At 54.2% G+C, this 69173-nt stretch overlaps 3 protein-coding genes across 3 annotated transcripts; 2 read left to right on the top strand and 1 right to left on the bottom strand.

Annotated features, from left to right (window-relative positions):
- Nucleotides 1-8766: 8766 nt before the first annotated feature.
- Nucleotides 8767-15375, top strand: LOC128940272 (myosin light chain kinase, smooth muscle-like). Its single transcript, XM_054281615.1, has 11 exons — nt 8767-9261; nt 10496-10611; nt 10929-11056; nt 11372-11462; nt 11567-11770; nt 12578-12795; nt 13537-13660; nt 13739-13891; nt 14033-14153; nt 14773-14863; nt 15141-15375. The coding sequence occupies exons 3-11, from the start codon at nt 11041-11043 to the stop codon at nt 15257-15259; spliced, it is 1137 nt and encodes a 378-aa protein (XP_054137590.1). The 5' UTR covers nt 8767-9261; nt 10496-10611; nt 10929-11040; the 3' UTR covers nt 15260-15375.
- A 9160-nt stretch (nt 15376-24535) lies between these two features.
- On the top strand, nt 24536-44352 carry FMNL1 (formin like 1). Its single transcript, XM_054281619.1, has 26 exons — nt 24536-24600; nt 30911-30994; nt 31233-31316; nt 31433-31506; nt 32008-32091; nt 32632-32763; nt 33784-33892; nt 34097-34173; nt 34287-34380; nt 34665-34739; nt 35407-35517; nt 36173-36322; nt 36444-36545; nt 36632-36875; nt 37026-37310; nt 37431-37552; nt 37947-38149; nt 39045-39279; nt 40001-40069; nt 40170-40250; nt 41022-41151; nt 41238-41401; nt 41578-41679; nt 41890-41982; nt 42117-42240; nt 43086-44352. The coding sequence occupies exons 1-26, from the start codon at nt 24556-24558 to the stop codon at nt 43187-43189; spliced, it is 3177 nt and encodes a 1058-aa protein (XP_054137594.1). The 5' UTR covers nt 24536-24555; the 3' UTR covers nt 43190-44352.
- Nucleotides 44353-47767: 3415 nt separating this feature from the next.
- MAP3K14 (mitogen-activated protein kinase kinase kinase 14) lies at nt 47768-67498 on the bottom strand. Its single transcript, XM_054281599.1, has 15 exons — nt 67231-67498; nt 66620-66689; nt 64307-64517; nt 63593-64192; nt 62445-62582; nt 60344-60473; nt 59073-59204; nt 58564-58668; nt 57378-57541; nt 56199-56349; nt 55242-55592; nt 53914-54020; nt 52540-52684; nt 51523-51623; nt 47768-48820 (listed from the first exon to the last, which is right to left on the bottom strand). The coding sequence occupies exons 1-15, from the start codon at nt 67481-67483 to the stop codon at nt 48656-48658; spliced, it is 2823 nt and encodes a 940-aa protein (XP_054137574.1). The 5' UTR covers nt 67484-67498; the 3' UTR covers nt 47768-48655.
- Between the last annotated feature and the right edge of the window lie 1675 nt (nt 67499-69173).

Raw genomic sequence — 69173 nt, forward strand, 5'->3', positions numbered from 1 at the left:
TGTCCCAGCGCTCCAGGGACAGCAAGAGCCGGGATGTGCCCGGGCAGCTGCTCGGGAATGGGGGAATTGGGGAACTGGACATTTCCATAAAACCTGAGGGGGACGGGGCTGTCCCAGAGCTCCGGGGGCAGCAGGAACCGGGATCGGCCTGGAAATGGGGAATTGGGCATTTCCATAAAACCCAAGGGGAGGGGAAGGACAGAGGAAGGGGACGGGGCTATCCCAGTTCTCTGGGGACAGCAGGAGCCGGAATGGGCCCAGGAATGGGGGATATGGGCATTTCCACAAAACCCGAAGGCTCAGGAAGGGGATGGGGCTGTCCCAGCGCTCAGGGGACAACAGAAGCAGGATGGGCCCGGACAGCTGCCCAGCAATGGGGGAATTGGGCATTTCCACAAAACCCAGGGCTTGGGAAGGGCAGGGGAGGGGGACGCGGCGATCCCGGTTCTCTGGGAAAAGCAGGAGCCGGGATAGGCCCGGGCAGCTGCCCGGGAATGGGGGAATTGGGGAACTGGGCATTCCCACAGATCCCGATGGGGACGGGGCTGTCCCAGCACTGCCAGGCAGGCCCGGTGTGATCGGCTCGGGGCTGGAACGGTCCCACCAGGTTTAACCCCAGCCTGGCCAAACCCCCGCGGCTCCACGGGGGAAAACCAGCCGTGTTCAGGGGGAGAGCACAGCGATGTCCCCAGCGCAGATAGGGCGGTGTAAAATCGGGGGAAGGGGGAATTACAGCGATTTCTGTGCCCCCCATCCCCCATCCAGCTCCGGGCACGGCGGGGGGAAGGAAACGAGCCAGGGCCACTTGCTCAAGGGCCCGGGAGCTCCTTCCCTGTGCCATGACATCACCGCAGCGCCGGGGAGGGGACAGCGATGATGTGCGGGATCCTGCGGGCTGCGATGGGGCCGAGCCCCCCTGCTCCTCCGGCCCGATGCTTCCCCGCCGTTTGTTCCCCTGCAGAGCGATTTTCTGTCCGCGATTCCCACAAGAGGCGTTTCCTCACGGGGTCCCTGATGGTCCCAGCTCTGTGAAATGCAGCTCCCGGCACCTGTTTTGTGGGAAAAGCTCCATCCAAGGGGATATTCTCAGGTTTTGCCCTCAACCACTCACCCCACACCCTGTCAGGTTCAGGTCCCTGGAATAAATATTTTCTCTGCAAATGATTTTTAAAAATACAACTTAGAAAAATCCAAAGCAAACAAACCAACTAAAAGGACCATAATGATCAACTCTCCAACCTCCTCTACCCACACCAAGTTCTCCTGCTTTATTCCATGGTGTTTTCTCCTGATCCCAAGGGCTCAGTGCAGCTCCTGCAGACACAGACCAGGGACATCTGGGGACCTTTGGAACCTCTGAGTGGCTCAGTAATGGGCAGGGAGCTCCTCATCCCAAGGTTTGCCACAAACTCCTGACTGGAGCTCACCTGTGTGAGCACAGAGCCACAGCAGCGGGATCAGCCTGGCACAGCTCAGCTTGCAACCAGAATCATGGAATGGTTTGGGTTGGATGTGACCTTCAAGACCATCCAGTGCCAACCTTGCCATGGTGAGGAGGGCCTGGCAGAGGTGCCCAGAGCAGCTGTGGCTGGTCCTGGATCCTTGGGAGTGTCCAAATCCAGGCTTGGAGCAGCTGGTGCCATGGCAAGGGGTGGTATGAGATGGGCTTTAGAGTCTCTTCCCACCCAAAGCATTCCATGATTCTGTGGACAGGCAGCAATCACTTCCCCAGGGCTCCATGGCTGTGGGAACACTAACACTGGATTTGGGGCACCTGGGAACACAGAGCATTGGAAGACCCTCTTTTGTTTTCAGAAGAAAGGGCTGAAATTCTGTCAGCACCAACACAAAAATGGAGACTGCTCCACCTCATGTGCAGGAATGGCCTTTCCCTTTGGACAGGAGCGGTGCAGATCCCTGGAAACACCACAAATCCAAGGAGGAAGTGTCTGCTGGGGTGAGGTGAGCCCCAAATCCTGCCCTGGGATTGAGCAGCCCCTTGGGGTCACTCCTGGTGCTCCTTCTATGCCAGAGTTACACCCAGCGCACAGCTTGGGCACCTCACCTGCCCCAACTCCCCTCACTGTCTCCACCTTCCCAGGACATGTTGGTGACTCTGGATGACACAAGTGGCATTTTGGTGAAACAAAAAACCTGGCAGCTCCAGCCCCTCGGGATTGTTCCCCTTCTGCTCCCCACAAACCCTGTGACACCTGGGCAGGTGCAAAGCTCACAGCTCAAACCAAGTGTGACCCTCATGAGTTGGACAAAATCAGCTTGAAATGGCATTTTCAGCTGTCACAAGCATTTGAAGACACACACAGTAAAACTCCCAGCCTTGGAAATGCAGCTGGGATGTAAAATATTATGGAATTATAGAATGGATGGGGTTGGAGGAACCTTAAAGATCAGTTCCACCCCACTGCCATAGGCAGGGACACCTTCCAGAGTCCCAGGTTGCTCCAAGCCCTGCCCAACATGGCCTTGGACACTTCCAGGGCTGGGGCAGCCATCACTTTTCCATATTATGCTTTGGAATTCAGGACCTGCTAAAGCAACATCTGCAGAGTCACAACAACAAATACAATTAAAAAAAAAAAAAGGAGAAAAATACAACACCCCACCCACCAAGTGCCTAAATGTAAAATAATCTGGTTTTAACTGGCTGACCCACGTCTGACAGCACAATCCACACTTAGAGCAGAAGGCTCCCAAATCTCCCTGTTTTAAACCTAAACCCAGCCCCACAAATACCAGGGGATGAGCCGGTGTTATCGAGGCAGCAACAGGGCTGGCAACAGGAGCTCCACTGAGGAACCGCGGGGAGGCTGCGCCAGCTCAATCCCTCCCCCCCCAAAAAAAGCCATTTTTAGTTTTTAAAGAGCTGGGGTTTGACTTTGCACGGGGTAAACAACGCAGCAGGTGCTTGGCCAGCCCCGGAGGGGCATCGCTCCCTGCGAGCCCGGGTCGGTCGCGTTTGTTACCGCCCGAGAAGTTCCCCCGGGCCCTGGCAACAACCGAACGCTTTTGTTTTTGAGTCTCGGAGCTCCCCGCCGGGGAGGCCATGTTAGCTGAAATCCACTGGATCCGGCCGGGATCGCTCCGGGAACCCCGCGGGCTTTGGCTGAAATGTGTGAAACAAAGGATTAAATAAATATCAGGGATGATCTCCCCCCCACCCAACCCGCGGGGTGTGAGGGACGGGACCCCGGCACACCCAGCCCCGATTTCCCTCAGAGGTGCGCTGTTCCTCCCCTCGCTGCTCCTCACGGGGCTCAGGCAGGGCCAGCCCCGCACCAGATCGGGCTGCGGCCATGAGAAATCTTCAGATACCGTTTAACGCTAATTTTGATCGAAAAACAACCCCAGCCCCCGCCCAGTAACGCAGGTACAGCCGGAGAGCTCCGGGCCGGGCTCCTCCACCCCACCGGCTCAGCTCCGTGAGCTCCGCTCCCGGAGCGCTGACGGTGGCGCCGCGGTACCGCCTCCCATTAGGGGCCCCACGCTCCGCTCGCGGGACAGAGCCCCGCCTGGGCCGCCCGTGCTGCCGCCTCAGGGCCGCGGACGGGAGCGGGCCCGGCCCGGCCCCTCACACACAAAATGGCGGCGGCGGCACCGCTCCCGCTCCCGTTCCGCCCGCCCGGCCGCCATAGTCGCCGTCCCGGCTCCGCCGCTCTCCAGCCAATCAGAAGCCGCCGTGCCTCTGCGTGACGGCTCGGCGAAGCCAATAGAAACGCGATTTGCACAGGAAAAGGCGGTGCCTCTTCCACCGCGAGGCATTATGGGGGTTGCAGTCCACCAGCGCATTGCGATAGTGGGACCGGGATGGTTGCGGACTCGCCGCCCCAGGATGCCCCGCGGCCGCACGTGGCGGGCGCTGTGTCACGGCGGGAGGCGGAGGAACCGGGCCCGGTTCCGCCGCGGGGGCGGGACAGCGAACACCGAACATGGAGGCCTCCCTCAGGCCTTGATATCGTCAGGGGGGCCTTGCAGGGCCCGTGGGGCTCCGGGAAGAGGGTTTTGGCCGGGATGGCGACACCGAAAGCCCTGAGGGCTGCTCGGCCGGGGCGGCCCAGAGACCGAGGCCTTGCTCAGGGACGGGCCTGGATCGAGGGGGTGACCCCAGAGCCTCAGGGCCCCAGATGAGGGTGCCTTTCTCTTCAGCCGTCTGAATTTAACTCCCTAATGCTCTGTCCTTCTCCAGAACCATTCCAACAGCAGCAGCCACAGATCAGGATCAAAATTGGCACCCAGAGATGGCAATTAGATGGATCCCAATTAGCAGACACAGACCACAATGTCCCCTCAGCACGGTGGGAGCTCGGTGTGCTCAGGGGGTGACAGTTCTCCCCCAAAATCACCCGGTTTGTGACAATTCTCCCCTAAAATCACCAGTCTGCCCAATTCCAGCTCTCCCAAGGGCTCCTCCCAGGCTTATCTGGCCTCCATCTCACGTCTCAAGGAGAGAAGTGACCCACAAGGCAAAGTCCAGGAGCTTTCCCAAGGATTTCAAGGGATTTTTCCCCCACTGGTTGTGCCCTTTGCTGGCTGAGCCCTGTGGGGTGTGGACAGGGGAGTTCAGTCAGGGATTGTAAGAGAATGTGTCCTTGGGGGATCAGGGCATGTAAAAGGCAAAAATAAGCAATACAGTTTGTAAATAAAAGGAATAAAAATCTCAAAAAATTCTCACTACCAACCTAAAATGTCTGTCCCTTCAAAGTTGGTTGTCTTGAACTCCCATTTTCTGGGGCAGGCTGGGCCCTGTCCCTGTCCCTGTGTGATTTTTGGGAAGGAACAGTTCAGGGAATCAGCCTGAGCAGCCACTTGAAGCCTTTGGAATGAAGTTCTGATGTTACAAAACGACAAAGGGGGATGGTTTTTTTGGTTTGGTTTTTTTTTGGTTTTTTGGGTTTTTTTTGTGGGGGGGTGTTTTTTGGTTTTGTTTTGTTTTGTTTTGTTTTGTTTTGTTTTGTTTTGTCCCTTCCCTTCCCTTCCCTTCCCTTCCCTTCCCTTCCCTTCCCTTCCCTCAGCACCAGGGGAGCCCGCAGGGCTCTGGATGAGGCAGGAACACCCTGGGCTGCTGATAAAGCTGATAACCAACCCCTCGGGGCGTTGTGCTTATCTCTGAGCCCAGCTCCGTGCCTTTGGCCACCGTGGGCTCTCTGAAGTGCCATTATTTGTCACTTTGTGGGGTTTTTGTGAGGCTGCAGAGTCAATCCCCCTCCCCAGGGCTCTCCTCAGCCCATCCCTGACTCCCTGCACCCTCCTGGGCCTGCAGGAGCAGCTCCAGGGTTCCGGGGCTGCCTGGAGGAGCTGGATCAGCCAAGCCCACAGAGGCACAGGCTGATTCCCGAGCTGGTGCCAGAGATACCGTGCTTTAGAGATCCAGATTGATTTATTTTTATTTGCCGTGTGTTTGGGTCTTTTCCAGCCACATTTTAGCTCCTCCACAACCCAACGTGTCTGGCTGAGCACTGCCACCTCTGGGTCCTCCCAAAGCCAGGGTGCCACAACCCTTTCCACGCTGTCAGGAATAATTTTGGGGCGATGGATGTTTGCACAAGCCTGATCCTGCAGAACGGGGTTTGACCCCAGCTCCCAGCAGCCACCACAACTCCCAGTGCCTACACCCAGCACTGAGCTGCCGGCACCCAGATCTGCAGCTCCCGGCATCCATCCCCCAGAATTCCACATCCCAGCATCCCAGAATTCCATGTCCCAACACCCCGCATCCATCCCCAGCATTCCCTGTCCCAGTATCCTGCATCCATCCCCCAGCATTCCCTGTCCCAACTCCCGGGTCCCAGTGTTCCCAGTGCTCCCAGTATGCATCAGCCACAGCTCCCAGTTCTCTCCTCCCAGCGCTCCCACCGTGCATCAGCCATGACTTCCAGCACGCAACACTCATCTCCCAGCGCTCCCATTTCCACCCGCAGCCTGCACCCAGCTCCAGTGCTCCCAGCACCTGCACCCAGTTCCCAGTAATTCCAGTATTCCCAGCACTGATCTCCGAGTGTTTCCAGCGCTCCCAGCTCTACACACCCAGCCCCCAGTGCTCCCAGCATCCATCTCCCAGCGCTCCCAAAGCTCCCAGTGCTCCCAGCATTCGATTCCCAGCGCTCCCAGTATCCAGCTCCCAATGCTCCCAGTGCTCCCAGCACTCCCAGCTCTCCCAGCACCCAGTTCCTACTGCTCCCAGTGCTCCTATCTCCCAGTATCCAGCTCCCAATGCTCCCAGCACTCCCGGCGCTCCCAGTGTTCCCAGCATCCATCTCCCAGCATCCAGCTCCCAGTGCTCCCAGTGTTCCCATCTCCCAGTATCCAGCTCCCAGTGCTCCCAGCACTCCCAGTGCTCCCAGCCATCCCAGAACTCCCAGAATCCAGCTCCCAATGCTCCCAGCGCTCCCATCTCCCAGCACTCCCAGTGCTGCCAGCATCCATCTCCCAGCACTCCCAGCACTCCCAGTGCTCCCAACACTCCCAGTGCTCCCAGCGCTCCCAGCATCCAGCTCCCAGTGCTCCCAGCGCTCCCAGCATCCAGCTCCCAGTATTCCCAGCGCTCCCAGCATCCATCTCTCAGTGCTCTCATTGTTCCCAGTGTTCCCAGTGCTCCCAGTGTTCCCAGTGCTCCCATCACTCCCAGTATTCCCACTGTTCCCAGTGTTCCCAGTGCTCCCATCACTCCCAGTATTCCCACTGTTCCCCGTGTTCCCAGTGTTCCCATCACTCCCATCACTCCCAGTGTTCCCACTGTTCCCAGTGTTCCCAGTGCTCCCATCACTCCCAGTACTCCCATCACTCCCAGTGTTCCCAGTGTTCCCAGTGCTCCCAGTTCCCGGCCGCTCCCCCTCCCGCGAGCGCTGCGGGGCGCCAGAGCCGCACACGTGCGCTCCGCCTGGCCCCGCCCACATTTCCCAACAAGGACATGGCCACGCCCACATCGCTGCGCAACCCGGAAGCCGTGCTCCGAACATCCCGCCCACCACCATAGCCCCGCCCCCACCGCCTGCGGGGCCGGCCCCGCCCACCAGCGGCGCCCCCCCCGCTGTTGGCCCCGCCCCCCGTGTCCCCCCGTGTCCCCTCCCGTGTCCCTCAGGTGTCCCCAAACCTTGCCATGTCCCCTGTGCTTCCTTGTCCCTCCATCCGGGGTGTCCCCACCATGGTGTCCCCCTGGAGTCCCCCCGTGTGCCCCCATGTCCCCTACTGTGTCCCTCTGTGTGCCCCTGTGTCCCCCGGGTGTCCCCACCCCTTGCCACGTCCCCTGTGCTTCCATCCTGGGTGTCCCTGCTGCCCCCACCTCTGGTGTCCCCCTGGAGTCCCCCCGTGTCCCCCCATGTGCCCCCCGTGTCCCTCTGTGTGCCCCCATGTCCCCCAGGTGTCCCCAGACCTTCCCATGTCCCCTGTGCCCCCATGTCCCTCCATCCGGGCTGTCCCTGGTGCCCCCACCGCTGGTGTCCCCATGGAGTCCCCCCGTGTCCCCCCATGTCCCCTCCCATGTCCCTCTGTGTGCCCCCGTGTCACCCAACGTTTCCAGGTCCCCTGTGCTTCCTTGTCCCTCCATCCGGGCTGTCCCTGCTGTCCCCACCTCTGGTGTCCCCCTGAAGTCCCTCATGTGCCCCCATGTCCCCTCCCGTGTCCCTCGGACGTCCCCTGTGTTCCTCTGATGTCCCCTGTGTCCCTCCGATGTCCCCTGTGTCCCTCCGATGTCCCCTGTCCCCTGCATGTCTTCTGCATCCCTCCATCTGCTCCATGGCCTCTGCGGGCCCTTGTGGCTCCCATGTCCCCCCCTGTCCCCAGTGTCCGCTACCTTCCCTGTGTCCCCTCCATGCTCCCCTGGTCCCCCTAAGTCCCTTGACTACCCCCCTGTGTCCCCATGCCCATGGTGTCTCCTGTGCTCATGTCCTTCATGTGCCCCTCAAGTCCATGGTGCCCTCCATGTCCCCATGTCACCCATGTCCCCATGCACGTCTGGCACATGTGCTGAGTCTTTCATCTTGGGGAAATGGGGAACAGGGACTGTGCCATCCCTGGGTGATGGGAACAGGGACAATGTCCCTTCTGGGTGATGGGAACAGGGACTGTGTCCCCTCTGAGTGATGGGAACAGGGACTGTGCCACCCCTGGGTGATGGTAACAGGGACAATGTCCCTTCTGAGTGATGGGAACAGGGACTGTGTCCCTCTGAGGCCATCGAGCCCTTCCCTCAGGCACAAGGGGCTCAAGGACAGACAGACAGACAGACAGACAGCCACTGATGTGACCCTGTCCCTCCTGCTGTCACTCAGCACCAAGGTGACACCGTTTATTGAGGGACCTACAGAAAACAGAGGCAGCTGAACCTGCCCAGAGGGTCCTGACTGAGCCCAAAGGGGAAGGAGGGGATGCAGGGGGCGTCGGGGTGAACTGGGGGGGTCTGGTGGGCACCCCATAGGCAGCACGAGTGGGTTTGGGGTTGGGGGAATCTCTGGGCAGATGGGGACACCTTGACCCCCAAAGCACCACACATGGCTGCCTGGTGTGACTACTAATGATTAATTAATTCAATTAATTCATTCATTTTATAGAGCACAAGGAGAAGGGGTTAAGGCACAAGGGAGGGGACAAATCCGGAGGCAGAGGGGTGGGACAGGGCCGGTAAATGGAGCTGTCGGTAACGAGACAGGATTGATCTGCTGTCGATCCCTGCAGCTGCTGCTGTCTCATGGCTGCGATGCTCCATCCCCCGAGGGATTCCCCTCCATCCCGGCACATCCCGCAGCACCTGGGTGCTCCCAGCCCTCCCCACACCCCCCAGACCCCAAATCTTTCTTTTTCCGCTCCTTTCTCCGGCATCAGGCCGACACTGACATCCAGCGGCTGCCGGCATCGCTCTCGCTCCGGGGCTGTCTCCGGTGCACCGGGAGCTGCCCAGCCCGGCCTCGCCGTGCCCCGGGGCTCCGGGATGCACCCAGCCGTGCTCCAGCCGCCTGTCCCCATCGCGGCCACCCCCGTGTCCCCGCAGTCGATAACATCGCAGCGGGGTCCGGCCGAGCGCCGAGCCCGGAGCATCCGCGCATCCCCGGGGGTGACACTGGGACACCCCCGGGCTCCAAGGTCGCGGTGACAAAGGCACGGCGAGCTCGCGGTGACCCCGCCATTGCCCTGGGGACATTTGTCACCTACTCCCTGCCGGAGCCGGTGGACTTTGAGCCGAGCCTGGGAGCGGCGCTGGGACGAGTCTGGAGACGTCCCAAAGGTCCCCGAGAGGGGCTGCGGACACAGGTAACCCCAGGTGACCCTCCTGTTGTGCCACCGCTGTCCCCAGGGGTTTTGTGTCCCTTTGAGGTGCCACTGCCTGATCCCCGCGTCTGGACTCAGCTCCGGGAGGAAATCACGGCATTCCTCCCATTTCAAATCTGGGCAAACCAGGAAAACCACAGTACCGGGCACAGAGCGGCTGCACGCTGCTGCTTTTGGAGGATAAAAGCTGGGAAACACATTTTTCCTTTAAATCACCCACTTTGGAGGCTAGGAGGAGTTTTGTAACTCCCCATTCACCTGGAGCATTCCCGGGAAGCCAAAACTCGGGGCTGGGATATTGGCTGCAGGTGGAGCAGGGCCAGGGGGGCAGCTGTGGGTGCTCAGCCCCTCTGCAGGAACCCACCCATGGGTGGGACAGGGGCGGGGGCTGTGGCTTTAACTTGGGAGAGGGTCAAATCTGTAGATTTAACCTGGGAGAGGTCCCAAATCCCACTCAGGAATTAGGAGGGTGAAGCTGGGGGTCTCTGCTGCGCTGTGTGCTGAGGTGTGTCAGTCTCTCAGGTTCCACAGCTCTGTGTTGCAGACCTGGGACCCAAAAGGGGAATTGGGGGCAGCTTATGGGTGGTGGGTGTTGTTTATCCCCCAGGGTGGGCTGTGGATTTAATCTGGGAGAGGGTTAAATCTGTGGTGGGCTGTGGATTTAACCTGGGAGAGGCCCCAGATCCTGCACAGGGGCTGGGAGGGCAGAGCTGGGGGTCTCTGCTGTGTGGTCAGCTCTCTGCATTCCCCCCACCCTGGGGTTCCACAGCTCTGTGTTGGAGACCTGGGACTCAAAAAGGATATTGGGGACAGGGTTTGGGGACAGCTTGTAGGTGATGGGAGTTGTTTATCCCCCAGGCTGTGGATTTAACTTTTGAGAGGGTTAAATATGTGGATTTAACCTGTGAGAGCCCCCAAATCTTGCACAGAGGTTGGGAGGGCAGAGCTGGGGGTCTCTGTTGTGTGGTCAGCTCTCTGCATTCCCCCTTGCCCTGGGGTTCCACAGCTCTGTGTTGCAGACCTGGGACCCAAAGGGGACGTTGGGGACAGCATCTGGGGACAGCTCAGGCTGCTGGGGGTTGTTTATCCCCCACGTCCGTCCGGAAGCGCTGTGCTGGGAAGGAAAGGGAGGGGACAGCCAGGGCTGCTCCCAGCGCTGGAGTGGGAGGGATGCTCCCAGCTGGACCCCGAGATATCCCCATTTTTGTGGTTCCAGTTGTGGTTCCTCAGCCTCCAGCATCGCCCCTTCCCTCCTTCCCTCTCTCCCCAGCTTTTGTGGCTCTGCAGTGACTGAAAGGGCAGCGAGCTGCAGGAGGGGCTGGACAGTGCCAGGTCAGTGCTGGGGGTCCTGGGTTGGGATTTGGGTGTCATTGCTTGACACCTTTGGGTGTCATTTTCTGTCTCCCCCACCCTTCTGGGTTCGGGCGTGTAAGGAAGCAGCTCCTTTGCCCTACAAGTGAGGCTTTCCTGGGGATTTCCTGCCTGATGTAAGACAGTGCATGGGAAAAACATCGCCTTGGAGCCTGGGGAGGGCTGTCCCCATCCAAAAAGGGGCCTTGCTTTAAAATCTGGCTTGGTTCTTTTGGGTCCATCAGGGGGATGGGGAGTGTGGGTGCTGGTGGAGTGGTGCCGGTGGTCTCCTGTGGCAGGGAGAAGGTGCAGAGCCCCAGGGAGCAGCTGAAGCAGAGACTATCACCTGTCCCAGCCTAGGGGACACATCCTGACTGTGCCAGCACCCTGTGAGGAGCCAGTGGCACCACCATGTCCCAGGAAGAAGGTACAGCAGAGGCACAGGGAACCCCAGCAATGGTGTGACCCCTGTCCATTCCCCCATCAGCACCAATCCCCGTCCCATCCTGGCCCCATTTCTCTTGGGGTTTTGATCCTAAAAGCACCTTTCACCCCAAACCTGACTTGCAAGGTGCTGGGCTGTCCCAGGAGCTCCTGTCCCCATGTCCTCCCCATGTGGTGCCATTCACACTGTGTTGGGTGGGTGGTTGGTTCCAGATGGAGCAGGGGAGACACAGAAATTATCACTGGTGGGGCAGACAGGGGGGAATCCCTGCATGGCCCACCTTAATCCATCCCCCAGGAGCTGAGGAGCCCTTTGAACACCATGACGTGGTCATCAACAGCCAGGACAAGGTTTCAGATGTCTACACACAGCTAGAGAAGCTCGGGGAGTGAGTGAAGCTCCTGTGTCCCACCCTGGGTATTGCCCTGGCTGTCCATGCACAGCCCTGGTGCTGCTGGTGGCTCCTCCATCCTTCCTCTCCCTCTGTCCCAGGGGGAAGTTTGGGACGGTGTACAGGCTGCAGGAGAAGGCCACGGGCAGGATCCGAGCTGGGAAATATTTCCGAGCGCGCACGGCCAAGGAGAGGCAGGCGGCGCGCGCCGAGGTGGAGCTGATGAACCTCCTGCACCACCCACGGCTGGTGCAGTGCCTGGAGGCCTTCCAGGAGCCCACCCAGCTGGTGATGGTCATGGAGTAGTGAGTGAGGGGCATTGCTGGGGGCTTCCAGGGCGGCTCTGAAGGTGGGGAAGGGTCACTGTGCTGTGGGATGAATGGATGGATGGATGGAGAACCTGGAAACTCTGGAATGGTGAGGTCCTCCCAGAGCACTGGGTTCTCTGCCGGACTTCCCCTCTTTGGGGCTGGTGAGACCCTAAAAGGGTCCCCAGCAGCTCATTGTCCCCACAATGGCATGTGAGGAGGGGTCCCTGTGCGGATGGATGGATGGATGGATGGATGGATGGATGGATGGAGAACCCGGCAACTCTGAAGTAACGAGTGGTGAGCTCCTCCCAGAGCACTGGGTTCTCTGCTGGGCTTCCCCTCCTTGGAGCTGGTAGATCCCAAAGGGGTCCCCAGAATTTTGTTGTCCCTCAGTGTGGACAGTCCCCAGTATGGAGGGTCCCAAAGGGGTCCCCAGCACCTCGTTACCCCCACAGTGGCAGCATGGGAAGGGTCTCTGTGCCATGGGGTGTTGGTGGGATGGATGGGGAACCCTCAGCTCCTGGAGATAAGGGTGGAGAGATGAATTCTCCACTGGAGCTTCCCCTCTTTGGGGCTGGTAGATCCCAAAGGGGTCCCCAGCATCTTGTTGTCCCCACAGTGGTAGGTGGTGAGGGGTCCTTGTGCCATGAGGTGGTGGTGGGATGGATGGGGAACCCAAAACTCCTGGAGATAAGGGTGGAGAGATGCTCCCAGAGTGCTGAGTCTGGGTTTTCTGCTGGGACTTCTCCTCCTTGGGGCTGGTAGATCCCAAAAGTGTCCCCATTACGTGTCTGTCCCCAGCGTGGCAGGTGGGGAGCTCTTTGAGCGCATTGTGGACGATGACTTTGAGCACACGGAGCCCAGCAGTGCCCAGTACATGCAGCAGATCCTGGAGGGGCTGCAGTTCATGCACGGCCAGGCCATTGTGCACCTGGACCTGAAACCCGAGAACATCGTCTGCGTCAGCCCTGGCAGCCACCGCATCAAGATCATCGACTTTGGGCTGGCACGGAGGCTGGGTGAGTGTGGGAATCCCTAAAGTCAGAGAGTTTTGGGGGTAGGATGGTCGGGATGGATGGAGATGAGAGATCTCTGCAGCCAGGTTGTGGAATTTGGGGTTTATTGCAAAGGGCCTGGGTGCAGGACCCTGCTGGGAGCTGCCAAACACAGCTCAGAGCAGGCTGAGAGAAGAGAGGGGGAGAGAGGGTGAGAGAGCAAAAAAATAAGAGAGCAAAAGCATAAGAGAGTAAAAGGCAAGAGGATGAAGTTCCCCAGGAGATCCCAGCTGGCCCAGGGAGATCCCAACTCCCCAGGAGATCCCAGCTGGGCCTCGTGGCCTGTGGAGATCCCAACTGGCCCCACAGAGATCCCATGCCCCAGGGAGATCCCATGGAGAGTCCAGCAGGGCCTTGTGGCCCATGGAGAGCCCAACTCCCCATGGGGATCCCAGGCTGGGCCTCCTTGGCCCCCTGGAGATGCTGGCCTGGGCCTCCTGCCCCCTGGAGATCCCATGGAGAACCCAACTGGGCCTTCTGTCCATTGAGATCCCAGCTGGCTTCCTGCCCTAGGGAGATCCCAACTCCCCAGGACCATCCCAACTGGGCCTTCTGGCCCATGGAGATCCCAGCTGACCTCCTGCCCCATGGAGATCCTAGCTGGGCCTCGTGTGCCCTATGGAGATCCCAGCTGGGCCTCCTGCTCCAGGAGATCCCAAGTGACCCCAAGGAGATCCCAACTGATCTCCTGCCTCCTCTCTGCAGCTCCAGACACCCCTGTGAAGGTTCTCCATGGCACCCCTGAGTTCATGGCTCCCGAAGTGGTCGCCTTTGAGCCTGTGAGCTTCTCCACGGACATGTGGAGCGTTGGTGTCATCTGCTACATCCTGTGAGTGCCCTCCTGGGCAGGGCAGGCTGGGCTGGACAGGGCTGAGCTCTCCCTGATGGCCTGGGCTCCCCTCTCCAGGCTGAGTGGGGAGTCACCCTTCCAGGGGGACACGGACATGGAGACCCTGAGCAATGTCACAGCTGCCCGGTGGGACTTTGAGGAGGAGAGCTTCTCGGAGATATCCCAGCAAGCCAAGGACTTCATCGGCCAACTGCTGCAGAAGGAGCCCAGGTAGGGCCTGGGGGCTGCTCAGCTGGGGCTGGGCTGGGTTTTGGGGTGCTGAGGGGGTGGGTGAGGGGAAGCTCTGCCTGTTTGGTGGGGGGGATGCTCCAGGGTGGAGGAGCCCCCCGTGACCCCTTGTGTGTGCTGCAGCCGGCGGCTCCCCAGTGCAGGGGCTCTGCTGCACCCCTGGCTGCAGCAGCCCCAGCCCAGCAGCCCCAAGGTGCTGTCCAAGGAGAGGATCAGGCAGTTCCTGGCGCGGAGGAAGTGGCAGGTACCTGCTGGGGACGTGGGGACAGGGGGGTGGCTCTGCTGAAGGGCTCAGTGTCTCTGATGGGGACACGGTGGTGGCTCTGCTGAAGGGCTCAGTGCCCTGGTGAGGTGATGGGGACATGGGGAGTGGTCAGTGCCCTTGGTGGGGACATGAGGGTGGCTCAGTGCCCTTGGTGGGGTGATGGGGACATTGGGGTGGCTCTGCTGAAGGGCTCAGTGCTCTTGGTGAGGACATGGGGGCATGGGGGTGGTTCTGCCCAAGGGCTCAGTGTCCTGGTGGGACATGGGGACAGAGGGGTGGCTCTGAAGAGCTCAGAGCCCTTGGTGGGGACGTGGGGGTGGCTCAGTGCCCATGGTGGGACATGGGGACAGGGGGTGGCTCTGAAGAGCTGAGAGCCCTGGTGGGGTGATGGGGACATGGAGATGGCTCTGCTGAAGGTCTCAGTGCTCCTGGTGGGGTGATGGGGACATGGGGATGGCTCTGCCCAAGGGTTCAGTGCTCCTGGTAGGTGGATGGGGACAGGACGTGGCTCTGCTGAAGGGCTCAGTGTCCCTGGTGGGGTGATGGGGACATGGGGGTGGCTCTAATGAAGGTTCAGTGCCCTTTCTCCTTCCTCCAGAAAACAGGGAAAGCCCTGCTGGCCCTCAAGAGGCTGACCCTGCTGTCCCAGAACCTGGAGGGGAAGGCATCAGAGGCTCAGGATGAGGAAGGTGATGGCCCCTGAGGCACCCCCAGCCCATTCTCTCTGCTTTGCCATCTCCACCTTGTGCTCCTGGGCAGCCTCCTCCTCTTTTTGCTCCACCCTGGGTGTCCCTAAACACCCAGGCATGGCCCCACTGTGCCATTTCTGCTCCAGGGCCTGAGGTTCTCTCCATCCCCATCCCTGGGGGGGATTGAAATGCAGCCCTTGATGGGCTCATCCCCTCTGTGTGACCCCCATGGGTGTCTCCTGCTCCTCACCATTCCCTTTCTGCCCATCTCCTGCAGGCCTAGAGGAGGACCAGCCCTCCAGAGCTCTGCCCCAAGCAGGTGCCAACCCCTCAGAGCTGCCACCAGACCAGGAGGAAGAGGAGGATGGTGGGAGCACTGCAGCCTCGGGGCAGTGACAGCATGGCCCTGTCACCCCATCCTGGAGCACCTGGAGATGGGGATGGAGCCCCCCAGTAGCTCCCAGGGTGTCCTGGCCAGCGTGGGGCACACCCAGACCCTCCTGGGGTGAGCTCTGGTGTCCCTTGGTGCTGTCCCTGTCACCAATAAAGCACTGACAGTCTCTGCACTCCCTGTGCTGCTCCTATTTCCCCCAAATTCACTGGCACAGGTAGGAAGGAGCTGCTGAAGCTGTGCCCACCCTTTGGGAGCTGGCATCAGGCTCTGGGCCACCAGCCTGGTCATCTCCAGCAGTGATGGGCACAGCAGCCATGGGTATTCCTTGCTCAAAAGGGAATTCCTTCCTTATCAGAGGGGTTGTTATCGTTCCTGAGCTCACATGGGCCAGGATGAGCCTTGAGGCCTCTGCCCTGTCCATTTCTGGGGCTGGAACTGGCTGTGGGAGCTCCAGGCTTGGCCTGAGGAGGCAGAATTTGGTGTTTGGGAGCCCTGGGGAGGAACCCAGGCACATCCTGAGGGACACCCAGCTGGGACAGGGACTGGGCTAGGCTCCTGCTGGGCACTGGGGTGGCCACTGAGCCTCAGGGTGCCCTTGGGAAGGGTGGGGATGGAGCCTGGGCTGCAGGGGGAGGGAGGGATCACTCCCAAAGCCAGTGAGGGATCATTTCCACATTCAGTGGAGGATCACTCCCAAATTCAGGGAGGGATCATTCCCACATTCAGTGAGGGATTCCCAAAATCAGTGGGGGAGTAATTCCCACGTTCAATGAGGGGTCACTCCCAAAATCAGTGAGGGATCATTCCCAAGTTCAGTGGGGGATCATGCCCAATTTCAGGGAGGGATCATCCCCAAAGTCAAGGAGGGATTCCCAAACTCAGGGAAGGATCATTCCCAAACTCAGAGAGGCATCACTCTCAAATTCTGTGGGGAATCACTCCCAAATTCAGGGAGGGATAATTCCCAAATTCAGGGAGGGAATCACCCCCAAATTCAATGAGGGATCACCCCCAAATTCAGAGAGGGATAATTCCCAAATTCTATGAGGGGTCAGTCCCACATTCAGCAAGTGATCACTCCCAAATTCAATGGGTCACTCCCAAAATCAGTGAGGAGTCACTCCCAAGTTCAGTGAGGAATAATTCCCACATTCAGGGAGGGGTCACTCCCAAAGTCAGCGAGGGATCATGCCCAAATTCAGTGTGGAATCATGCTCAAATTCAATGAGGAAGCACTCCCAAATTCAGTGACAGGTCACTCCCAAATTCAGTGAGGGATCATTCCCAAATTCAATGAGGTCACCTTGCAGGGCTGTGCTGTGTTCTGGGCCCCACTGCAGCAATGACATGAACACACGGGACAGTTTGATAAAAAATGAGAGAAAAACTGGAGTTTCTCACCCACGAGGAATGTCTGGGAGAGCTGGGGTTGTGTGGGGAAGAGAAGGCTCAGAGGCACCTCCTCACCTCACCTGGAGGGAGGGTGAAACCAGGTGAAACTCAGCAGGGCCCAAAGCCCATGGGCACCACCTGGAACAGCATCTGATCCTCAGGAAAACACTTTTATTTACTGCTGATGGGAATTAGGGAAGATTTCTTCCCCCAAAGGGTGCTCCAGGCCTGATAGGGGTGGGGTTTCAAAGCCCTGTGGATGTGGCACTTGGGGACAGGGCTCAGTGGTGGCCTTGGCAGCGCTGGGTGATCTCAGGGGGCTTTTCCAACCTCAAAGTTTTTGACTGGCACAGCTTGTCCAGGGGGGATGTGTGCTCTCCATCCTTGCTGATACTAAAACTCTGTCTGGGCACAGTCCTGAAGCAGAGATGGGCACCAGGTGCCCTCCAGAGGCTCCTTCCAGCATTAACCTCGGTGTGATTCCATGAAAACCTGCTGGACCAGAGCTGGGTGCTGCTCTCCTCCCTGCTCACACCAGAGAGGCCTCCTGGAGGTGCCCTGGGTGGGGCAGAGCAGTGCCCAGTGCCAGGCTCCAGCTGTGCCAAATTATGCCAGCCTTCCACCCTTCCTTCTCTGCCTGGAGCAGGGGCCGGGAGGAAACTGCTCTTTTTGTTAAATAGAACTAAATCCAAAATTAAATAAATAAATTAAACTAAATTAAATAAATAAATTAATTAATTTAAATTAATTGAACAGAATTAAATTAATCATTAAACAGAACCAAATCCAAACCAGAATTTAATTAATTAATTAAATTTATTAAATAAATTAATTATTAAACAGAACTAAATCCAAACCAAATTAAATTGAATAAATTAATTAAATAAATTTAAAATAATTAAATTAATTATTAAACAGAACCAAATCCAAAACAATTAAACTAAATTAATTATTAAAGAGAACCAAATCCAAACCAGAATTCAATTAATTAATTAAATGAAATTAATTAAACAGAATTAAATTAATTATTAAAGAGAACCAAATCCAAACCAGAATTCAATTAATTAAATTAATTAACCAGAATTAAATTAATTATTAAACAGAACCAAATCCAAACCAGAATTCAATTAATTAATTAAAATAAACAGAACCAAAGCCAAAACAATTAAATTAATTAATTAAAATAAACAGAATTAAATTAATTATTGAACAGAACCAAATCCACCCACTCCATGGGGGGACACGTCTGCGAGCTCTGCCTGGGACCCAGCTGGAAGGGACACTGGAGCAGAGGTGACAAATCTGCTCTGGCCACCTTGCTGAACCCTCTGGGAGCTGGTGGCCACCACAGCAGGAGGATCCAGGCAGGATTTGGCATCCAAATGCCACCTTGGCATCTGCAGCCTGCAGAGATGGCAGAGCAGCCCCTGCCTGCCCCCCTGGGCTGGTGGGGAGGGATTTGTCACCTCCCTGTCCCCTCCTGTGGCACAGACTCTCCAGCTGCCAGGGCCTTATCAGGCCTTGGGCACTGATAATTTTGGAATTTTGGTGGCCAAACCTGTTCCTGTTGCCAATTATCCTTGGCTGCTGGCTCCATGTGACCACTGGGGGGTGGCACCGGATTGTCACCTGGCCAGGGCTTGGTGCTCTGATCTCCCGTTGGAAATGGAGGGTTGAATTTGAGGAGGAAATTTATTTGGAAACTTGTGTATGGACGTGCTGCTGGTGAAAGGGGAGCCCTTTTGGAAATGCCCAATGTTCCCTGGAGAAAAGGGGGATCAGGGGGGACCTTGTGACAAGAGGGGACAGGCAGGGGGTGTTGGGCTCTGCTCCCAGAGAACAGGGACAGGAGGAGAGGGAACAGCCTCAGGCTGGCCGAGGGGAGGTTTAGGGTGGATATTGGGGAAATTTCTTCCCCCAAAGGTTCTCCAGCCCTGACCTGGCTGTCCAGGGTTTAAAATCCCCGTGGCTGTGGCACTTGGGGACAGGGGTCGGTGGTGGCAGTGCTGGGGAATGGCTGGGCTTGGTCTCAGAGGGATTTTCCAACCTGAATGACTCCTCACAGGGAGAGACATCCTGACAGAACTCACCTGCTTCCTCTTCCTCCCCTGTTCCCAGAAGGAGCTGTGGGTTCCCTGCTCCTAGCTGGAGAAAAGAAACTCCTTAGAAACAAATAAACAAACACAAATATTCCATGTTCTGCCCTCAGCATTTCCCATGCCAGAGCAGCAGAGGGAGGCTCAGGAGCCCCTTTCCCACACATCACATCCCAGATTTTTACTCTCCATTTATTCCATGTTTTCCTCATTACCCACATTCCAAGCCCATCCCTGGGGAACAGGCTGAGTGTGCTCAAGCTGCAGATGATAAGCAAACACCAAGTTGGGCATAATCAATCCCTTGATGAGCTATTTACCATGTGACATGACCAAAATATTTCTGGTTGGGAAAGATGTTTATCTTCCTGTGCTTTCCAAACTCCTTGTAGCCCTGAAAATCCAAGTCCCAGGACTCCAGGCATGAACTTTTCCTCTCCTAACCTATATTTATAGTGTAAAAAAATCTGATTTATCTACATAAGCAGCTTATTCACTGACAGAAGACAGTTGTTCCTTCTCCTTCTGCTGCTTGCTATGGTTTAACACATTAAAATCTGTAATTCAGGAAGGAATGGAGAGTGAATTATACCTGGAACTCATTACAGCCACTGAGAAATCCAGCAGTGCTGAAAATAGAATTCTAATCTCAGCATCTCAGAGGCAAAGGAATTAAGATCCTGTCCTTCCACCAAGGCAGACTCTTGGGCTGACCTTCACTTCAGCCACACAACGCCAGAAAATGTCTTTAAATCCTCAGGGATGCTGGGGGTGGAAAGGATGAGTGGTGTCACCTGGGGCATGTTGAGAAGGGGTTCCCACCTTAGCTCAGGAATTTCAGGTGCCCTCAGGTCCAGCTCTTTGAGGAACATGAGGTGGGCTCAGCTCTCCAAACACCTTCAATTTTCTGGAGCTTCATCCTTTAGGGGATCAGACAACCTCAGGCTGTACAATCTAAACTGGGAATTCTTGTTTGGATGAGGGAATATTGCCTGGGTAGCTCTAACATCAAGAATATTTTTTTGGGTTTTTTGTGGACCTGCAGATTCAGGAAAAAACTCCATTCCTGCTTGTGTTTTCCAGGGAATTGAAATTAATTAGGAAAATAAACTTAAGTGTCTAAAATCACCTTTAATGTAAGAAATGTGGCCCTGGGCACTTAGTGAAGATGATTATTTGAATATGCAGTTTCTAGAATGGTTTTTTAAGGACTTTTATTGCAGGAATTGAGCAGCCCTGGGCTAATTGGAGTTGCCAGGTAAACACCCCAAACACCAGGAAAGAAATGAAAGGAGAGAAAACACAGGAGAATGAGGACAGGGTGGTGACAAGGGACCAGATCTTTGTCCCCATGGACAGGCTGAGGTGAGGGTGGCTCGATGGAGGGAGAAGCTCTGTGCTGGAGGAACATCAGGAACACCTGAGCTGGGATCCAGGTGCCTCCCAGCAAAGCTCCTCAGGTGAAGAGGACACCCAGGGAGGTTTCCTCACTTCCCAAAGGTCCCAGCCAGGTTCTGAGGGGTCAGGAGGCTCTTGGAGGTCACAGGAGCTCCAGAACCGTCACCCTGGAGAAGAGCAGTGAATCCCCCCACCAGCCACGGGCAGTCTGAGTGGTTTCCCACCTCCAGAAACATCCCAGTGCCCAGGGATGGACTGAGGGTGGGCAGGATGAGCCTCCAGAGCCATCCCAGTGCCCTGGGCAGGGATGAGAGTGGGCAGGATGCTGCTCCAGAGACATCCCAGTGCCCAGGGATGGGCAGGATGCCCCTACAGAGAGATCCCAGTGCCCAGGGATGGGATGAGGATGGGCAGGATAACCCTCCAGAGACATCCCAGTGTCTGGGGCTGGGATAAGGAGTGGTAGGATGGCAGGATGCTCCTCCAGAGACACCCCAGTGCCCAGAGCAGGAATGAGGGGTGGGCAGGATGGCAGGATGCCCCTCCAAAGAGATCCCAGAGCCTGAGGATGGGATAAGGGGTGGCAGGATGGCAGGATGTTCCTCCAGAAACATCCCAGTGCCCAGGGATGGGATGAGAGGTGGACAAGGTTCTCCTCCAGAGACATCCCAGTGCCCAAAGCAGGGATAAGGGGTGGCAGGATGCTTCTCCAGAGACATGCTAGTGTCTGGAGCAGGGATGAAGGGTGGCAGGATGTCCCTCCAGAGACATCCCAGTGCCCAGGGATGTGCAGGAAGCTCCTTCAGAGACATCCCAGTGCCTGAGGATGGGACGAGGGTGGGCAGGATGGTAGGATTCTCCTTCAGAGACATCCCAGTGCCCAGGACAGGATTAAGGGGTGGCAGGATGCTCCCCCAGCTCATCCTCCTGCTGCCATTGATGCACCAAACACCTCCAGCGGCCCAAATTCCCTCCTGGCTCCCTGTTCCCATCTCGGTGGGGATCAGCAGGACCCAAACCCCTCACAGAACACCCAGCCCTGCCCAGGACGTGTCACAGGAGGCTCTCCCAGCCCTGCCCCTCGCAGCCCTCCCTGTGGCCAGGAGATGGAACTGTTGGCCTGGGCTCCAGAGCTCCCGATCCTCGGGGCCTTTTCCAGCTGAGGGCAGGGAGGTGCTGCCTGGATCAAAAACTCTAAAATTAAACCTAAAATCTACAATGAAATAAAAATAAATGGTATAAAACAGTAATAAACCCCACAGCTCTGGGGTTTCATGGCCAGAACATCCTGGAAATGTCCAAGGACAGGGCTTGGAGCAGCCTGGCCTGGTGGAAAATGTCCCTGCCCATGGCAGGGGTGGCACTGGGTGCTGTTTCAGGCCCAAACCAAACCATTCCATAATTCCACAATCCTGGAGCTCCCAGAGCTTGGAATCCCCACAGCAGAGCCTGTCCAGGGTGTGGGATGGAAGCCCTGGTGCCACCCATGGTCTAGGGGACAATATTCACCCTGGACACACCTCTGGGACCACACCAGGATGTCCCTGTGCCCACAGAGCGCTGCAATGCCTTCCCTTAAAAACCTGGATCGGGAAATTAATGTAAAATATTTAATGAGAAGCTGAAATATTTAACTGACTGCAAAATTCAGCTTTGGGATATCAGAACAACCCCCAAACATGGGTGACCCCAATTCTGGTGTTGCTGAGCTCTCCATGAGTCCTCTCCAAGCTCCCAAATCCCCAGGGATGATGGGATGGGTGCCTGCTGTCCTGGAGTGTCCCCTGCCTGGAATTTGGGGTTGGCAGAACAGGCTGGGCACGTTCACCTGGTCCTGGTGGCACTGTGGGGACACCTGGGGACACCTGGCAGGGCCTGTGGTGAGGATGTGGCAGCACTGGGGCTGGGCAGGGGCTGGGAACCACCAGGGCTGCTGGGATCCCCTCTGGATCCATCCCTGTCCCTCGGAATCCTTCGGCTGCTCCTGGAATTTCGGGGTTCAGCAAATTTCACCAAAACTCAGCGAATTCCACCCAGTCTCAGCCAGTCCTGGTGAATCTCACCGAATCTCACCAAATTTTAGTGAATGTCACTGAATCCCACCAAATTTTGGTGAATCTCACCAAATCTCATGAAATCTCACCAAATATCACCACATTTTGATGAATCTCACCAAATTTTGGTGAATCTCCTCAAATTTTGGTGAATGTCCTCAAAAGTCTTGCCAAATATTTCCAAATTTTGGTGAATCTCGTGAAATCTCACCGAATCTTATGAAATATTGGTGAATCTCACAAAATCTTGCCAAATCTCACCAAATTTTGCTGAATCTCACCAAATTTTTGTGAATCTCCTAAAAAATCTCACCAAATCTTTCGAGATTTTGGTGAATCTCATCAAGTCTCACCAAATCTCTTCAAATTTTGGTAAATCGCACCAAGTCTCTCCAAATTTTGGTGAATCTCACTAAATCTCACCAAATTTTGGTGAATGTCATCAAATCTCACCAAATCTTGCTAAATCTCACCGAATCTCACCGAATGTCACCAAATCTCAGTGTCTGCCCCTGAACCTCACCGGGTCTCAGCAGATCTGGTCTCTGCCATGCCCCGCTGCCCTGGCAGTGCCCCCAGAAGGATTCCAGGGTATGCCAGGTGTCCGGGGGGTGAATCCGGTGCCACATCCCCATCCCAGGGCACACTAAATTTATTGTTATCTAATTATAAATTAAAATGTATTATTATAAATAAGAAAAATCTAAAATTAAATAAAAATAAATGGTATAAAACAATAATAAATTATTGTAAGATAACAGAAAAGTCAAACAAAAAGCCTAAATAAAAAAAAATGGAAATTGTAAAGAAAAATAAATAATAGAATGAAATAAGACGGAAATAAAGAAAATGTAATGAAAGAATGCACAGATGGAACATAAAAATGAAAGCAAAAATTGAATAGATAAATAGAACGAAAGAAAATTTAAAATAAGGAATAGAATAAATGAAATAATTAAGGATAAAATAAAAGGAAAACAGGAATATAAATAGAATAAAGTCAAATAATAATAGAAAAACTTTAAGAACAATATTTTGAAAAAATAAATAAAATTAAATAACAATAAATAAAAATAAAAATAAAAAGTAACATAAATTTTACTTAATATAATATAAATTATTATTAATTACATTTAATGATAAATTATATTTAATATAATTTTAAAAGTAAGTCTATAATAAGGTAAAAAATAAAATAAGATAAAAATGAAAAAGTAAAACAAATTTAATTTCATATCACATCAATTATCATTTATTACATTTAATATTAAATTTTATTTAATATAATATAAAAATAAGTCTAAAGTAAGATAAAAAAAGAAAATAAAATAAAAATCAAAATAAAGTAAAATAAATTTAATTTAATAACATATAAATGATTATTTATATGATCTTTACTGACATTTACTATTAAATTTGACATTTATGACAAAGTATGACATTTAACATTAAATTTTACTTAATATAATAGAAAAGTAAGTCTAAAATAAGGTAAAAAAGAAAAAATAAAATAAAATAAAATTAATAAAAGATAATAAAATAAATGAAACAAATAAAAGAAAAGAAAAGAAAAGAAAAGAAAAGAAAGGAAAAAAGGATAAAATAAAATAAAATAAAATAAAATAAAACAAAATAAAGTTAAAAATAATAAAAAAATAAAATAAAATAGTAAAAAATTAATAAAATAAAATAAAATAAAGGAAAAAAGGATAAAATAAAGTAAAATAAAGTAAAATAAAGTAAAATAAAATAAAAATACTAAAAATAAAATAAATTAAAAAAAATAAAATAAAATACAATAAAATAAAATAAAATAAAACAAAATAAATAAAATAAAGTAAAAAAAGGAAATAAAATAAAATAGTAAAAATTATTAAAATATAATAAAATAAAGGAAAAAAGGAAAAAATGAAATAAAATAAAGTAAAATAAAGTTTAAAAAAATTAAAAATAAAATAAAATGAAATAAAATAAAATAAAATAAAATAAAATAAAATAAAGTAAAAAAAAAAAAAAAAATAAAATAAAGCAAAAGGGCTGCAGTGAGCCTGGCCGGGGCAGCAGCGCTCGGCTCCCTCCCCGCAGCCTCGCAGGTGCCGGGGCCGCCTCTGGCCGGGGCGGGGGCCGGGGGCGGGCTGTGCGTTTATAGCGCGATAACGCCCGCAGAAGTTGCAAACGCCGGCGAGCGGCGCCGGGGACGGGCGAGGACGGAGCTGGGCTGGGAGCCGGGGCCGCCCCGCCATGGGCAACGCGGCCGGGGGGCTGGAGGGGGGCGCGGCCCCGCGGGAGCCCCGCGACCACCGCCCGCAGCCCGGGGCCGCCCCCGCCGCCGCCGCGCCGCCGCCCCCCCGGCAGCCCATGCCCGGCAACGCCGAGCTGGAGGAGCGATTCGGCCGCGTCTTGGTGAGCGGGGACGGCGCCGGGCAGGACGGGGGGGTCCCACGGAACGGGGGGACAGGGTGGGGGTCCCTCCGGTATCGGCATCCCTACTGGTGTCAGCATCATTAGCGTTATCATCATCGGATTGTGACTATTCCGTAGTTCTGTTAATTATTTGGTTTATTATTTAATTGATGTTCTTATTAATAATGATGCCTGCCCCGCTGTCACCTCGTTGTGCCGGGGACGCTCAACCCTGGCCCGGGATGACCCCAGCGGTCCCTCCCCTCCTCGCTCTCACCTTGAGGGGGGATCCGACCCCCAAATTCCCGGGGTGACCCCGAGTCCCGGAGCCCGGGCAGGCTCCGCCATGGCGGGATCGGCGGCAGGGCCGGAGCGCGCCGGTGCTGCGGATGGCGATGCTTCGCTCACCTCCTCCTCTTCCTCCTCTTCCTCCTCACGGTGCAGGGGAAGCCCCGGCCGGTGGGCAGCGGGGGATGGATGGATGGATGGATGGATGGATGGATGGATGGATGGATGGATGGATGGAGGGCTGGCAGCCCCGGGAGCCGCTCGGTTCTGCGGGAGAGCAGCTCCCGCTCGCTGCTCCGTCCTTGAGCGGGGCGGGCCGGCCGTGACCTTCGCGCCGGGTCCCTCCACCGCGCCACCCGCTGCAAACCCTGCCCGTGCCCTCCCCAAAAACGCCCCCAGGAAAAGGAATCGCTGCTTTAACCCCCCAAGCCCCTGGCAGGTGATGGAGCCGTTCGTGCCCATCCCGCTCCGGGCGCAGCTCCCTCAATGCCGGGGTGCGCTCGGTGGGACCGGCCGGGATCTGCTCCGTGGGGTGTCCCCATCCCAGCCCCGAGCACGAATTCCTTGGGAGCTTTTTTATCTTATGGAGTTTATAGGATAATTTGGGGGGGAGCGATCCCTGCAACCGCAGGCGATGAAGGTGATGAAGGTGAGGAAGGTGATGAAGGTGATGAAGGTGAGGAAGGTGAGGAAGGTGATGAAGATGAGGGACCCCGCGGCACTCCCGGGGGACAGGGTGTGGTGGCGGTGCCTCTGATGGCTCCGGGGCAGGAAGAGCCCCGCGGTGTTTCCGCTGTGAGGCCCCAGGAAGCGCCGCTTTTAGCCGGGCTGGGCCCTGCAGGTTGCAAATTCTGAACCAAAAAATGATCAGAAAAGGGGAAAGCGCTGCTCCAGGCTCTCAGCAGCACTTTCTGTGCCCTCATCCCGAGGGAAAGGCCTTTTCCAGGGGAAGGGGCACCCAGGGGGCTGGACGTGGCCTGAGGGGAAGCGAGGGCTTGTGAAAGTGGCTGTCCCAATTCTGCTTCCTCCTTTCACAGTCCCTTCCCCATTCTCGTGGCTCCGGGGGGATGGGGACAGGGGGGTCCCCTCTGCCCTCACCCACCACAAACACATTCCCCAACTCTGCCTTCAACTTTCCAACTCGTGGGCTCGGTGGTGGAGCAGGTGGTAACGAGCTGGGAATCTCCTGGTGGGACACGATCCAGACCTCAATGTTGCCATGGCTGCAGTGATGCCATGAGAGAACCAGTTTGGGCCTGGACATCCCAAACTGGGACAGCTGGTGGTGCAAAACCTCAGCAGAAAAACCCAGGGAGGAGCCACGGGGATCCAGATTGCTGCCAGGAAGGGGATACACCCATTCCATGCCAAGAAATGGGAATTTAAGTTTCCCAAAACTTCATTCTCAAAAATTGGCTCCCTCCCAGCTGGGGCACTGTGGCAGATGCTGCCTTGGCAGAGCCATGGGAGGGTTGTCCTGTGCCAGGCAGTTTGGGATGTGATCAGGTGGAATTTTGGGATGGAGCAGCTTTGCTGCTGGGATAGGGATGCCCAGATGCTCCTGCTTGAATGATTTCCCCCCTTTTGCAGGTCAAGGGGCATTAATTGGGAATATATAAAGGGAATTGTGAGTTGAGGTGTGGTGGAGTCAAAATCAAGCAGTGTCAGGCTGGGACAGGGGCTGCTCCAGCTGGGAGCTTTGCCTGGTGGGGGCTTTGCTGCCTCTTCTCCCTGGAGCTGGGGCAGTGCAAGGCCAGCGTCACCACTGCAGATGTTTGCAGATGTTTGCAGATGTTTGCAAATGTGCTGTTGGCCCCAGCAGCAGGACAGGTCAGCAGCAAGTCCTGGCTACAGTGTCAGCCTCAGCTCCAGCAGGAAACAGAGCTGGTCCTGATCTTCCTGCTGGATTCATCTCCAGCACGGTGGCCAGGGCTGGCTGGGGGGTGTGGGGCTGCCCCAGGGTGTGCCCAGCAGTGTCCTGGGTGGGGCATTGTGCCACCAGCTGCTGGACCAGGGCCTGGAGAGTGTCTTGTGCAGGATCCCTCTTGTGCTGCTGGATCCAGGAGAACATCCCAGTGCAGGGTGGGCAGGCAGGAAGCCATCAGGGATGAGGGCACACTGGTGGGATCAGGCTTCTCTCCCTGGTTTGAGCTACAGCAGCTTCTGCTGGCACTTAAAATAGAGCTGGAGCCACAGGGAGGCAGAGGCAGCTCAGCCCATCCCATCCCATCCCATCCCATCCCATCCCATCCCACTGCCACCACCCTCCCGGCCATCCTGGGGACACTCTGTCTGTCTGTCTGTCTGTCTGCTCCTGCCCACACTGGGTGGGTTTGGGTCTGGTGGATCCCTGATGGGATGGGCTGGTCCTGGCCGTGTCCCCCAGCCCAGTTTGGGCATGAGGGAGCTCAGGGAGCCCTGGGTGGGCCTGGTCCTGCTCTGTGCCCCGGGAAGAGGCAGGAGAATGACTCCAGTGGCATTGGAGGGGACACCATGGGACAGGTGGCACTTCAGGAGTGGCCATGTCCCAAATGCCCTTGTGTGCTGTGTCCAGGAGGGTTGGAGCATCCCAGGAGTGGCACAGCCCATCTGTGACCCACACACCTGCAGATGTTGGTCCTTCCTGCCCCTCAGCCACCGCCTGGGGCTGTCCCCTGCCCTGTCCCCTCCCTGTGGCAGTGCTTTGTCCCTGGTGCTGCCTGGATCCTGTCCCACCCCCCGTGCTGCCCAGGCTGCCCATCCCTCTCTGTGCACACACATCCAGTGCCCCAGAAACGGCTCTGCCAGGGCTTTACAGCACAAACCCTTCCCTGGGGGTGCCAGAACATTCCGTGCCAGCCTCGGTGCGCTGCCCGCTCACGTGTGGCACAGAACGAGGTGTCTGGCACCCAAAATAGCTGCAGCCCTGCCAGCCACCACAGCAAGAGGCTGGTTTGTAGCAGAAAATGGTGTTGGGGCTGCTTCACCTCCCCTGGCCCTGGTGGTGCTGGGTGCCAGCCGGGCTCAGCCTGCAGTGGGCATGGCTGGGGTGGCCCTGCAGGCTCGGGGGCACTTTGGGCTGTTGGGGACATTGGTGGCACCCACGCAGTGACGGGCTGGGCTGTGGGGCTGCTGGGAGCCCCGGGTGGGATGAGGGTGCTGGGGACAAGGTGCTCCTTCATCCTTGTCCCCAGAGGAGGAAGAGGAGGAGGAGGAGGATCAGGTCCTTCCTCTGACACGTGTGGGGTGCTTGGCTGCTGCCCTGCCCCACATTATCCAACCAGCCCCATATCATTCACCCAGCCCTACACCACCCACTGTGCCCCACATCCCCCACTGCCCCATATCACCCCCAGCCCCACATCCCCCACTGTGCCCCACATCCCCCACCCTGCCCCACATCACCCCCAGCCCCACATCACCCACCCAGCCCCACATCGTCCACTGCCCCACATCATCCACCGTGCCCCACATCCCCCACCCTGCCCCACATCACCCACTGCCCCACATCACCCACCCAGCCCCACATCGTCCACTGCCCCACATCATCCACCGTGCCCCACATCCCCCACCCTGCCCCACATCACCCACTGCCCCACATCCCCCACTGCCCCACATCACCCACCCTGCCCCACATCCCCCACCCAGCCCCACCTCCCCCCCTCACGGCAGGAAATGAGAACCGGTTTTTTTGGGGTTTTCTTTGCGCTGCCGGCTGAGGCTCCTCAGCGGAGCCGCTTCCTCCCAGCACCACGAGCCCACCCGGGAGGAGCCCCCACCCACTTTGTACCCGACCTGTGCCACATCCTGCCCGCAAGGGAGGCACCAGGGCTCGGGGCAGAGCCACCTCCGTGGGACAGCCCTGCCACTCCCTCGAGATGGCTCCTGTCACACCCAGGGCTCTGCTGGGTCCAGGTCCCACATGGGGCCACCATCCCCTCTGTGCCAAGGGTGTCCCACGGGTGTGGCTGAGCCCTGACTGGGCTGTCTGGCTGTGTTGTCCCTCTTGGTCTCCTGGTCTGACCCTCATCCATCCCAAGGATGGCAGCTCAGGACCAGCAATGGTGACAGCCAGCTGCTGCTGTCACCTTGCCCATTCCAGAGCCCAGCAGCTTCACAGTGAGGCCATTTCAGACCCTGATTGTCCCCCTGCCCAGCTCTTTGTGCCAGCCCAACCCAGCTCCTCCCCAGCCACAGCTCCTGCTTTTGGCTTCTGGCAAAAGCAGTTCGACAGGTCCTCCCTGGAGGAGCTGGTGGTGGAGAGGTTTCTGTTCCTGCCCACCACAGTGGGACCTCTGGCCTTGGACCTGCTCCTCTGTGGGCAGCCAAAGCCCTGGGAGATGCCTTCACTGCAAGGATGTGGTTGCTCCAGCATGGCATGCACCCCACGTCCCCATCATCCTCCTCAGGGAACCCCAGGACTGGGGTTTAGGGGTGGCTTGGGGCCGTGCATTGCCCCACGTGCCATCGTGCACCTGCCACCCACCAAAACCTGGGGTTTTCAGCAAAATAACCCCCCTGTGAGCCGAGCTGAGCTGCAGCAGGCCCAGGCCACGCTGGTGTCCCATGGAGGTGCCCCACGTGTCCCCGAGCAGGGGCAGGGCCGTGTCCCGCTGGTGGCGGGGGCGGTTTTGGCAGCGGAAGCCACGTCACGTCCTGTGGGGGCTGTGGGGACAAGGAGGGACGTGGGGACAAGCCAGGCCTGACGTCATCGTGTCTCAGCAAACACTGCCTTCCCCAGATGGGCTCGTCACCATCTGTGGTGGGGGGGACTCAGGGGTGACCCCCAGGCACAGCCCAGGCTCCTGGAGCCCTCTGTTGTGTCACCAGTCATGTCCCTGTCCCTCAGCTGTGTCACCAGTCGTGTCCCTGTCCCACAGTTGTGTCGCCAGTCATGTCCCTGTCCCTCAGTTGTGTCATCAGTCGTGTTCCTGTCCCTCACCCCGTGTGGCACTGCTGGGACTGGGATGGTTGAGGCACATGGGGCACTCATGACATGGGTGGGTGTGTCCAGTTCTTCCTCCTGTCCCCCACCTTGGGGACCCTCAGGTGGGGACATCACTGATGGGTCCATGGGATGTTCACATCCTGGGAAATGCGGTGTTCCCAACCTCCCAGGGTTGTCCCCACCATCCCACCAGTGTCCCCATCCTGAGAATGCTGCTTTCATTTTCCCACCCTGATCCCATCCTCCCACCACTGTCCCCATCGTTACATCAGTGTCCCCATTGTCCCACCAGTGTCCCCATTGTCCCATCAGTGTCTCCATCTTCTGGAATCTTCATGTCCCACCAGTGTCCCCATCCTAAGAATGCTATTTTCATTTTCCCACCATGATCCCATCTTCCCACTACTGTGCCCATTGTTCCACCAGTGCCCCCATTGTCTCACTAGTGTCCCCATCTTCTGGAATCTTCATGTCTCACCAATATCTCCATCCTTCCACTGGAATCTTCATGTCCATGTCTCTATCTTCTAGAATTTTTGTGTCCCATCAGTGTCCCCATCCTGAGAATTCTGTTTTCATTTTCCCACCATGATCCCATCCTCCCACCACTGTCCCCGTTGTTCCATCATTGTCCCCATTGTCCCATCACTGTCCCCATTTTCCACCCAGTGTCCCCATCTTCTGGAATCTTCATGTCCCACCATGTCCTCATCTTCTGGAATTTTCATGTCCCACCAGTGTCCACATCTTTTCACTGGGATCTTCATGTCCCACCATTGCTCCATCACTGTCCCCATTGTCCCACCAGTGTCCCCATCTTCTGGAATCTTCATGTCTCACTAGTGTCCCCATCATCCCTTCAGTGTCCCCATCCTGAGAATTCCGTTTTCATTTTCCCACCATGATCCCACCCTCCCACCACTGTTCCCACTGTTCCATCACTGTCCCCATTGTCCCACCAGTGTCCCCATCCTCCCACCATTCTCCCCCTCCTCCCATGGGTCTCTCCATCTCCCAGAGCTCTCTGAGCAGGGGGGGCTCCATCCCTGGGGTGTTTTTGGGGTGACCCCCAGCGCTGACACCCTTCACCCACAGAATTCCATGAACCTGCCCCCGGACAAGATGAAGCTGCTCAACCAGTACGACAACGAGAAGAAGTGGGAGCTGATCTGTGACCAGGTGAGCTCCAAGCTCAGAGTGTCCCCAGTGCTGTCCCTGTCCCCAGGTGCCACTCGTGGCATGGTTTGGGCACCAGCCTGGCTGTACCAAGCCCTGACATCCATCTCGTTGCTGACACAGCCCCTCATTAACCTCATTAGGCAGGGGTGGGGACAGGGACACCGTGGCTGCTGTGGGGACAGTGGCACGTCCCTCGCCACACGGGTGGCCCAGTTTCAGCCTCTCTCTGGGCTCTCAGGAGCGTTTCCAGGTGAAGAACCCCCCGTCTGCCTACATCCAGAAGCTGAAGAGCTACTTGGACACGGGTGGGGTCAGCAGGAAGGTGAGGGGTCCCTGTTGTACCCTGGTCCCCGTGCCAGGCTGGGCACAGGGACGGTGCCAATGGCTGCCCCTGTGCCAATGGCTGTCCCTGTGCCAATGGCTGTCCCTGTCCCACAGTTCAAGAGGAGGGTGCAGGAGTCCACACAGGTGCTGCGGGAGCTGGAGATCTCCCTGAGGACCAACTACATCGGGTAAGGGAGGGGTGGCATTGTCACCCAGCTGCTGCCACCACCTCTGGGATGGGGATGGACGTGTGCTGGCTCTGCCTGTGGGGTGACAGCAGGATGTGGGGGGCTGTGGCTTCATCCTGAACCCTTAGGAGGGCTCTGATGGGAGGTTGAGAGTGCTGGGGCTCTGAACCCTTTATGGCTCTCTGGTACCCCCAGGGTGCCCCCCCTGCCCCTACCCTGGCTCTCCTGGACCCTGGTGGGTGCCCACAGTGCCCAGGGCCAGGCTGTCCTGTCATGGTGACACAATGGCAGTGGTGGCAGGAGAGCCTTTGGGCTGTGTCCCCCTATATCAGGTTCACCGTGGCACTCACAGAAATGCCAGCTCATGGTGCCACCTCATGTCCCCAGCGTGTTCCACCCTTGCTGGGGACCTCTGTTCCACCTTTGCTGAGTGTCTGGGCGCAGGGGGAGGGAGGATGTGGGGGTTGGCAGAGCTCACTGACCCCTCTGTCCCCCCTCCAGATGGGTTCAGGAGTTCCTCAACGAGGAGAACAAGGGGCTGGACGTGCTGCTGGAGTACCTCGCCTTCGCCCAGTGCTCCGTCGCGTACGTCCCCAGCGGGTCCCCTGTCCCCAAGGCTGGCATCGGCCTCCCCTGGGGCTCAGCAGGGCTGGGGGTGGTCCCTGGGGGTGCCCTCCCTTGTCCCCAGGGTGATGATCCATGGCTGGGGCTGAGAAGAGCATCCCCAAATCCCTGAGGTGCATCTGCCCTTATTGGGGCGCCACCAAACTGTCCCCAAGGCCATCATGTCCCCAAGGCCACTGTGCTGTCCCCCAAGGCCATCATGTCTCCCAGGCATGCTGAGCCACCAAACTGTCCCCAAGGCCATCATGTCCCCAAGGCCACTGAGCCACCAAAGGGCCATCATGTCCCCAGGGCCACTGTGCTGTCCCCAAGGCCATCATGTCCCCAAGCATGCTGAGCCACCAAACTGTCCCCAAGGCCATCATGTCCCCAAGGCCACTGTGCTGTCCCCAGGCCACCACATCCCCAGGGCTGTGTTAACCCCCATGCACTCCTGAGGGACACCCACCCATATTGAGGTGCCACATCTCACCTGAGATGGTGTCCCCATGTCCCCACCAGGTACGACATGGAGAGCTCAGAGAACAGCCCCGGCTCTGACAAGGGCAAGGAGAGGTCTCTGGAGGACCTGAACAGGAGCAGCTCCTCGTCCCCCACGCAGGGCTCCTCCAAGCCGCGGCCCCTCACTGTAAGGTAACGTGTGGTGCCGTCCCCAGCTGTCCCCGTGCTGTCCCCGTGCTGTGTCCCCGCTGTCGCCTCGCTGCTCCCCCGCGCTTGGACAGGGGCTTGGCAGGGACAGAGACGCAGGCCCGGCCCTAAAAATGGGCGCCCATTGCTGGTTTGAGGGTGGCGACAGAGCCACATCCCCCTGTTGTCCCCTCCTGGGGCCGCGTCCCCACCCTGGCACTGCTCTGGGGTGCTCTGGAACCTCATGAATACACCAAAAGTGGGGGTGTTGGAGATTTTGGGGCAGCAAATGGCATCTCCTGGGTTAGACCCGGGGCGGAGGGACGGGCCTGTGTCCCCCGTGTCCCCCGTGCCCCCCTGGTGGCTGTCGGTGCCCGCAGCCCCGTCTAACCCCGCTCTTCTCTTGCACGCTGCCGGGGACGCGCTGACGGTAGGTGACGGGGCACCGGCGGGACGGGGACACCCCGCTGCTGTCACCAGGGCATTGGGACAGGGCCATCCCCGGTGGGCGGGGGGGTCCCGGGGACACCCACCGCGGTCACCCCCGAGCTGTACCGCTGGGTCTGCAGGAGCCGGGGTGTCCCTGCCAGCCGCACGGACAGGTCAGGAGGGACGTGGCAATGTCCCATCGCTTGTCCCCGAGCGCGGGTGGCCCCGGGGCGGCGCGGGAGCCCCGTTTCTCCCTCCTGTCCTGCAGGCTCTAACGCGCCTCCAGCTGCTGCCTCTCGAACCAGCACCTGCACACCCTCCTCCTCCGCCACGTCCACCCCTGCGGTGCCCCGGGCAGCGATGGGGACAGTGCCCCCAGGTCACCCGGCAGCTCCGGCCCGCCCCGGTGAGCCTCCGTGTGCACGAGGGGACCCCCAAACCCATCCCACCCCGCAATCCCAGGGTTTTAGATGGGCACGGACACGCGGGTTTGTCCCATGGGTGTCCCCAGCCCCGCTGCCACCCCCTGCGCTGTCCCCGCTTTGCGCTGTGCCCGCTGTGCCCCGGGCCCCGCTCAGCCGCGCTCTCCCCGGCCAGGCTGAACCCCTCGCACAGCAGGAAGACGCTGCGCAACTCGCGGCTCGTCAGCCAGAAGGACGATGTCCATGTGTGCATCATGTGCCTCCGCGCCATCATGAACTACCAGGTGCGAGTGGGAGTGGGCGACATCCGCGGGGACCCGCCCGGGGCTGCCCCGGCATCCCCCGAGCCCTCGGGGGCAGCTCCGTGCTGGCACCGGCTCTGCTTCCCCCGGCTCTGAGATGTCCTCGCTCATTCTCCTGCCTGGTGGGGACCTCGAGGGTCTCCAGGGGGACACAGGACCCCATGGATGCTCCTTTGCCCTCCCCAGTCTGGCTTCAGCCTGGTGATGAACCACCCGGCCTGCGTCAACGAGATCACCCTGAGCCTCAACAACAAGAGCGCCAGGTAGGGGCTGGCCTGTCCCCTGTGTCCCTTGTCCCTCTGTCCCTGTCCCCTGGTGTCCCTTGTGTCCCTGTCCCCTCGGTGCCAGCCCCCTCACACCCCGTGTGTCTCTGCAGGACCAAAGCTCTGGTGCTGGAGCTGCTGGCCGCTGTCTGCCTGGTCCGAGGGGGACACGACATCATCCTGGCTGCCTTTGACAACTTCAAAGAGGTGAGCAGGGACAGCCAGTCCTGTCCCCAGCAGGGACACCCCATCCCCACATGAACATCTGTGCTCCATTTGGGTTTGTGCCTCAGTTTCCCTGCACCACCCCCAAACCTCTGGCTCGCTTGAGGATGTTCCACTCACAGGGTTTGATGTCCCCATGCCACCATGTGTCCCCAGTGGCACCAGGCAGGGTTGGGATGGTGTCACCAAGGCACCTCCTGCTCTGTCACCCTCCTGGGTGTCCCCTGGCCGTGTCTCCCCTGCCCTCAGCCCCCTGCTCCCCCCAGGTCTGCGGGGAGAAGAATCGCTTTGAGAAGCTGATGGAGTATTTCAGAAATGAGGACTCCAACATTGACTTCATGGTGAGTGGCTGCTGGGACCACCCTCTGCTGTCCCCAGGGTATCCTGTCCCCAAGGCTGCTGTGCTGTCCCCAGGCCATCATGCCCCAAGAGCTCCTAAGCCACCACACTCCCTGTCCAGGGATGCTGAGTGACCAAAACTCTCCCCAGGCCACCCAGACTGTCCCCAGGCCACCCAAACTGTCCCCAGGCCATCACGTCCTCAGGGGACTGCGGAGCCACCATGCTGCCCTGGGGGTGGCATGTCCCAAGGACTGCCATGTCCCAAGGGCCGTTCTGCTGTCCCCAAAGGCTTCTAAGCCATCAAACTGTCCCCAGGGCCATCATGTCCCAAGGCATGCTGAGCAACCAAACTGTCCCCAAGGCCATCATGTCCCCAAGAGCTTCTAAGCCACTACATGGCATCATGTCCCCAAGGGCTTTGAAGCCACCAAACTGTCCCCAAGGCCATGAAGTCCCCAAGGCATGCTGAGCCACCAAACTGTCCCCAAGGCCATCATGTCCCCAAGGCCACTGTGCTGTCCCCCACCTCCATGTCCCCAGGACTGTGCAAACCCCCATGCACCTCCCAGGGCCACTGTGTTCCCAAGGGCCACCAACCCCTCGTGCAGCCCCTGGGACACCGTCCCCAGGAGCCACCCTGGCCCCGTGCTGGCCGTGTCCCCACAGGTGGCCTGCATGCAGTTCATCAACATCGTGGTGCACTCGGTGGAGAACATGAACTTCCGAGTGTTCCTGCAGTACGAGTTCACCCACCTGGGGCTGGACCAGTACCTGGAGGTGGGAGATCCCAGGGGGGGTGATCCCGAGGGTGGGCTATCCCAGGAGTGGGTGATCCCAGGGGTGGGAGTGGGTGATCCCAAGGGTGGGTGATCCAAGGATGGCTGGGGGTAAGAGTGGCTGATCCCAAGGATGGGGTTGGCTGATCCCAAGGGCAGGGTTGGGTGATCCTGGGGATGGGTGATCCCAAGGGAGGAGTTGGGTGATCCCAAGGGTGGGAATGGGTCATCCCAAGGGTGGGTCATCCCAAGGGTGGGGGTTGGTGATCCCAAGGGTGGGGTTGGATGATCCTGGGGTTGGGGGTGGGTGATCCCAAGGATGGGGACCCCAAGGGTGGGTGATCCCAAGGGTGGGAGTGGGTGATCCCGAGGGTGGCTGATCCTGAGGATAGGGGTGGGTGATCTCGAGGGTGGGTGACTCCAAAGGTGGGAGTGGGTCATCCCAAGGGTGGGTGATCCCAAAGGTGGGGTTGGGTGATCTCGAGGATGGATGATCCCAAGGGTGGGAGTGGGTGATGCCACAGTTGGGGTGGGTGATCCCAGCAGTGGGAGCAGGTGATCCCGAGGGTGGATGATCCCAAGGGTGGGAGCGGGTGATCCCAGGCCGGGGGTGTCCCTGTCACCGCTGGTGACCCCGGTTTGCCGTCCGTCGGCAGACCCTGCGCCTCACCGAGAGCGACAAGCTGCAGGTGCAGATCCAAGCCTACCTGGACAACGTCTTCGACGTGGGGGCCATGCTGGAGGACTCGGAGACCAAGACGGCGGTGCTGGAGCACATGGAGGAGCTGCAGGAGCACGTCAGCCAGGTGGGCCGGGGGAGCGTGGGCAGCGCCGCTGACGCAAGCCCCGAGGGAGGGATGGGATGGGGACAGGGCTGAGCTGAGCTGAGCTGAGCTGAGCTGAGCGGCGGCGCCTCGTCCCCCACAGCTGACAGAGAAGCTGCAGGATGCGGAGAACGACTCCATGGCCAAGATAGCGGAGCTGGAGAAGCAGCTGAGCCAGGCGCGGCGGGAGCTGGAGGAGCTGCGGGTGAGCCCAGGGGAGGCTGGGGGTCTGGGGGGCTCTAAGGGACACCGGTGACGTGCCGGGGGTCGTCACCCGTTGTCACCGTGCAGGAGCAGCTGAGCCCGCCGCGGCCGCCCAGCCCGCCTTGCCCGCAGCCGCAGGAGTGTTACCGGCTGGCGCTGGAGCGGCGGCTGGCGGAGCTCGAGGAGAAGGGGCTGGTGCAGATCCTGCGTGGGCCCGACGGAGACGTCGCCATCGAGATTGTCCCCGTTGTCATAGAAACCCCCGCAACGCCCGTGGTTTCCGGGGACAGCACCGCCGCCACCACCCCAGGTACCGCGGCTGCGAGGGGATGTCCCCTTCCCGAGGGGACACCTGGCACCAGGGAGGGATGGCAGCGACTCTCTGGACACTGAAAGTGAGACGAGGGTGTGGGGATGTGCCCGGGAATTCAGGGCAATGCAGTGGTGTTACAATCTCACCCACCTCTCCTTTCCCTTGCAGATGCTCCGGCTCTGGCCCCACCGCCCCCACCCCCCCCGCCTCCCCCACCCCCCCCACCCCTACCGGGGGCTGATCCCATCCCCCCCCCACCCCCCGCACCCCCCCTGCCCGCGGGCACCCCCACACCCCCCCCAGCCCCCCCCCTCCCCGGTGCCCCGGCGCCACCGCCCCCCCCACCGCTCCCGGGGGGACCGGAGGGCCCCGTGCCCCCCCCTCCGCCACCCCCTCCCCTCGGTGGGGAACCCCCAGCCGGGCCGGGAGCCCCCTCCAGCACCAATGGTTCAGGTGAGTGTGACCTGAGGATGGTGGGGATGTGACCCAGAGATGATGGGGATGCTCCCAGGAGGGGTCTGGGGTACCCTGGGGTGGGTGTGATGTGTCCCCCCTCCGGCCTGTGACCCTCAGTGAAGGTGAAGAAGCCGATCCAGACCAAGTTCCGCATGCCCGTCTTCAACTGGGTGGCGCTGAAGCCGAGCCAGATCGACGGCACCGTGTTCACGGAGCTCAACGACGAGAAAGTGCTGCAGGTGAGCCTGGGGACAAGGGGACAGGCACAGCAAGGTGAGCCTGGGGACAAGGGGCTGGGCACAGGGGGATTCAGTGCCCCCGGCCATGCTGAGCTTGCCTTGTGCCCACCCGCGGTGTCCGGGGCTGCAGGAGGAGCTGGAGGTCAGGAAAGTCCTTAGCACCATGGAGAGGGACACGGCTCAGGCGGGCTTCTCCTGTCCTTGTCCCTTTGCTCCATGCACACCTTCACATCCTGCCCGTTTCTTCCTCCTCATCTCCATCCTCTGGTCCCCTCCTCACCCCTCCCTGTCCCTTGCTCCACCTTGATCCTCACTCCTCACCCTTATCCTGCTCCTCTGGCCCCATCCTCACCCCAGATGTCCTGTGCCACCTCCCTGCTGTGTGTCCCCACAGGAGCTGGACATGAGTGACTTTGAGGAGCAGTTCAAGACCAAGGCTCAGGGCCCTGCCCTGGACATCAGTGCCCTCAAGGCCAAGGCCACGCAGAAGGCGCCCAGCAAGGTGACCCTGATGGAGTCCAACCGTGCCAAGAACTTGGCCATCACCCTGCGCAAGGGCGGCCGCAGCGTCCAGGACATCTGCACGGCCATCGAGACGTGAGTGACCCCCACGGGGTGGGCAGGGGGGGAGAAGGGCAGGAACAAGGGGTTGGGGTGGGGGAGGGTGTGGTGGGATGGAGGGGTTGGGGTGGGGATGCAGGGACAAGATACAGAGAGATGGAGAGTGAAGGGATCAGATACAGAGAGATGGAGGGATCAGAGATGGAGAGACAGAAGATGGAGAGATCAGATGTGGAGAGGTGGAGGGATGGAGGGATCAGATACAGAGAAATAGAGGGATCAGATGTGGAGAGGTGGAGGGATGGAGGGATCAGATACAGAGAGATGGAAGGTGGAGGGATCACATGTGGAGAGATGGAGGGATGGGAGGATCAGAGATGGAGAGATGGAGGGATCAGATATGGAGAAGTGGAGAGTGGAGGGATCAGAGGTGGAGAGATGTAGGGATGGAAGGATCAGATACAGAGGGATGAAAGGTGGAGGGATCAAATACAGAGAGATGGAAGGATGGAAGTATCAGAGATGGAGGGATGGAGGGTGGAGGGATCAGATACAGAGAGATGGAGGGATGGAAGGATCAGAGATGGAGGGATCAAATGTGGAGAGGTAGAAGGATGCAGGCACCAGCTGTGGGGATGGAGGGATGAGATCTGAGACCATCTGTGGGGGCCAGGCATGGACAGACAGATGGATGCAGAGAGCAGCTGTGGGGATGGAGGGATGTAGGAACCAGCCATGAAGGGAAGGGATGTGGGGACCAAAGAGAGATGGAGGGATCCATATGGAGAGACAGAGAGATGCAGGTCCAGATACAGAAAGATGGAGGGATGCAGGAGCCAGCTGTGGGGACAGAGGGACAATGGAACAGCCCAGGGTGACAGGGGAGCTTGCGGCAGGGCCTGACAGCACCGGGGGTGTCCCTTCCATGCAGGTACGACCAGCAAGCCCTGAGCCTCGACTTCCTGGAGCTGCTGCTGCGCTTCCTGCCCACCGAGTACGAGCGCAGCCTCATCGGGAAGTTCGAGCGGGAGCAGCAGCCACCGGAGGAGCTGTCGGACGAGGATCAGTTCATGGTGCGCTTCAGCAAGATCCCGCGGCTGGCCGAGCGCATGAACGTCATGATCTTCCTGGGCAGCTTCGGGGACACGGCCCAGCTGCTGATGCCGGTGTGTGCTGGGGACAGGGGCTGTGGCCACACACTCACACCCTGCCCTGGAGGATTGGCGGGGGTAGGAGGGTCGGGATGGATGGAGATGAGAGATCTCTGCAGCCAGGTCAGGAACTTGGGGTTTATTGCAAAGGGCCTGGGTGCAGGGCCCTGCTGGGAGCTGCCAAACACAGCTCAGAGCAGGCTGAGAGAAGAAAGTGGGAGAGAGGATGAGAGGGTGAGAGAGTAAAAGGATAAGAGCATAAAAGGCAAGAGGTAAGAGCTAAAAGACAAGAGCTAAGACCTAATACAGCGAAGTTCACGTTCCAATACCATAAATCTTCTGCGTTGAATATTCTGATTCTCACTAACCAATCCAGTACAAGATACAAATCCTATAGCATTTACATACAGCCTATAACAACCATTACATTACCACACTGTGCTACATTTTAAACCCTAAAAACTCCTCTTTGGGCCTCCGGTGCCAAACTGACCGAGTCTGCTCTGACCCTTGGGCCTGTCTGCAGGCAGAGGGTGTTGTTCCATCAAAAGGGGATCACCTTCAGCTGGCCACACCATTGTTTTCCAGTTGTTCAGTAACTGAGGGATCTCAGAGCTTGCTTTCATTTCAATCTCACTTATAGTTTCCATATTCTCAAAACCTTTTGCCAGACAATCATATTTATAAGGCTTTCCTGGTTCATCTTCCCCAACACTTCCCTCCTTCCCTCCCACAGCAACTCAACGCCATCATCGCTGCCTCCATGTCCCTCAAGTCCTCCAGCAAACTGCGGCACATCCTCGAGGTGAGGGCTCGGGGGGAGGCGGCCCCATGGTGCCCACAGAATGTCCCTGGGCACTGTGCCCCCTCCTGGCCCCTGTCCCCAAGCCCTGGTGTCCCCACAGATCGTGCTGGCCTTCGGGAATTACATGAACAGCAGCAAGAGAGGGGCTGCCTATGGATTCCGTCTGCAGAGCCTCGACGCGGTAGGGACGGTGTGGGTGCCATGGTGTGGGGTGATGGGGGCACTGCCACTGCCAGGGACACCCCTGGGGACAGAGGGCACCACCAGGGACAGCTCTGGGGACAGAGGGACACAAGGACCAGCTGCAGAGGTGGAGGGACACAGGAATCTCCTGTGGGGACTGAGGGATGCAAGCAGCAGCAGTAGGGATGGAGGGACATGAGGTTTGGTTGTGGGGATGGAGGGGGCAAAGGGATGGAGATACACAGGAATAGGGTGGGAAGGATGGAGACCTGATATGGATCTAAAGGAGTCAAAGACCTTGATGAGGAAGATGGGATGAAGGAAAATGAGGACCAGTGTGGGGACAGAGGGAGGGAGGTCACACATGGGAAGGTCACAAATGGGACAGAGGGATGAAGAGACTGTTGGAATGGAGAGGCAAAGGGATGGAGATACACAGGAATGAGGTGGGAAGGATGGAGACCTGATATGGAGAGGTTAAAGGAGTCAAGGACCTTGATGAGGAAGATGGGATGAAGATGGGGACCAGCATGGGGATAGAAGGAGGAAGGTCACACATGGGAATGTAGGGATGAAGAACCAGACGTACACCCAGCCATGGGGATGGAGAAGATGGGGATCAGCCATGGGAGTGGAGGGATGCAGACCCGGCTGGGGGATGGAGGGACGGACACACAGCCAGCCACACGGACACAGGGCCACCAGAGGCAGCCCTGAGCAGGGTCAGGGGAGGCGGCTGCGGCTCGGGGCTGACTCTGCCCCGCCCCAGCTGCTCGAGATGAAGTCCACAGACCGCAAGCAGACGCTGCTGCACTACCTGGTGCGGGTGATCATGGAGAAGTACCCGGAGCTCACCGGCTTCCACACCGAGCTGCACTTCCTCGACAAGGCGGGCACAGGTAGTGCCCATGGGCATCGGGCTGGGGGTCGGGGCAGCCCCTGGCACTCGGAGCCCGCCCTGACCCGCCCTGCTCCCCTCCCGCAGTGTCCCTGGATGGGGTCCTGCAGGACGTGCGGAGCCTGCAGCAGGGCATGGAGCTGACCCGCAGGGAGTTCATGCGGCAGGACGACAGCCCCGTGCTCAAGGACTTCCTCAAGGTCAACTCGGAGGTGATGGAGAAGCTGCAGGCTGACAGCAAAACCGCCAAGGTGGGTGCTGGGCTGGGGACGTGGGGACAGTCCCTGCATGGGGACACCCTCTGCTCACACCTCTGTCCCTGCTGGGGACGTGGCTCCAGTGGGACAGGCAGGATTGGAGGTGGGAGAGGCTGGAAGGAGCTGCTGAGATGGGGCCCAGCCCCCAGATCAGGTGTCTCTGCCCACAGGAAGCCTATGAGTCAGCTGTGGAATATTTTGGGGAGAACCCCAAGACCAGTCCCCCCACCACCTTCTTCCCCATGTTCATGCGCTTCATCAAAGCCTACAAGGTAGGAGGGGACGTGGGGGTCGCTGTTTCTGAGGGCTGGGAGGAGATTTGGGGCACCTGACTCCACTTTGGAGCAATCACAGGCTGGGATGCCTTTGGGATGGTCAGAGATTTTGGAGCTGGGTTGGGGTGAGCTGTGAGGTGAAGAAGGAAGGGGGCTGCAATCCTGGATTCCCCAGGCTCAGCACACCCTCCCTGCCTCTCTCCCAAGAAAGCAGAGCAGGACATTGAGCTGTGGAAGAAGCAGGAGGCTGCAGCCAAGGAGGCAGAATCCGGCTCCCCTGGCAGCGAGCAGCAGCCCGAGGTGAAGGTGCCCCCCTGTCCGTGCCCTGCTGGGGTCCCAGAACTAAACAGGTCCTGGGGTGGGAGGTGAAGGGGAGGGTCCCCCACCTCCTCTGGGGTGTGATCACAGCACTCAAGGGCCCTGTGCCCTCCCAGCTGCCTGTCCAGAAGGCCAGGAGGCAGCAGATGGACATGATAGCTGAGCTGAAGAAGAGGCAGATGGTGAAGGAGCCGCTCATCTATGAAGGCAAAGATGGGGCCATCGAGGATATAATTTCAGGTGAGAGATGAGTTCAGGTGAGCAACCCACATCACAGACCCAGTGCTGGGGGCTGCAGGGGCTGTCACAGGAGCTGGGGGGTCACCAAACCCCACCACAGGGACCAATTCTGCCTGCAAGCACCTTCACATTCCACATGGCAAAGCTGCTCCCCTGTCTCATAGCTCTTCCTCCTCTTCTGCTTCTTCCTCCTCTCTCGTCCTCCTCGCTGTCTCTGGGTCGCTCTGCTCAGCTCTCAAAACTGTTCCTTTCACGGCCCGGACGGGCAAACGCTCGTCCCGGCTCTTCTGCGACGTGAGCTTCAACGAGGAGAGTCCTCTGTAGGTAACGTGGGGCGGCGCGGGCGGGCGGGGGCTCCAGGGCTTCCCTCCTGTCCCCACCGGGATTCCTGCGGGATTTGTGCCACGCTGACACCCGGGATCAGCCCCGGGGCAGGGCCGGTGCTCAGGGTGCCACAATCGGGCTGACTTTTGGTAGATGCTGCCCCTCCCATCCCTGCGTTCAGCCCTTGGCTCCTCCTGGGTGTCCTCATACCCAGAGGGGCAAATCCTGGGCAGACAGGACAAGGGAAAGGGGTTTTAAATGAACAAAGGAGAGTTTTAGGTTGAAGGTTTGGAAAAAATTTAATTCCTGTGAGGGTGAACCCTGGCACAAGGTGCCCAAGGCCAGGTTGGACAGGGCTTGGAGCACCCTGGCACAGTGGAAGGTGTCCCTGCCATGGCACTGGGTGGGCTTTGGGGTCCCTCCAACCCAACCCATCCCACATTAACGCGATGGCTGCGGTTCCCCGGCCATGCCGGGCGGGCAGTGAAGCTCACCCATCCCCGGTGCTTCTCCCGGTGCAGATCTGCGGAACAACCCGTACCGGCGGGGGGACAAGGCCCGCGGCAGCGCCAAGAAGCGGGCGGCGGGGCAGAGCCTGCAGGCGACGCCGGACATGGCGCTGTGACCGGCGCCGTCCCTGCAGCGGCAGCACCGGGCCAGCCCCGTCCTCCCGACACGGATGGCACCGCAGGGTGTCGGTCCCTGTGCCCGGGGCTCGGCGGGATGGACAGACAGTGCCCGCTCCGAGCTGCTCCAGCCGCTTGATGTGCCAGCTCTGCTGGGCGCAGCACCCCCGGCGCTTGCTTGGCCGCGTCCCTGAGCTCCTCTCCGTAGCCTGGCGGGTTGTCCTGGCCACAGGGAAGCACAAAAAGGGCTCCGGCTTGTCCTGGAAGGAATAGAGAGGCTGTCCCATCCCTTCCCCGGCCCTGTGTCCTTGTCCCACCCTGCGGGAGGGGAGGGGGTGTCAGCCAGGGACACAGCGCTCCCCGCACATCTCCCCGCACATCTCATCTCACATCTCATCTCGCATCTCATCTCCCCCGGCCCGCAGAGCCCCCCAGAGCCGCCTTCCCAGCCCGGGCACCTCCCAGAGCCAGGGGCTGGCAGCGGTGCTATTGTACAGCATTTTATAAAGTCTTCCTTCGAATTTCTCCGCGCTGCGGCAGCGGGGATTGGAACCCCCCCACGCAGGGCGGCCCCAGGGCTGTGGCGAGCAGCGCTGCGGAGGCTCCGGAGCTGCGACAATCAGCAGCAGGGACAAATTTCCCTGCGAGGGGGTAGCATCTCCATTCACCTGCATCTCCAGCAGCCTCTGGGATGAATTGGGACTGTCAGCTTTGTGGGGCTCCCCGTTTTCTCGGGTGGGACTCTCAGGAGATGCCGCAGCCCCAATCCCTGCCGCCGCCTGCAGAAGCGGCCCCGGAGCCGCACGAACCTCTCGGTACCGATCCAGACCCGGCTCTCCCTCCCTGCCCTGCCCCGCTGCTGCTCAATAACCCCGCAGTGCCGTAGTTAAACCTCTCCTGGTGCATTCACCCTGCTCCTCCCTCCTCCCAGCCCGTCCTTCCTCGCTTCAGCCACAGCAGCCGCTGCTTCCTGCTGTATTTAAGCTGCTTCAGCGCCGGCTCCGTGTCCGGGGAGGGATGGGAAATGAATGTGTAACTTATAAATGCCTTTTAGCCAGAAATGTAAACCATTAACTGCTCATTTGTATACATTATTTTTATATACTGAAGGCCTGTTTAATCTAAAGCAGAACTGTAATAAAAACATCTCAGAGTTGATGAAGGACTTGTCTGGGAGAAGGGTTTGTGGTGCTGTCATGAAGGGAGGGAGAAAAGGAAGGAAAGATGGGGTGAGGGAAGGATGAAGGGAAGGAGTGGCTGTGGATGCCCCATCCCCAGGTTGAACAGGGCTTGGAGCACCCTGGGATAGTGGGAGGTGAGAGGACGGAACGAGATGATCTCTAGGGTCCCTTCCAACACAATCCAGTCTGGAATTCTAGCAACAAACCACCCACCTTCCATTTAATTTTTTTTTTTCGAGTTCAACAGCTCTGAGGTCTGTTCACAGCGCAGACATGCGGGTGCATGACAGCACAAAAAATGTGTGTCAGGGTGAGTGTCCTCACTCACAGCCACAGCCCCTCCCCAGCCTGCTGGGGAAGGATTCAGCCCTGTACAGACAAACAGAGGGGCTGCAGCACTGGGAGATGTGGGGGATCCCCAGAGCTCTGCCTGCCTCACCCCTGTGCCTCCCAAAGCAAGGCTGAGCAGCTCCCAGCGCAGCAAATCCCCTGCAGAGGGACAGAGAGAGGACAAGGGATTGTCTGCTTGGGAGGAGAGAGATGCCAGGCTGCTCAGCAAAGCCTGGGATCCATCAAAGTCAGTGCTGCCTCTTCAGCCCCAAAAATCACAGAATCCTAGACCTAGACCCCCAAGGATCATCCAGCCCAACTCCTGCCCTGCAGACGCCCCAGCAATCCCACCCTGGGCATCCCTGGCAGTGCTGTCCAAACCCTCCTGGAGCTCTGGCAGCCTCAGGGCTGGCACCATTCCCTGGGCAGTGCCCAAACCTCCTCTCTGACTTCTCCTGAATCCCCCAAACCCAAGTTATACCGCAGAGTTCATTCAGACCAAGCTCCTCTTCCTGGAAAATTCTCATTCAGCATCACCATCTTGTTCTCTGGGACAACACATCAAACCACCAGCAACGACAACAAACAAAATCTTCTTTTTTGTTTTTTAGCTTTATTTTTTTTTTTCCCCTGTGAAAATGCAGGTCAAAAACGTTAACTTCAAGAAATCACAGTTTTATAAAGTGTCATTCATTCCATACAAGCTCCTCATTCCAGCACCTTCCCCCAGCGCCCATCTCAATGAGGAGATCCTCAGCTCACCAGCAGCGATTTTTCCAGACTTCCAGAAGGAGCTGCACAACAAGAGCCATCTGTGTTTATCACTCCTACTTGTCCTCCCCACCCTGAGCTGGGGTTCTGTCCCAAACACTCGTTATGAAACCTGACAGAACAAGGATAATGCAAATCTTTGCCGACTTTCTGCTGTCAGTGTTGCCTTCATCTGGAGGCCAGCTTGTTTGTGCCTGTCACAGCAAAGTGACAAGGCAAGGGAACAGGAAACTGTCCTGGCAGCAGGAGAGAGCCAGGGGCAGCTCAGCACAGCCTGGAGATCAGCCCAGAGGAGCTCAGGGACTGGGAAGGCACGGGCGGTTTGTGTCCCCAGGCAGGGATGTGACAGCACATGCCACCCTGAGAGCAGGGACACGGCCAGCTGGGAGCCTGCAGCCTCACTGGGCACTTGTGGTGGCAGCAAAACAGGGCTGGAGGCTTGGGACACACAAACAGGGGAATCCTGGCTAATGCTGCTATGAGGGGACTGGGGAACACGGACATCTCCATGGGTTGGGGATCTCCATGGGCCTGGGGATCTCCATGGACCTGGGAACATGGACATCTCCATGGAACTGGGGAACATCTCCATGGACCTGGGAACACAGACACCTCCATAAACCAGGGGAACACAGCCCATCTCCATGGACCAGGAGATCTCCATGGACCTGGGGATCTCCATGGGCCAGGAGATGTCCATGGGCCTGGGAACACAGACATCTCCCTGGGCCAGGGGAACATAGACATCTCTATGGACCAGGTGAACACAGATATCTCCATGGACCTGGGAACATGGACATCTCCTTGGGCCAGATCTCCATGGGCCTGGGAAACATGAACATGTCCATGGACCTGGGAACACAGACATCTCCATGGGCCAGGAGAGCACCATGGGTCTGGGAACACAGACATCTCCATGGACCAGGAGATCTCCATGGACCTGGAAACATGGACATCTCCATGCACCAGGAGATCTCCATGGACCTGGGGAACACGGACATCTCCATGGACCTGGAAACACAGACACCTCCATGGGCCTGGGAATACAGGTATCTCCATGGACCAGGAGATCTCCATGAACCAGGGGAACACAGACATCTCCATGGGCCCTGTGAGGACATCCCAGGCCCAGGAGGGCTCCCTGCCCTGTGCAGGCGGCTGAGTTCAGGTTAATGCTGCAGATGCAGAGCCCAGGAGTCCTGCAGGCAGTCCTGCTGCTCCCTCCCTGCTTCTCCAGGGCTCACTCCCAATGCCCAGGCCTGGAATGGACACCAGGACATGGGAGCACCCCCCAGGTGACAGAGGCACAAGGTGCAGCCTTTGGGATGGAACCCACCGGGCTTTGGGATTGACACACCACCACACACTCACAAAAACAACCAGGTTTTCCTCCTGTCCTCTTAGAGAAAGCTCAGGAAAGGAGCCAGGGATCCACTGAGCCTGTGCTTGGGAGCTCTGGAAGAGGCACTTTGATCCTTCCTGCTCCAGAGCTTAAAGTCTTAGTAATTTATGGCATCTGAAAAAAGAAATGGAGCCAACCTCCCCCCTTCCCCACTCCCTCCTGGAAGACATGTGCATAATGTGTTAATTATTTACTGAAAAGACTCTGAATGTGGCATAGTAGATATAATTAGGTGCCTATTTTGGACAATGTATTAAGTGCTTTAGAACAAAAAGTGCTATAAAAATCATACCCAAAGTGGTGATAGGTTTCATTTTTCTTCATGAGTTCCACTTTCTTATAACAAACTTGAGTTTTCTGATCAGGGATGTCACTGTCTGGTGGAGCAAAACCAGAGTTTGTTCTGGGAGACCAAAGGAAAGAGCATCCATTGTTTAAGGAGTGCTGCTCCCCAAAAAGGGAGACCCAGAGTTCTGCTTTTCCCAGCTATTTTCTGAGCGAACTTCCCTTGGGAACACTTTGCTGCCCCATGGTGTCTCCCAGAGCAGCACAGACCTGGCAGAGCCCACCTTGGATTTGGGAGCTGCTGGATGCAGAGCCCCTGCTCAGATGCAGCCTCAGAGCTCTGGGAGAGGCACAGCCAGAGGGAGGGACTGTGATTTCCAGGTGTGCCAGGCCTGGAACAAGCACAGCCCTGAGCAAGCACACTGGGAGCTCACACCTCCCCTGGGATCTGTTCTGGGGTGGAGAAGGGTGAACAACACCCACCCACCTGAATTAACCCGTGAGGTTTCAATGTGTTCCAAACATTCATAAATCAGTAAAAAAAAACAGTTTAAAGCTTAAGGCATTGCAGGCCCAGCTGCCCATCCCACTCAGTCTGAAGCGAGGGGAGGAGTGGGAAGCCTTGTGAGACCAGGCTGAGCTCACAGAACTGGGGCACTGGGCTGGACTGGGAGCTGGGAGGGAGATTTGTATAAACTCTGCAATAAAATTCATCCCTGTCACAGCTGACAGAGCTGATGTCCCTTATTCCTCCAAGGATGGGACAGCACACCTGAAGTCCCACCTCAGAGGTGGGAACAGGATGGAGGAACGACCCCTCCATGGAATTCTGTACCCTTCTCCTGCCCTGCCTGCCAGGGACACCAGAGAGAGCAGCAGCTCCTCTGAGCCCTGCAGGTGGGAGCTGCAAGCAAAGCTCTTTCTGGGAACAAAGTTCTTTTCTCATTCAAGAACGAAGCCACCGCGGGGAAGGGTGGGAGGTGAAACCAAGAGCCAGCCAGTGACTGCTGTGGATCCTCCCCATGCTGAAGGCTTGAGGTGGAGATGATGCTCCCCAGAGCCTACAGAAATGGTTTTTCCTCCAGCTGGAAGGAAGTCAGCCAGCTCCCCTTGGCACAACACTGAGGGCACCCAAGCTCCTCCTCTGGGCAAGCCCAGCCACGACCGACCTCACCTTGGAGCAGGAGCAGAGTTCTCATGGCCCTGCTCTCCTGAACAGCACAACCTCCTTCCTCTGAGAAGTGAGGAATTTCCACCTACCATTCTCCAGCTCTAACACACCCCAAACAAGGAATTCCCACTGTCCTGGGGAATGTCTAAGCTCAGGACACGCCTTGGAAGTGGATCAGAGCAGCCAACAGCAGCGAGGGCAGCGAGCTGTGATCCTGCTGCAGCACAACCAGCAGCCACTGCACTTGGTGCTCCACGGCAGGGGAGGTCAGAAGCTTCGCAATCCCTCCTTTCACAAGGTGCAAAGCTCCAGAGCAGGCAGGGCCTCAGGGCCTGTTCTCCAGCTGGCCGTGCTTGACGCGCCAGGCCCAGCCCATGCTGCAGTCGGGGGCCAGGGTGCACTGCAGCTCGATGCCAGAGTCAGGCACCTCCATGTTGTAGTGCACAGGCTGCCCCTCCTTGGTCACCAGGCTGAAGGCAGGCACGGGGATCTGGGGAGCAGAACACACAGAGATCAGTGCCACTTCCAGTCCCCTCCATCACACCCCTCTGTTGGGGAAGATGGAACAGGAAAGCCTTACAAATATGATTGTCTGGCAAAAGGTTTTGAGAATATGGAAACTATAAGTGAGATTGAAATGAAAGCAAGCTTTGAGATCCCTCAGTTACTGAACAACTGGAAAACAATGGTGTGGCCAGCTGAAGGTGATCCCCTTTTGATGAAATAACACCCTCTGCAAGCAGGCATGTCTAAGAGTCCGAGCAGACCCTGCCAGCTTGGCAGAAGGGGCCCAAAGAGGAGTTTTTAGGGTTTAAAATGTAACACAGTGTGGTAATGTAGTAATTCTTTTAGGCTGTATGTAAATGCTATAGGATTTGTATCTTGTATTGGATTGGTTAGTGAGAATTAAAATATTCAACAGAGAAGACGATTTATTGTATAGGAACGGGAACCTCGCTCACTTACTTACTTACTTTTGTATGCTCTTAGCTCTTACTCTTACCTCTTGTCTCTTAGCTCTTGCCTTTTACTCTCTCACCCTCTCATCCTCTCTCCCCCTCTCTTCTCTCAGCCTGCTCTGAGCTGTGTTTGGCAGCTCCCAGCAGGGCCCTGCACCCAGGCCCTTTGCAATAAACCCCAAGTTCCACGACCTGGCTGCAGAGATCTCTCATCTCCATTGGTCCCGACCATCCTACCCCCCTGACACTCCAACACCCCTCCATCACACCCAGCTTTTCCCAAGGTAGGAGCAGCTCCCAGGGAGGGGCTCGTGCTTGGCAGGAACATCCTGAGCTCCTCTCATAAGGAAACACCTCACAACTGCACTGGGCAGTGCCCACCCTGCTGCCAAAGTGAGGAAACCCAGGGCACAGGGAATATTTCTCTGTCTGCTCTGGGGTGTCCTGCCCCCAGGGTGTCAAAGACATCTTTTATGAAAAATCCTTTCCTTAGGATTTTTTCTCCTGAGAAGCTGAAAAGCCTCAGGAACAAAATGTGAACAATGGTTATCTGCTGCTGTGGAATGCAACAGGTGCATCTGGGATTGGTCTCATGTGGTTGTTTCTAATTAATGGCCAATCACAGTTTAGCTGTCCAGACTGTCTCAGTCAGTCACAAACCTTTGTTATCATTCTTTCCTTCTCTATTCTTAGCCAGCCTTCTGATGAAATCCTTTTTTCTATTCTTTTAGTATAGTCTTAATGTAATATATATAATAAAATAATAAATCAGCCTTCTGAAACATGGAGTCAAGCTTCTCTTCCTCATCCTCAGACCCCTGTGAGCACCACCACACCAGGGCAGCACTGACTCTGGCCCTCATTCATGGAGAAAGTTTCCCAGACTTCAAGCTAGACTGGAATCCACAAAAGTGTGAAATAGATTATAGAGAGTACTGTAGGTGCATCAAGCGGTGCAAAATTGAGGTTTTGGGATTTTTAGTGTGTTGTGGATGGAAGCAAGATGGAGGGCACAGGGTGTCATCCTGGGTTTCTTCTTCATGTTTCTCCTTCTTGGGTTTGGGTGGCATTTTGTAATTGGGCAGAAAAGCCCACATTGGGAACAGTTATTGGGTTAAAAGGGAAAATAATCCAGGTGTCAGTTCTTAATTGGATAGTTTAGTCTTAAAGATCTTGGAACAAGAGATTGTTGGCCATTTTGTGCCTTCTGAACTCACAGCAGTGAGACTGTTTTACTGATAATAAATAACAAATACTTGAGTCTGAACATGAATTACTCTCAAGTGCCTTCAATCCAGACCCAGAGAAACCAACTGGTACTCCCACACCAAAGTGCCTCCCTGAGCTCTGGGCCATGGCTGGGGGGTCCTGAGCTGCCCATGTTTGGGCACCTGAGCTCCTCTGCAGGTATTTAGCTCTGTGATGTTCACAAGAACAGATTCTAGAGAGAACCAGCACCACTGGAACATTTTCTAGATTGGTGAAACATCATTTAGAGATGATCCCATTTTACAGTGAGATCTTTCAGATCCCATTTTACACTGAGATGAGTCACAGTCCCACAGACACTCCAGAGTTTCTTTCAGGAACAGCCAAAGCAGCCCACAGTGAGGTTCACAGGAGTGTGCCAACATCTCCAACAGAACAAGCTGGAAGCACCCCAGCCAAACAGAGCTCATCTCCCTGAGCTGATGCTACTGCTCATGATGAAAAAATCTATATATGATTCTTCAGGGAGAGGGGAAAGAGTTTATAATTGAGGAGAAGGATTTTTTAAGCTGCAGCACAGAATATCTATATTCTAAGATCTCTGTGCTCACTTTGACAACTGGCACTGGCTAACAATTCAGGTTTGGTACCAGGTTTAGGCTGGATATTAGGGAAAATTTCTTCACTGCAAGAGTGGACAACCATTGGAACAGGCTGTCCAGGGCAGTGCTGGAATCACCAACCCTGAAAAGGTTCAGAAAATGAGTGAATGTGGCATTTGGAAATATGGTCTAGTGGGCCTGGTGGGATTTGGTCAAAGGTTGGACTTGATGATCTTGGAAGTCTTTTCCCACCTTAATGATTCTGTGATTCAGAAAACATTCTCTGGTACCACACTCACAAACAGCAGCACTGAGGTGTCCCAAGGATCCCTGAGCCACTCCTGGGTCTCTCTGGCATTCAGGGGTTATGAGGGAAGAAATCATTCCTCAAATGATGCACTGAGCTCCAGTTTCTGTCTCACCTGGCTGCTGATCCCCGTGGCAATGTCTCCCACCTTTGTCCTGTGGAAATCTCTGATGTGCAAATTTTCTCCACTTAGCAACTGGATCTGGATTTTCACTCCTGGAATGCACAAGAGGTTCTTTGAGTTCTTCTGAGCCACAAGGACCTCACAGCCCACAGCAAAGCTGACTGACAAGGCACACACATGGGGAAAAGCTCATTTTTGTCATTAAGGATTTCATTTATGTAGGTCTTTTGCTGAGCATGGAGCTTGCTGCAGACAGCAATGACTCACAGAGCAGAGCTGCATTTAGCAAGAAAGCAGCTGAAGGGATGGATTAACTTGCACAATATGCCCTCAAAATTCTGGGTGGATGTTTGTGGTTATAAAACATTCCTTGCACAAGGAGACTGCATGAACCAGGGCACACAGGCTCTGTGTGTGCTCAGAAACTTCCCTGGATTTTACTGCACAGACCCATCTGGCACAGACATCTTTTATGAAAAATCCTTTCCTTAGGATTTTTTCTCCTGAGAAGCTGAAAAGCCTCAGGAACAAAATGTAAACAATGGTTATCTGCTGCTGTGAAATGCAACAGGTGCATCTGGGATTGGTCTCATGTGGATGTTTCTAATTAATGGCCAATTACAGTCAGCTGGCTTGGACTCTGTCAGAGACACAAGCTTTGTTATTCATTCTTTCTTTTTCTATTCTTAGCTAGCCTGCTGATGAAATCCTTTCTTCTATTATTTAAGTATAGTTTTAATATAATATATATAATAAAATAATAAATCAGCCTTTTGAAACATGGAGTCAGATCCTCATCTCTTCCCTCATCCTCAGACCCCTGTGAACGCTGTCACACCCATCTGTGACTGGGCCAGACTGGGCCTCCTCACAACCCATCTTTAGGTGGATCTGTGCTGCCACAGCAACAGAGGGACAAAATGAGTTTAAAAACTCCATCTCCAGCTTGTCTAGGTAGTGAGGAAGTGATTTCTGCCCATTTTTCCCTGCTGAGGGAAGCAGACCCACCGTTGAAGCAGCTGGGGGTGTCCGTGTGCCGGCTGCGGCTCAGCAGGTTGTTCCAGCTGCAGCTCTGCCCCTCTGCCTGGCTGTTCCAGGAATGGATCCCAGAGCTCATGGTGTCCCTCAAGCTCTGAGAGGCCTTCATGGAGTTCTGCAGGAATAAGCACAAGTTTTGTTTAAGGTTCTGAAAGAAAATGAGCTGGCAGGAGATGAGCATTAAAATAAAGTCAGGAGGAAAAAGGTGGAAATCCACAGGGATTAGTCAACATTTATGTGCCATCTGGGATAGCAGTGCAACAGATATTATAGATATTATCAGATATTCCCAATAGTTAAATCAATAATGAGCTGAAAAGCTGAGTGAGAAAAGAGGGGTTGTACTGACTGGAAGGAGAATTAAGAATCAGTTAAAATATTTGTCACTTACTGACATTAGAAACACCCAGGAAAAACAATTCACTGTACAAAACCAGCCATAGGCCCTATGCTGCTGCACTGCTGTATTGTCCCAGTCAATCTGACACCAGCACAGAGGTCTGAACCAGTCAGAACCAAGTTACAGGTATGGTGTAGGTGTTAGAGGGAAAAACCAAGCAGAGTCAGATCCCACACTGCACACTGTGTGTGCCAACAGCTGAGCTGTGCACAACTCCCCCAGTCCTCCTCAAAAAGCACTGGAACACTGAGAAGAGAGACAGAAATAGGACACAAAGCTGCTCCCAGTCAGAACTGGCTCCTGCACAAATTGGGGACTGAATGTCTTTGAAAGCTGTGGTTGAAGGGCTTTTGTCCTTCCCTGGTCCAACAAGGCCTGTTCAGTATTCCTCACTGGTATTCCTCACCTTAGGAACACCAGAGAGAGCAAACCAATCTAATTGAAATTGGTAAATAACCAGGATTATGTATTCATTATTATCAATGGGTTAAAATAAGTTCATGGAGAATAGATCTGGGAATGAATATCCAAGATTTGGGTCTTTTTTCCTGTCTCACTCTCCTGGCCTTTCCCTAAACCTCTCACTGGTGGCCATGGCCAGGAAGAGGATCCTGCACAGCTCCTACTTCAATCACTGCTTCCCCAGCTCCTTGCCCTGCACAGGCAGGGCTGAGGCTGCTGAGATTCTCTGTATCCACACTCTTGAAGCTTCAGGTGAGGATACAGCACAGGAGAACCTCTGGAGGACAGGATCCATGCTGGACAGGGAACCAAAGCACAGCTACAACCCCCAACACCCCACTGGGCATGAGAAAATCTTTCTTCCCAGCAAATTGAGTGTCAAAAAGCAGCAGCAAAGATGAGAAATTCCAGATTTTCATTGGTCACAGGTCCCAGTTTTGCCAAGGGGGCCAGGCAGCCACTCCCCAGCCATCCCCACTCACCTTCTCACTGGCATCTGACACAAAGGGGCTGTCAATGCTGAGGCAGGAAAGCATTTGCTCTTGCTCTTCCAGAGAGTAAGGCTGGGAAAGGCTGTTCAGAAAGAGTTCTGCAGCAAAAGAAAGAGAAGGGAGACATTTCCAGTGTTTCAGGGAGACATTTCCAGTGCTTCCCTCCATGCCTCCCTGCTCTAATCACAGTTCTGCGATTAATACCCAAAGCTTTTTCAGCAATATTTAATATTTATTTCATATGGGTGCCAGCAGAGCCCAAGACACAACTCTGCCATGCACAGGACACTGTGACACAGGGAAACTGAGCCAAGAGGGGATGGATTGTGCAACAACATGCAAAGTAACACCCCAAAATCACCAGTTCTTGCCTTTATGCCTCCTGTGAGATGCCACTTTAGATCTATCCACATTATCAGGGAAAAGTCAAACTCATGTACTCAGCTCTCACAAGTATCTGGAGGTTTTTACTCCCTTATCTGGGTACAAGTACTTACAAATACTGCAAATATTCCTGATAAAATCCAGATATCCCACACATAACCAGCTCTTACAATGCTGCTGAGGCCCAAAGCCATTTGAGAAAGAAGCTGCACATCAGCAACCCCTAAAATGACTCAGTTTTCTGACACAGTTACAATTCAAACCATTCTCTACCTATTTTCTTTCAATTAATTAAAAAAGACTAAAAATATGGGAGAAAAAAAGTGAAATGTAGAGTTATATTGGGGAAATGGAAGTGGACAAATCACTGATTTCCACACTGAATTCACTGCTGGTTTTCAAACTCTGGTTTGCTGTTGTACCCAAATTCTTTGGCTGATGGCTGTAGGTTTTCCAATGCCCAGAACTCAACAGTTGCAGGCTGGTTTTAACTGCACTGCTTTGCTTGACATCTGCTATTTCTTTATTTTTATCCTGGCTTACCTCAATTAACAAAAAAGAAAAAAAAGTTTGAACCCAAAATTGCAGCTGAAATTGGAATTCTGACACTGTTTACACAGTGCAAACAAGCACAAGTCTGAGACAGGCTGCTTTCCAAGAGGTTCCTGCACCTCTCTCAGAAGGTTCCCCCCTGCTCAGGAGGAAGGAAATTCTGTTCACTCCCTTTGTGGCACATTTAATTGGTTCGGAACTATTAGTTTTGGTAGCTTGAAGGAAGGTTGAGCAATTTGTGTAACGAGAAAGGAACTATGAGCAAAATGACATCCAAGCTGAAAACCCAAAAATAACTGTCAACAAGCCAAGAGAAAGCAGCTGTATTTTTATCCCGCTCTCAAGCAAAAAGAGCTGAATTCCTCCCCCAGCCCAGTGCTCACCAATTTCCAGCTGCTGAAGTTCTTGCTCTGAAATGTTTGTGGCTCTTTCCACGTGGCTGCAGCTCTTCAGGGGCAGAGGAGTTGAGGAGAGGGGTGGGGGATCACAGGTCTCAGGTAACTCCTTGTCCTCATTCCAGTGGGGTCCCTCAGCCTCCTCTGTTTGCTCCAGAGATGGAGGTGGGAGGACTGAGCTGCCACAGGAAACTTTGACTGACAGTTTTGGGTCAGAAGCAATCTCAGAAACTGGGCTCACTGTGGGGGACAGGGATGTTTGTGCACTGTTTTCTTTGTTCAAAGAGAAATGTCTGGGCTCTCTGTATTCACCTTTCCAGGAGCTTCTCACACCTCCCACTACAAAAAAAAAACAAACCCACAAACATTATCAAATAAAGCACTAAAAAAAAGGGTACAAACATTATCAAATAAAGCAATAAAAGAGGTAAAAGTTTTCCTTTCCTGTAAGAATTTTTGAAGTACATTTGCCGTAAAATGCCCAGCTTCTTCATAAGATAAAACCAGATCACCTCCACAAATTCTTGCTGTATTATAGAACCACTCAGCAGGATTAAGTTGAAATAAATTAGTGATGTGTCAGGGGTAAAAATGAACCAAAGTATGAGTTACAGCTAGAGATGCAATAAACCCTGCTTGCAGTTTGCTGCACACCAGGCTCTGCTGGTGCAGCTGATGCTTCAGCTGACAGGAGCCCTCAACAAACCCACAGAGAGCTCTCCCCTCCTTCAGCAGAGAAGGAAGAAGAGCATGTGACAGCACACAGGAAATTATCATTTATTTGGGTGACAAACAGGCTGCAGGCAGAAGCCATCAACCCAAAACATGCATCAATGCTGTGAAAATTATATCCTGGACAATAAAACAGACTGGCCCTTCCAAAAGGAGCAGCACCAGTGGGAATACAAAGGTTCAGCTGCATCAGTTACATCAGGACATTTCTACCTTCCTCAAGTGCCACGCTGGTTTTAGTTCTGAGCTCTGATGCAGATGCCCTGTGCAGAGGCTCCTTCTCCAGCCCCAGCTTTATAATCTCAGCAGTGAGAGGGTTGCAGGAAGGTGGAATTTCCCTCACAGGAGGCGGCTCTTTAGCGATCTGTGTAACAAACAGGAAGTGAAAGAGGTTACACCAGAGAGGCTTAATTTGATTTCAGGAAGGTTCTTCCCACCCCAACAGCATTTCCAACTGAAATGAAAGCATTAAGTGAGAGCTGAACAGTAATTTTATTACAGCTGAATGGCTCAAAAGGCACACCCAAGTCATGAGCAGGGCATGGAAGAACAACCCAAGCAGAGCAAGCCCAGGGAATGCTCAGCTCTCAGAGCAAGGCTGGTATCCTGTCATGTAAGAGCCTGAATGAGAGATACAGGACTCCAGAAGCTCTCCAAAATGCAGTTTATTGTATCCAAAATGCAGTTTATTGTATCCAAAATGCAGTTTATTCCATCCAAGAGGTTACAGCAGTCCAGGGACCTGGGTGACAGAGCTGTGCCTACAGCTGTCAGCTCCAGAGACCCTTAGTTTAGGTTACAATGCATTCTATACTTTTCTTTTGGTTCCAATGCATTCTATACTTTTCTTTGCTGAGCATCTTCATACAGTAGAACCAATCTATACCTTAACTTTTATCTCTAGCCTATCATAACTACTGTAATTACCATATTCATGTTACTGTTCTCCAATCACTCAAAGTTAGTACATTACAGTTTAAGTTAGAAGTTGTTTTTCTTGCAGTGGAAAATTCTGAGACCTTTTATCTACTTACTTGGTTGCCTGTGTTATCTTCCTACTTGGTAAAAAATCTTCTTGTTTGGGGTGGGTTTATCCTTTGTTCTAAGCCATAAAACCCCCTTCTAACTAACTTGAACTGGTTATCCAGTAAGACTGGCTCAGCAATTCTTTTCTTCTCTATCAAAACTTGCTTCCATTTCTATTCCTTCATCAGAGTCTACATTTAAAAATCTTGCTGCTAAGCACCTGTGAGACTTCCTTGTCAAACTTTCACCCTTCCCAGCACTGTCAGATGCCCAGCTGGCTCCCAGCCATTCACCCTGAGGTGAATGCTCCCTGGCCAGCAGTAACAAGCTCAGGCAGCTCACCTGCACAGAGGTTGGGTCACTCACCTTCAGGCACAGAGGGTGGTTGTAGTACTGGGTCCAGGGGTGGCAGCCATTGAGCATGTGCAGCATCATGCAGCAGCTGCTCCACACGTCCACCTTGGAGTCACAGCGCTTCCCCATCACCACCTCGGGGGCCATGTGGGTCTCTGTGCCAGGCACGTAGTTCCCTAAAGCAGCCAGGAGGAAACTCAGTGCAGGCAGGCAAGAGAACTGCTCCAGTGCCACTGGGAGGGGGCCTGAGGCAGAATCCCTCTCTTTTCAGCTGAAGTGAGACGTGGCAGCTTTGTAGGATGGAGTGGTTTGGGTGGGAAGGGACTCAAAGTTCATTCAGTGCCACCCCTGCCATGGCAGGGACACTTTTCACTATCCCAGGTGGCTCCAAGATCTGTCCAACCTGGCCTTGGGCACTGCCAGGGATCCAGGGGCAGCCCCAGCTGCTCTGGGGACCCTCCCAGGGAAGAATTCCTTCCCAATATCCCATCTGACCCTTCCCCCTGGCAATGAGAATCCATTCCTCTTGCCCTGTCCTTCCAGGCCATTGTCCCAAGTCCCTCTCCAGCACTCTGGGAACTCCTTTAGGCACTGGAAGGGGCTCTCTCTGAGCCTTCTCTTCTCCAGGCTGAACAATCTGAGCTCTCCCAGCTTTTCTCCATAGTGGAAAGGCTCCACCTTAACCCAAAAAGCAGCATTGTGTGTTGCCAGAAACTATTCCCTCTCAGACCCATCCCTTATGCACAGAATAGGGATTAAATTTCCCTTGCAAGCAAATCTGAGAGGCAAAATGAGCTTGACTTTAGAAAATATACCCTTCTCTTTCAACAGCTGCATGAAGAAGCATGGTTAAGTTTAATTGGCCAAAAAAAAGGAATTTTTTTTTAATGGAGATCAGGACTTTTCCTCACTATTTAGTGAGTTTATACAACAAGTTTGAGTAGGATTTTAAAGTTTTAGTGTGGTTTCTTGCAGGGACAAAACACTGAATGCAGCATGCTGACAATCTCACAAAAACCCTTCTAGCCTGGGACATAAAGACCATCACCTCCCAATTTTCAGGTCATTTTGGCTGCCACAGTAATACCAATAAATGAGGCACCTCAGCAGTTGCTTGCAAATCAGCCACATGTAAATGTTCATGAGAGAGGATGAGTCAGAAGGGCAATTCCTCAGAAGAGCAGCAGCAAAGCCTCACCTGTGACCAAGCACTTTCCCAGCCCATCTGGGTGCAGGTGAGCAGAGTGGCCAAAGTCACACAGGAGGGCCCTGCTCCCATCTGCTGACAGCAGCACGTTCTCAGCTGCCAAGAGAAGGGTTCCATTAGTGTCCTCTGCATCAGGAGATGGGAAAAACACTCAAAAGCACACACAACTACAGCTTTCTAAGCCCAAAGGATTTATTTCTCCTGTCACTGTCTTAAGCAAGTAATTATCTCTTATAAACTACCAATTACCTGCCCTGGAGATTCTTGTAGCCCAGTGGTGGTGCCAAGCAGCTTGGCAGACCCATGGGGTGACAAGAGGAGGTGACAAATATGATATTGCCAGCAGTCTAGAACCAAGGGAAACTCTAATTTCAAACATAGATCTGAAAATCTAGTAAGTAGATCCCATAACTTAAGTAAGTAATCCCATAATTTAATCTCCAAGCAGTTTGCCTCTTTTAAGAAAAGACAAGAACAAGGTACTTCAAACACTTTCCTACCTTTGACATCTCCATGGAGAATGTTTTGAGCGTGAAGATACTCCAGACCCTCTAAGACCTGGCCCAGGTAGCTGAGGGCTCTGTCCTCTGGCAGGCAGCCACTCTGCTTAATGAGCTGCCCTAATGAGCCACCTAAAAAGGAATCCAGGGAGTCCATGTTATGTTATGTTTAAATTCTCCCCAGCATCATCATCATTAGCATTCCTGGTGGTTTCCATTGAAAAAATGAGATTTTTCCAGGTCTGACAGCACTTATCTTCCACACATGGCTCAGTTCCTTTTGTTTATACCCAGAGTTTTTGCTGCCCACAAAAACAGCAAAAAACCATACAAATAAGGCCTTAGTGACAGTTTAACAGTGCTGCTTTGGAGCAAAAGCAAGTGCTCTGTGATCAGAACAGGCATTTCTAGGTGTTACTGACCACCACTGACTCTTCACAGCCTGTTTTCCATGGTTCTGGCCAGAAAAGGAGCACCAGGCAATGGAATCATTGAGGTTTGCTCAGACAGCCAGGGCAGTGAGCCCCAGTGGTGTCCTGCAAACCACCAGGAAGCACAAACCAGCCCCAAATGTGTTTTACTGTGAAAAAGAGACTGGAATAAGGCAGAACTGGGAATCACAACAAGCCCACTGCAGGGATTCCATACACCCATCCCAACCCACTGGGTTTCCATGGTTCACAGCCTTTTTTCCATGGTTCTGGCCAGAAAAAGAGCACCAGGCAATGGAACCACTGAGGTTTGCTTAGACAGCCAGGGCAATGAGCCCCACTGGTGTCCTGCAAACCACCAGGAAGCACAAACCAGCCCCAAATGTGTGAAAGAGACACCTTGAACTGCAATAAGGCAGGACTAGGAATAATTGCCCCCACAGCAAGGCCACTGCAGGTTTTACACATACCCAATCCCAACCCACTGGACTCCCATGGTTCACAGGCTGTTTTCCATGGTTCTGGCCAGAAAAAGAGCATCAGGCAATGGAATCACTGAGGTTTGCTCAGACAGCCAGGGCAATGAGTCCCACTGGTGTCCTGCAAACCACCAGGAAGCACAAACCAGCCCCAGCTGTGTGAAAGAGACACCTTGAATTGGAATAATGCAGGACTGGGAATCATTGCCCCCACTGCAGGGATTCCACACACCCATCCCAACCCACTGGGGAATTCACACCACGAATACCCTGGATGCACTGAGGATCTAACAGATCCATATTTGGGCAGGAAGAAAAGGAGACCAACGTGCACTGGGCACTGCCATGGTGCCCTGCTCACCCTCCATGAGCTTCATGAAGATGGTGACCCAGGGACCCTCCTTGACAGCTCCATACAGGGGCACCACGCTGGGGCTGCTCACGGCCGCGCACGTCGTCAGCTCCTCAGCACGGAAATGTTCCAGCTGCACCTGCAGGAACAGGGAAAACTGAGCCATCCTCACACAGCTGTCCCTCTCTGGGGGCTGTGGGACAGCAGACATAGGTTAACTGGGCTTGGTGGTCTTTTCCAAACTTAATTCTGTGACCTCGAATAGAAGTGGGAACGCTCGGGATGATGAACCCTCAATGTTTCAGGGAAGTGAAAATTCATCACAAGAGATGCCAGCTTGCAATAACTCCAGATTACAGGTAGGAAGGTAATTTTTGTCTCAGTAAAAAGATAATTTTGACAACTGAGGGAAAAAAAAAACCCTGGGGATGGTGCAAAACTTGGCCAAAATTCAATTCCCCCAAAACAGGAGGGAGTACAAAATACGTCCATCACCTTGTTAGGTGGTGCTCATCCTGCAAATGGTTAACAAAAAACTTTATTCACTAAGTTCAGCCAAACTAAATAAAACTAAAGAATTTGCTGAAGTCCAGAAGGAAAACATGAGTCATGAAGATTCTGGTGGGAAAAAGATGCATCATGTTTCTTCTCTGTCAGCAATCCAGCTATAGCTGGTTTGCTTTCATCTCAAGAATTTGGAGAGCAGGTGCTTCCAGCACCAAGTCTGGTGAAAGAAGGTGAGGTAGAGGCCTCCTGTCACAGGAACTGCAGACAGTTATTCATGGAAAATTAAATAGAGCATAGAGAAGTGTTAAATTTGCATGTTAGAACTCTCTGCTTTCAGAGTGTGATCTATGAAGAGGCATTTCTGATATAAAGAAGCATCATTTATCCATCAGTAATTAGGTGGGGGGGGAAATGACATTTTGAAAGACTTCAGCTTCTCCTACTTTCATGTTTCCCTTTTCAGCACAACCATCTTCCTTCCTGAAAACACACCCCACAAGGAAAAGCTATTCCTCCCAAGACTGTGGATTTGCCAAATGGATAATACATTTAAATAGCTCCACACTGACAGGAAACAATCTGGTTGTGTCACCACAAGATTTCACACCTGAACTGTGAGGATGCCGAACAGGAATTAATTTTCTACATGCTTGAGAGATGTTTGTTTCTATAGCTGACAACTGAATGGTTATGAAATGGTTAAATAAATACAAACACTGACTTGTCTTGCCTCTTACATCTTTCCACAGGGAGCACAGCAAGCTGGGCCCAGTGTAAATGGGGGAAAAATGAACATTTTAAACTGGAAAATGAAAGTTATGGTTCTTTTTGCACATAATATTTTTGTACTCAAGGCAAACACTTCCCACACAGTTTTCTAGTGAAGTAATGTGAGAAACATCAGTTCACAGGGGTGATGAAAGTATTCAAGTGTAAGTTCAAATAAAATACTTTACATTTTCCTCATCTCCTTGCATTATCCCTCTGTCTGAACCCCTGATGCCCTCACAGCAGCCCACAAATCCATGCCCTGATCCAAGTTATATTCCACACACTTCCTATATCATGTGACAATGGCATCTCCTGGAGTGGAACACATTATAGTGCCAGCTTCTGGAAAAACACACATCCTTTGCTGCATCTGGAGCAGCATCACCTCAGAACAATGTGCCAGCACTGCAGCTGACACTGAGGAGATGAAAGCTCTGTTTGCAGATCCTACTGACTGCCTTGGGTTTTTCCTACTTTATTCCCTTTTCAACAGGGAAATAAATACCTGCCATGTAACAACTTACACCAGACATGGTTTGAGATAAGAATAGTCAGATAACAGACAGCCCACGCAGCTGCTGCTCCCCTGCAGTCACTCACAATCATTCAGAAAGCTCTACTCTTGCCTTTCAGCACACTTTAAAGCCAAATGAGCTTTTTCCTGGCTGCTGATCTTGCCCCTGTGCACACACAGGTCCTCCAGCTGCTTCTCTGTCTGTCACCCCCTGTGCTTTTCCTTGGACACAACAGCAGCACTTCACTGTGACTGTACAAGGCCTAAAGAGGGAAGAGATTTCTCTCCATGTGCTGTCTTTCTCTCACACAGAATTACCTTTTTGGCAGCACACTGGAATCCTGTCTGTTTGTCCTCTATCTTGTAGACCTCCCCAAAAGAGCCAATGCCCAGGGAACCGTGGCACTTGGTCCAGTGAACTTCTTCTCGGTACTCGTAATCCACCGGCTTCAGCTTCTGAAAGCACAAAAAGAAAACAAAATGAAGCAACAAAAGAGACATTTAAATGTTGAGCTGCATGGAGATCAACATTCTCAGAAGCAGCACAAGGACAGATAACACAGCACCTCTTTAGAAATCTCAGTACAAGATTAATTCTGTCACAGGTTTGAGATGAAACCACACAGGATGAACGCATGTGATTTCTGTGAGGTCTGTTGGATTTAACTGAGTGGACTCCACTGCTGTAAAAGAAAGGCCACCAGGATTTGGATGGCTTTGGAGCTCTGTGTTCCTCCCTTCTCTGTGTTTCTCCCTTCTACAAAGCTGAATCCTACAACTCACCCAGATTGCCATGACTAAATGCAGCCACTGAAAGCTTTTCTGCAGTCAGTAGATGGAGACTGTGCCTCAGGTGTCAGTGTGAACATGTGCAGGCAGGTAAGGGACACCTTGAGCTCCACAGACCACACTGACAAGGTCATATTGACCCCAGGGAAGTCCTCCAGGAGGACTCTAAGGTGTTGAGAGAGAACTGAATTCAAGAGAAGTGAATCATGTCCCTAGGATTCAAACACATTTCTGTGCCTAGGCCCTGTGGGATGCTGCAGGAGCTGCTGTCCCAGCAGAGGCACAAACTGCCCTCCTGTACCTCCCCTTCTACCCAGCCCTGGTTTCTGTCACACTCCAGCTCCTCCAGAGCCAACAAATATTGCAGCCTGGCTGAACAGATTTGGCTCTTCCCCAGCAAACAGAGGACATGGCTGAAGACTGACTAAGCACAGAACCACTGCTCAGAGTCAGCCTGCATGTCTGGTGACTGAGCACAGCATGGAGCCAGCAGTCTGAGGCAGGCAGGGCTTTAATTCCTGCAGAAAACAACGCTGCATCATTATCTGGCAGCTCCAACCAGATCCAGAACCATTCAGAAATCACAGTTTCAGCAGCAAGCACATGGGTGCAGATTATCCCTCTCCCAAAGCCCAGGAGAAACTCAGCCTCCCACACCCCAGAGTGGCTCAGATCACCTCATTCAGCAGCACTCCTTCATTTTCACTTGCTTCATGGAATTGTTCCTTCAGCTCCAGCCCACCTCCTCTCCACGTCTTGGCCAGGCTGGCTAAATTTTGTGGTTCTCCAAAACTCACGCTCCCCTTCAAGGCATCTACCAAATATTCTTCCACAGAAAGTTTGTCAGCACTGGTTTGCACAGACTGGTTGATGCATTTGGTGAAATTATATTCTAAGTTTAGGCCAGATAAGTGACTGTCTTGATAGTTGAGGTCACCATGGAAGTATTTGTCCAGAGCATTCTGCTTCAGGGCACGGAGAGGATTGTCCACGTGTGGGAAATGGGGGGGAAGGATGTTGTAGGGGAAAGGATGGAGGAGAGTCTCAGGCTGGGGAACAGTGTCCCTCTGTTTCCAAACATGATTAAGGCACTGAATAGGGCTGATCAGCTTGTGCAGTTCAGTTTTGTACTGGCTCCTCGGGGAATGCAGTTTGCCCACGGACAAAGGGGCATGGGCAGGCTTCTCAAAAGGCAGTGGATCATAGCCCAAGTCCTTGTTAAATTCAGGAACCCAAAAACCGTTTCTGTAAAGAGTGCTTTGGTGGGATTCATCCTCCTAGAAAACAAAACCAAATAGCTGAGCAGGAACCTCAGTACAGCCACCAGAATTCACCCAAGAGCTGTTAGGAGTATGCAGGGACACTACAAAAGGAAGATGGAAGATTCTCACCTGGACAGGAATTGGGGTGCAGCTCTCCTGTTCTGGAGTTCTTGGACTCCTCCTGCCAGCAGCCACAGGTTGTCCTTTCAGCTTGGATCTTCTCTTGTGCCTTTTCTTCCTGGCCCTGCCCCGGTGCCTCCCTCTCCAGGTGGGAGCCATCCTGCCCTCCGTGGCGTGGGCCACATTGTTGGGGATGTGATCGAGGCTGTCCGAGCGGCTGCTGCAAGGCAGAGCACAGCAGGGCTCTGAGATGGGGCAGCTCAACCCACACAGGGGAAATCAGCAACTCTGCCAGCTCAACAGAGAGCTAAAACACAATTTCTTCACTTCTAGGAGGGGTAAGTTGAAGGTCCAGGCTCAGCAGCACCTCTGGCATTGTATCAATGAAATGTCGGGGTGTGGGGGAGGCAAAATATTAAAGTGACCCAAAGTTTATAAATTCTGGAAGAACAAGGCTGGAATGTACAGTCACAGAATGGTTTGGGTTGGGAGGGATCTTAAAACCCACCCAGTGCCACCCCTGCCATGGCAGGGACACCTTCACTGTCCCAGGCTGCTCCAATCCCATCCAGCCTGGCCTTGGGCACTGCCAGGGATCCAGGGACAGCCACCCTGTGCCAGGGCCTGCCCACCCTCCCAGGGAACAATTCCTAATTCCCAATATCCCACCTAACCCTGCCCTCTGGCATGGGAAAGCCATTCCCTGTGTCCTGTCACTCCAAGTCCCTCCCCAGCTTTCTTTTATGTCTCTTTTTTGAACATAGCAAACTAGAGGGGAAAGCACTGCATGTCTCCAGGCTGCTCTGAGACAGTCTGTGGTTGATTTCTAGTGAATCACAGAGATAATGGATAAATGCAGTCTGTTTTAAAATTTATTTAAATTAATAAATGTTTTCATAATATCAATGCCTGCTCTAATTTGAAGGAAAAGAGCTTTGCACAGAGAAGAGGGATGACTAAGAGCACTCAAATAAAACAGCTTCAAAAAGCCAAAATGTGCTGGCTTGTAAAGCCCAAAACTTCAACATGATTTCTAAGAATGTGTACAGATACACACAACACTCCAGCTGGGGTCTGCACAAAGGGATGAACTCTCAAGAGGAATATTTGCCTGCAGTTAGGGTCAGAAAGAGATGGTCTCCTTTCAACTCAAAGCATTCTGTGATTCTATGATTCAATACCAACCACAGCAGTTAGACTTCTTAAATTAAGCTCTAAGAGAAAAAAGATTTTTGATCTTCAAATGAAGCAATTGTTCCATTGATGCAGAACAGTTCTGATACATTTCTCTGCCTTTGCTAATAAGTGATGCAGGGCACAGCCATTTTCTCCATCTTTTCCTATTTTAGTGCTAAAAGATGCCAAAAGTAGAGTTCTGGCAGATGGCATCAGCACAGTGCCTTGAGCCTGAATCCACAGCTGGTGTGCATCCCAGAAAACCCCAGATCCTACACAAAACCCCACAGAAATGGGTCACTTTGCACTTCTTCAGATGGTTCATAGGACCACATCCTAAAGCCACTGAGCAGTGTCAAACCTCACACCTCACAAGGTCTGAAGCCACCAGGGGACAGGCAGCACCTAATTCTGTACCCCAGTACCCATTTCAGGGTGCTGGGGCTGCCTGACAGGGCTCCAGTGTGTAAGAAAGCCCCAGGATGAGCCCAAAAAGGAAGAGATTCTTCATGAAGAACAAGCAGCTCACTCCAGAAAAGCAATTTCCAGGGCTCCACTTGTCCATCACAAGTGTCACTGTCCCTTTTACCACTTGCAGCTTCTCTGTGTTCACAACTTCTGTTGTTGATGCTGTCATTAAGCAAACGTTCTCATCCTCTTTTAGCCTTCCAAGAAATTAAGCTGTTCCCTTTTCTGAGGGCTCCTTCTAGCAGCAGCCCAGGTTTCACACAGCTTTTCAGCAGATGGTGGAACAGTTTCAAAAGCATCAACACAGTTCAGTTAAAAAAGACTGAAAATTTCTCCTTGGATCCTTCTACATCAAGCCTATGAACTTTTAAAAAAATCAGTAATTTCAAAACAAATTTGACCATCCAGAAACAGCCAGAAGGCTACAAAGGCAGTAAATCTGCAGGTATTGCCAATAAGGAAAGGTGTTTCAAAAGGTTTGTGCCTAAATTTGTAATTTTTCCTGATAGGAAGATGTTTTGGGAAAGACAAATTCTTACCAGGCCTCAGACTGAAGAGCTAATTCCAACAGGAGTGCTTTTGGAAAATATTTGAAGTGCAGAGAGCCAGGGTGAGTTGGAACAAGGAAAGTCAGAAATCAGCAGTGAAGAGGGGCGTTTGTGTTAAGAGGTCTCTCACCTGTAACGTTTACTGTGGGCAATAAAGGATCTCTCTGATAAAGTGGGGCTGAACTCCTGACTGTTTTCACCTGTGAGGAAAAAAAACCAGGATTATCACTTGTCTCAAACAAAGTCTCTCCTAGTAACAACTGGACTCAAACAGCTTTAGCACTGTGCTAAATGAGTGATCCAGACAATCAGTGCACAGTCATGTCACACCACCCACACTGCATTCTTCCTCCCCCACAATTAGGAGCATTCCCAGCTATCTCCTGATCCCCCAGCTCTTTGCCAGATGAGCTTTACTTTGGTTTCCTCCTCTTTATCCCCTCCTTTAAACCCCTTTCAGAAGGCAGCTAAGAACAGGAGCCCCACAGGACACAGATCTGGTTGGGGTGCACAGCTCTCATGCTGGTTTGTTATTTCTGCTTTATTCAGTAGGTGCTGCCACATTATTAGGAGATTTCATGAGCTTCCTAAATAGAGTCTGGGATGTGTCATCAGCTCCACCCCACTTGGGATTACAAATAGATGTGGCCTCAGCTCTCCAGGAGTGCAGAGGGAGTGAAATCTCATCCCTCTCTGCACATTCCTTTTTCTCAATGAAGCACAGCCCGCCCTGCTACTCACATTCTGCTTGGGCAATAATAGAAATTGATGCACAGCCTCCTTCTGTTTCTTCTTTTGCTGTTCCTCTGGTGATTACATCATTCAGGATTTTCCACTGACTGTCAAAGATGGCCTTCTTTGAATCTTCTACTTTGCAAACACTGCTCTGCTTTTCACTCACTGTCTCCTTCAGCCCCTCAGCAGCTGTGAGCTCCTTTTTGTGTTTGACTGCTGGATCAGGAGATCCCTGGCATGCAATTCCCATCACGGCCATTTCCCAGCTTCAGGGAGACACTGAGCAAGAAGAGAAAAGCAAAACACTTGTCAAAATCCTTCACAGTTAATGAGAAACAGGAGGCTGCTGAAGGTATCATAATTAATAAATAATTCAAATCAAGATGCTGCCCATGTTCTGAGCTGGAGAAGAACCCTGGAGTACCAGTCCTTAATTTCTGACTTGGATCACTGAAGATCTGAATATTCAACATTCTCATGAAAAAGTATGCAACCACACAGGTTACAGAGAAATTGAATTCTTGGTATATTCCCTGAAATATAAACAGTGAAACCAAGGAGAAGGAGGAACTCCCACATCACTAAACAGGAAGAATGTTCATCCCCAGGAAAAGGGAAGATATGAAAGTTCTCCTAGAGTGCACCTGGGGGGAATGACACTGTGCTCTCCCACCACATGGATGGCCATAAACCCAACTAATTCCTTTTTTCCCTGTGCTCAATTATTCCTCATCCTCCCTCAATGCAGCCAGGCTCGACAGCCAACCTGCCCATCCACAGATCCTCCCTCACATCACCACCACCTTCTGCAATCCTTGCTCAAGCCCACCAGAAGGGGAGCTCTTACAGAGTGCAGGATCCATGGAAGTTGGTGTGGGACAGAGGACAGTGATGGTGCTGGAACCATCATACCCGTTTTCCTGAGAGCTGGGGAGGGGATCAGCACAGACTGAGCTGACCAGGAACACAAATGGAGCTCCAAACAGGCCCCAGCACAGGGGAAGGTGGAAGAGAACTGGGAATGGAAAGGGGGAATCATAAACCAACATGGAAGCAAAGCACTGAGGGGCAGGATGGAGATTCCACATTGCTGATTTTCAACCCTGGGTGAGTGAGGAGTTCCCTACAGACAAGCCCCTGGGGAATACAGCCTTGGTGTAGCTCCTGATTCACTCATCTTGGATTCTGGAGAAGTTAAGCCAGCTGTTTCCTTACAAACCTTTGTTGTCCCTTAAGTGCAAAGACCCCTTCCTTGTACCAGTGCAAAACTTTAAAATGAACATTTCCACCCTTAAACCACCCAGGGAAATTCAAAAACCTTGGGCAATGTATAGGGGAGTTAAGTAGCACAAACCCAGGATAGGGCAAGGAGGGACATTTTAACAGAGGCCAGAAAATCAGATATCAGCACCACTACAGGAGCACACCTTGGGGCTCATCAGCTTCAATCTGCACTAATACTTCTCTTTTTCCTTTCCTTGAAATTTCTTTCCCTTCCCATTCACTTTCCTTTCCCGTTCCCTTTCAATTCCCATTCCCTTCCTTTCCTTTCCCTTCCCAAATTTCCTTTCCTGAATTTCCTTTCTTTGCCTTGAAATTTCCTTTCCTTTCCCTTTCCATTTCCTTTCCCTTCCCAAATTTCCTTTCCTGAATTTCCTTACTTTGCCTTGAAATTTCCTTTCCTTTCCCTTTCCATTTCCTTTCCCTTCCCAAATTTCCTTTCCTGAATTTCCTTTCCTTTCCTTGAAATTTCCTTTCCTTTCCTTGAAATTTGCTTTCCTTTCCCTTCCCATTCCCTTTCCTTTCCCATTCCTTTTCCTTTTTCCTTTCCCATTCTCATTCCCTTTCCTTTCTCTTTCCCTTTTCCTTTTTTCCCCACCTTGAGCAGCTGTCTGGGACAACAGGACATTCACTCCCACGGGCTCCTGGCAACAGAGATGAATCAGGAA

Source organism: Melozone crissalis, unplaced genomic scaffold (assembly GCF_028551555.1).
Source record: "Melozone crissalis strain CALT ecotype California unplaced genomic scaffold, PUWL_Pcris_2 ptg000032l_1, whole genome shotgun sequence".
Classification (NCBI taxonomy): domain Eukaryota; kingdom Metazoa; phylum Chordata; class Aves; order Passeriformes; family Passerellidae; genus Melozone; species Melozone crissalis.

Bases quoted from the DNA above. Each gene is read 5' to 3' on its own strand.
- MAP3K14 (XM_054281599.1), bottom strand. From the start codon at position 67,483: ATGGCCGTGATGGGAATTGCATGCCAGGGATCTCCTGATCCAGCAGTC. The intron at 55,593-56,198 runs GTAGAAATGTCC...TTTTTTTTGTAG, and splicing joins CAGCGTGGCACTTGAGGAAG to TGGGAGGTGTGAGAAGCTCC. The intron at 48,821-51,522 runs GTGAGACAGAAA...TCTGCTCCCCAG, and splicing joins CCACGGGGATCAGCAGCCAG to ATCCCCGTGCCTGCCTTCAG.
- LOC128940272 (XM_054281615.1), top strand. The intron at 11,463-11,566 runs GTGAGTGAAGCT...CCTCTGTCCCAG, and splicing joins CAGCTAGAGAAGCTCGGGGA to GGGGAAGTTTGGGACGGTGT. The intron at 13,892-14,032 runs GTAGGGCCTGGG...TGTGTGCTGCAG, and splicing joins CTGCTGCAGAAGGAGCCCAG to CCGGCGGCTCCCCAGTGCAG.
- FMNL1 (XM_054281619.1), top strand. From the start codon at position 24,556: ATGCCCGGCAACGCCGAGCTGGAGGAGCGATTCGGCCGCGTCTTG. The intron at 34,381-34,664 runs GTGAGCAGGGAC...TGCTCCCCCCAG, and splicing joins CCTTTGACAACTTCAAAGAG to GTCTGCGGGGAGAAGAATCG. The intron at 41,680-41,889 runs GTAGGAGGGGAC...CTCTCTCCCAAG, and splicing joins GCTTCATCAAAGCCTACAAG to AAAGCAGAGCAGGACATTGA.